The following is a 72,089-nucleotide window of genomic DNA, read 5'->3' as shown; positions in this document are numbered from 1 at the left end:
TTTGCGACTCATGCACAAGGACCCCGAGGTCCCTCTGCACCGTCGCCTGCTGCAGTTTTTCGCCACGTAAGTAATAGTCCTTCCTACCATTCTTCCTACCAAAGTGGACCACCTCACACTTGCCAACATTAAATTCCATTTGCCATTTCCTGGCCCATTCGCCCAGCCTATCTAGATCCTTCTGCAGACTCTCCACACCCTCCGCACAATTTGCCTTTCCCCCAATCTTGGTGTCATCAGCAAATTTCGACACCCTACACTCGGTTCCCTCCTCCAGATCATCTATATAAATGGTAAATAGCTGAGGCCCCAGCACCGACCCCTGGGGCACCCCACTAGTCACCAACCGCCAATCCGAATAGCACCCATTGACCCCCACTCTCTGCCTCCTATTTGACAACCAATCCTCTATCCACGCTAACACCCTACCCCCAACTCCATGTCCTCTGACCTTCTGCAGTAACCTCTTGTGAGGTACCTTATCAAACGCCTTCTGAAAATCCAGAAAGACCACATCCACCGGCTCTCCTCTATCCACCGCCCTAGACACATCCTCATAGAACTCCAGTAAATTTGTCAGACACGACTTCCCTTTAATGAAACCGTGTTGCGTCTGCCCTATCAAGCAATTCCCTTCAAGATGCCTCGCAATTTCCTCCTTAATGACGGATTCTAACATTTTACCTACCACAGACGTTAAACTAACCGGCCTGTAATTCCCCGCCGATAGGGAGCAACAGAGAGGGAGAGAGAGAGAGAGGGAGAGAGAGAGAGAGAGAGATAGGGAGAGACTGACTGACTGGCAGAGAGTACCCTGCTTGCTGCCTGTGATGCAGTTGGCAGGCATCCTCTGGGGGCTCTGGACCTTCAGGTCTGTAGCTGATTTCCAGATGTCTGAGACGTAATCAGGACACCCTCTTCATCCCGCTGCTCCTGAGATGCCCCAGAGACAGGAAGGGGGGAGTCAGAAGATGTAGCCACAGCCACAGTCTCCTGACTGGAAGGCCCCAGCATGGGCTCGAGCCCTTCCTCCTCCCCTGGGGAGGTTCCTGTGGGCCCTGAGGTAACTCCGTGGGACGGTGGTGCTTCCACAGGGAGCTCTGGCATCGCCTGACTCTGCCAGTCCTGGAGGATCACCTGTGTCCTACCCATTGTGGTCAAGCCCTCTGCGATGGCCACCTGAGTTGGCACAGCAGTCAGTGCCTCAGAGACTGGGCCGCACTCTGCAGCCCCTCAGCTATGGTCCTTTGTGATGGGCCACATTCTCAGGGCTGTTGTCATAGCCTGCTGGGTGTCAGCACTGACCCGCTGGGTGTCGGCACTGACCCGCTGGGTGTCAGCACCGACCCGCTGGGTGTCCGCACTGACCCGCTGGGTGTCCGCACCGACCCGCTGGGTGTCAGCACCGACCCGCTGGGTGTCCGCACCGACCCGCTGGGTGTCCGCACCGACCCGCTGGGTGTCCGCACTGACCCGCTGGGTGTCAGCACTGACCCGCTGGGTGTTAGCACTGACCCGCTGGGTGTCCGCACTGACCCGCTGGGTGTCCGCACTGACCCGCTGGGTGTCCGCACTGACCCGCTGGGTGTCAGCACTGACCCGCTGGGTGTTAGCACTGACCCGCTGGGTGTCCGCACTGACCCGCTGGGTGTCCGCACTGACCCGCTGGGTGTCCGCACTGACCCGCTGGGTGTCAGCACCGACCCGCTGGGTGTCCGCACTGACCCGCTGGGTGTCCGCACTGACCCGCTGGGTGTCCGCACTGACCCGCTGGGTGTCCGCACTGACCCGCTGGGTGTCAGCACCGACCCGCTGGGTGTCCGCACTGACCCGCTGGGTGTCCGCACTGACCCGCTGGGTGTCCGCACTGACCCGCTGGGTGTCAGCACCGACCCGCTGGGTGTCCGCACTGACCCGCTGGGTGTCAGCACCGACCCGCTGGGTGTCCGCACTGACCCGCTGGGTGTCAGCACTGACCCGCTGGGTGTTAGCACTGACCCGCTGTGTGTCCTGCAAGTTCTCGAGCCTCTCAGCCACAGCCTTCTGGGACTCTGAATCTCGACAAGCCTGTTCAGTCCCTCAGCTGTGGCCCGCTGTGACTCTGCCTGCACGTGGAGACTGCCACTCGTGGTGAGGATCCCTTGCCCCAGGCTTTCCCCTGCAGGTGCCATCCTTGCAATGCTGGCTGGGAACCATGCCTGAGAGCTTTGGGACTTCTCCCAACAGCCTTGCAGTCGGTCCAGTGTGGCCATCAGCCCCTCCTGCATTCTCTGCTCTCCAGCAGCTGAGGGAGAAGTGATCTTAGAGGCCCAGCATGTAGCCTGGGGCCAGCTGAGTCCTCACTCCTCCACCGGCCCCCCCCACATGTCAGAGGAGGCGAGGATGAACCTGTATCTGGAGTCACCGTTGCAGCTGTCAGAGCAGCTTTCTCGAAGCTCAACCCGGAGTTACCGGAGTTGAGGGGATTGAGCTATGAGGAGAGGCTGAATAAACTAGGCTTGTACTCGTTAGAGTTTAGAACAATGAAGGGAGATCTCATTGAGACGTATAAGATGATGAATGGGATGGATAGGATAGAGGTGGAGAGACTCTTCCCGCTCAGAAAGGACAGTAGGACTAGGGGGCACAGCCTCAAGATAAAAGGGGGGCGGTTTAGAACGGAGTTGAGGAGGAACTTCTTCACTCAAAGGGTGGTGAATCTCTGGAATTCTCTGCCCGTTGAAGTGGTGGAGGCTGCCTCGCTGAATATTTTTAAGACGCGGGTTGATGGGTTCTTGATAAGAGAGGGGATTAAGGGTTATGGGGAGAGGGCGGGAATGTGGAACTGAGCAGCGACAGATCAGCCATGATCTTATTGAATGGCGGGGCAGGCTCGAAGGGCTAGATGGCCTACTCCTGCTCCTATTTCTTATGTTCTTATGTTCTTATGTTCTAACCCACAGAAAGCGACTGGCCCGATGGGGTACCCGGACATGCAGTCAGATCCTGCGTGGATCAGCTGGCGGGGGTAATCACAGACATCTTCAATCTCTCTTTACACCAACCTGAGGTCCCTATCTGCTTCAAGAAGATGACCATCATCCTGGAACCTAAGAAAAACTAAGCAGCGTGCCTTAATGACTATCGGCCGGTGGCTCTGAAGTGCTTTGAAAGGTTAGTCATGGCACGAATCAATCCCAGCCTCCCGGACAACCTGGATCCACTACAGTTTACCTATTACTGCAACAGGTCCACAGCAGACACCATTTCCCTGACCCTGCACTCAACCCTGGAACACCTACGTCAGACTCCTACAGCTCAGCTTTAAACACCATTATTCTCACAAAATTCATCTCCAAACTCCATGGCCTACAACTGGATCCTGAGCTTCCTAACTTACAGACCACATCAATAAAGATAGGCAACAACATCTCCTCAACAATCATCCCCGACACTGGTGCTCCACAAGGCTGTGTTCTCAGCCCCCTACTAAACTCCTTATACACTGATAACCGTGCGGCCAAATTCCTCTCCAATTCCATTTTCCAGTTTGCTGATGACACCACCTTAGTGGGTCAGATCTTAAACAATGACGAGACAGAGCACAGGAATGAGATAGAGAATCTGGTGAAATGGTGTGGCAACAATAATCTCTCCCTCAATGTCAACAAAACAAAGGAGATTGTCATCGACTTCAGGAAGCGTAAAGGAGAACATGCCCCTGTCTACATCAACGGGGACAAAGTAGAAAGGGTTGAAAGCTTCAAGTTTCTAGGTGTCCAGGTCACCAACAACCTGTCCTGGTCCCCCCAACACCGACACTATAGTTAAGAAAGCCCCGCCAATGCCTCTACTTTCTCAGAAGACTAAGGAAATTTGGCATGTCAGCTACAACTCTCCCCAACTTTTACAGATGCCCACAGAAAGCATTCTTTCTGGTTGTATCACAGCTTGGTCTGGGCTCCTGCTCTGCCCAAGACCGCAAGGAATTACAAAAGGTCGTGAATGTAGCCCAATCCCTCACTCAAACCAGCCTCCCATCCACTGACTCTGTCTACACTTCCCGCTGTCTCGGCAAACCAGCCGGCATAACCAAGGGCCCCAGGCATTCTCTCTTCTTCCTTTGGGAGAAAGGTACAAAAGTCTGAGGTCACGTACCAACCAACTCAAGAACAGCTTCTTCCCTGCTGTTGTCAAACTTTTGAATGGACCTACCTTGCATTAAATTGATCTTTCTCTACACCCTAGCTATGACTGTAACACTACATTCTTCACTCTCATGCTTCCTTCTCTATGAATGGTATGTTTTGTCTGTATACCGCACAAGAAACAATACTTTCACTGTATGTTAATACATGTGACAATAATAAATCAAATCAAAGAGGCCTCAGATATTCCCTCCTCCACCTGATGTACATTATCAGATATGTCGTGCTCACCCGTGATTCAGAAGCCTCACCGGTAACTGGACCCACTGACGTATCAGCATCCAGAATGGTGAGCTGTGAGGTGGAAGCTGACGCCAAAACGGTGCCACCCTCACCAATATCCTCTGAGGACACATCCGAGCTGTCTGAGCAGGATAGGAGGGAGCCACAGTGGGGACCGTGATGGCAGAAGGCCAGGGGATGTCCAGATCTGTTCCTGCAATACAGGACACAAGGTTACGTGCAAGAGAGGGAGAGGAATTTGGGATGCAAAAAAAAACTTAATTCACATTTCACCATTGAACATAGAACAAAGCACAAAGAAGATTACATCACAAGAACAGGCCCTTTGGCCCTCCAAGCTGCAGCGACTAGACTGCCTATCTGAATTGCAGCCCCCCTACCCTACCCTTCCAGGGACCGTACGCTTCTATTCCCACCCCATTCACATAGCTGTAAAGGTCACTCTCGTATCTGTCTCCGCGACCTCCCCCGGCAGCAAGTTCCAGGCGTCCGTTATCCTCTGTGTAAATAACTATGCCTCGTACATCTCTTGCTCTTTGCATCTAAAACTCATGCACCCTGGAAGTTGCTTCACATTGAGTGGGGGATTGACGGGTGCTCACTTCTTGACTCCAGGCAGACCATGTTGTCGCTGACAGCCCCTTCCTCGGACATCCTCCAGTGCCCACTCCTCAAAGGGGATGAGGACTGACTCACCCCTCTGTCTTCACCCTCTCACGATGTTATGGCTGGTCTTCTCCTGTGGGGGCAGAAGGAGCCATGAAAGAAATAGTGGGGTGTCTCCTGCAGAGAATGGTGGCCCTGGGAGGGCAAGTCGGAGCTACTCTTGGGGAGTGGGTGGTGAGGAAGGAAGTGTTTGGGGGGTCAGGGGCTGGAAGCATGCAGGATGTTGGGGATGGGGAAAGATGCTGATGGAGTTAAGCACTTACCCTGGCTGTCTGGGTGGGGTCATTGATTTTCTTGCAGCGCTGCTTCCCGGTTCGGGGGCGGGGGGATGGGCAGGGGGGGCTGGCACTGACTGAGGTGGCGAGTGCCTCCCAGGCTGCATTGCCATCAGCATCCCCTCAACCCGGGTCTGCGTCCTCCAAGAGGGAAAGAGGGTGTCCCACCTCGCCTCTGCCGCATCCAGCAGCCTCTCCAGGTTGTCTGCAGCGTATCTCAGTGCTGGGCGTTTCGTTGTTTGCCTGCCGGTCTATTCTTGGTGTTTTTATGGAACTGCTTGTTAGGGCCGATCAGCTGCAGGCAGTTTGACAGAGCATTCCCCCAAGTTCCACGCAGTTTGTCTGTTAGCATTGAGGGGAAAGCGATAAGCACTGGCAGGGTGTGCTGATGGGGTGGGGGGGTGGGGCAGGGAGGTGGGGGGGGGGGGGCGGGGGGGGGGGTGCAGGAGGCTGAAGGGCGGGAGCGGGGAGGGGAGAGGATCAATGCCTCAATGATTGGGGACAGAGGAGAGAGTGTGTAGTGTCACATAGGAATCCGGAGGAGATGGTGGGGCAGGTCAGTCCCAGGTGGGGGGATTGGAGGGGGGACCACTCTGCCTGAGTTGAGTGGGGGGGGGGGGAGGGGGGACCACTCTGCCTGAGATGGGTGAGGGGGGGGGGGGAGGGGGGACCACTCTGCCTGAGTTGAGTGGGGGGGGGAGGGGGGACCACTCTGCCTGAGTTGAGTGGGGGGGGGGGAGGGGGGACCACTCTGCCTGAGTTGAGTGGGGGGGGGGAGGGGGGACCACTCTGCCTGAGTTGAGTTGGGGGGGAGGGGGGACCACTCTGCCTGAGTTGAGTGGGGGGGGGAGGGGGGACCACTCTGCCTGAGATGGGTGAGGGGGGGGGAGGGGGGACCACTCTGCCTGAGTTGAGTGGGGGGGGGAGGGGGGACCACTCTGCCTGGGGTGGGTGGGGGGGGCAGGGGTAATGTCCATGGGGGCTGGGGGAGGTATTATCCAGCCCAGGCGAGTCTGGCAGGGAAACAGCATGAATTTTTTTTTTGCTGCACGTGTGGAGAAAATAAAAACAAAAAGGTTTTGATAAGCAGACACACGTCTAATTTTTACAGTAACACCGAAGGGCCTGTACTGTGCTGTTCTATGTTTGAATTTGGCATTGCTTTCATTGTAGTAAATATTTCCGCTAAATGATTTTGAAAATTTCCGATTGGATTTGCAGTGTTTCGGGTGCGATAAGCCCACTCACAGCCTTGTGCAGCGCGATTCAAAGTCACTGATATTTTTACAGGCACAGTGGGTATGGGGGCTTCTCAAAACAAATCTGAATCACTCCCAGTTTCAAGCCCACCCAACACTAAGAATCAAAATGGTAAAATCGCCTTCTTAAATTGAATTTGTTGAGCACTTGTTCAGCATGGAGCAGGAACACAGACAATATCTTCTCACTTTGTGTCCTTCCTGGTTACACAATTAGCAGAAACTTCAAACAACGTTGGGTAAGATGCTTTTTCAGAGAGCCAGTGCAGACTCGATGGGCTGAATGGCCTCCCTCTGCACTATAGGCTTTTATGGGTCTAAGGTTCAGATTGTCTTTCCATTTCAATTCATGGACTGAAGATTGGATCAGTGGGAGAGATGTGGGGCAGATGTTTCTTTGCCTAGCTGTGTAGGTGCCTCACATCCCAACTTGCCCCTTGCTGCTTCAGCCAAACTGTGCTTTATTCCCAAACATGGACCAGGCACTCTACTTACCGTATACACACTTCCGACAAAGTGAAAAATGGTCTATAGAAAGAGAGAGAGTGTGAGAGGCAGCGAGAGATAGAGAGAGACAAATACAGACAGACAGAGACAGAGAGAGAGAGAGGCAGCGAGAGAGAGAGAGAGGCAGAGACAGAAAGAGACAGAGACAGATAGGCAGAGAGGGAAGGACAGAGACAGGTAGATAGAGAGAGAGAGACAGAGAGACACAGAGGTGGAAAGAGACAGAGAGGGAGAGACAGAGAGGGAGATAGGCAAGGACAGAGACAGATAGACAGGGAGAGACAGAGACGGCTACATAGACAGAGAGGGAGAGACAGACAGACACGGAGAAAGACAGAGACAGACAGGCAGACAAGCAGACAGAGACAGGCAGAGAGACAGAGTGAGAGACAGGGACAAACAGAGAGACAAACGGAGATAGAGAGTCAGATACATAGAGAGGGAGGGATAAGGACAGAAAAAGAAGGACAGGGACAGGGAGACAAGCCAACAGATAGATATGAACAGACAAGGACAGACATACAGGCAGTCAGAGAACAGACGGAGGCAGAGAGGGAGGGACAGAGACAGACAAGCAAGTAGATAGAAGGACAGAGAGAGCCAGAGAGGGAGGGATTGGGATAGGCAAACAAGCAGACACAGAGACAGACCAACAAACAGCCAGGAATAGACAGACAAGCAGATGGAGAGACCGAGGAAAGCAGAGCAGAAGAGACATACAGACATGGAGAGAAAGAGAGGAAGGATAGAGGCATATTGACAAGCAGACAGAAAGAGACAGAGAGAGAGAGAGAGCGCGAAACGGGACAGAAACAGGGATAGAGAGAGAGAGAAGAGACAAAGACATACGGGAAGGGGAGAGATGCAAAGAGAAGTAGAGACAGAGGAACAGACAAAGAGAGAAACAGAGGCAAATGGAGTGAGAAAAATAATGTAAAAAGAAGAGACATGATGGAAGGAGAGATAGAGAGGGAAACCAACAGTCAACCACAGGGAGAGGCAGAGAAAGAAAGACACACAGAGAAAGCTAGGAGAAAGAGTGGGAGAAAAGGAGAGGGAGAGCGAGAGAGAGAGAGAATCAGGGAGGAAACAGATGGGACAGAGAGTGGAAGAGAGGTGAACTGAGGCAGTTGCAGACTGGAACACAATAGAGTAAAAAAGAGAAGTAAGATGGAATGGGGTCGGAAGGAGAGAGGCAGAAGAGAGGCAGAGAAAGCAGATGCAGAGACTGAAAGTGAGGCGGATTGAAGGAGAGAGAATGTTCAGAGGTTAATCTAGCAGAGCAAATTGCAGTCTCTCAGAGAACGTGCAGGAGATTTCACACATTAAGGAAGTTAGTGTGGTTGTGTGAGCCTGTGTGCTTCTTTCATTAGCCTTCCCTCTCTACATCTTCCTGGGATGATGCTTAACACCCAGCTGATGAAGCTGAAAGTCTAGCCCACTGTGAATTGCCATCTGGAGGTACAATTACTTGATGCTGATATGTCGAAGGCTGAGCTTACTGCTGTCGCACTTCCTGCCCAGGAAACACCTGTCAGCCACGTCTGAGGCAGCAGGCTGCAGTAAAGATGGTGCAGATCCTTGCAGAGTCCTCCCAAACCTATGCAAAGGAGCTCAGAGGACTCAAGGACTGCACCTCCTGATGGGCAAATCCTCATTGGCATCTCAGCTATTAAGAGATGTGCTCGCAACTTTGGTGGCAGCAGAGAAACAGAGAATGTTACAGCACAAAAGGAGGCTATTCAGCCCATCGTTCTGTGCCAGCTCTCTGAAAGAGCAACCCGGCTCATCCCACTTCTCCCCAAATATTTTTCACTTTGGTTACTTATCCGATTTATTTTTAAAAGCCATGGTTGGGCTTCCAGCAGAAGTCAAAATATTGAGTTTTTGTATATACAGCTTGTATAAGTTTATTTATTCTTGTCACAAGTAGGCTTACATTAACACTGCAATGAAGTTACTGTGAAAATCCCCTAGTCACACAATGTGCAGACAGTAACCCGAGCTGGGAACCAAACCTGGGTCCCTGGCACTGTGAGGCACCAATGCTAATCACTGTGCCACCATACATACAGTTATGTGTCGAAAACTCACTCTGCATATAGGCAATGCAGGCACTATGGGACACTTTCAATGTTAATTTTGGAAGTGATTATTTTTCACTAACTGTTGTCTAAACATTCCTGAGCTTCATAAAGACCCGCGATCGAATCTGAGAGGCCACGCTTAAACAAATAGGTAAAATCCGTGTGCCACTGAATTGTGTACAAGGTAAGCTCACCTTCTCCAGGGCATCACAGTGGGCCCAGGCTGATATCACCTACTTTAGATTCCTGGTGTCTTTCTGGGTTACCATAGTCATATTGAATGTTTGCTGATCCTCCAGCTGTTTGTTCCAACCTTTGGCCTTTTGTCCTGGCTCAGTCTGCCATCGCCTTGCGCTGAAGTTCTGGATGCTCAGGGTGTGGCTGGTTCTGATAGTATGAAGTGAGATGCAGCTTGCTCTTGGACACATTGCTTAGCGTTCTGATGAAGGACCCACAGCACCCGGTGGGATACCTGGCGAAAGAAAGTGAAAATTCAACAAGGACTGTAATCTACAAGTTTGGAATCAAGCTCCTCAAAACCTTCAGAAGCTCAATCCTATTTGAGCACTTGACAAGGTTTCCTCCAGGTCCCCAGTCTCTGAATTCCTCCCTGGCCATGAACAGGAGAGCCTCCCTGCGGTGGGTACAGCTCAAACCCCATCTCAACAACACGTCATTACTGTAGATAGGGCTGTCCCCAGAACCCGAGTTGCTGCAGTCCAGGCTTCACCAACCCCATTGCCATTCGTACATATACCTTCTCTAGTCATTTCATTACTAAATTATTAATTTAACACTAGTAATTGGTTTTAAGACTGTTCTTCTGCTCATTTACTCCTTTCTGTTTTACTCCTTTACTGTTTATTCAACCTGTACTTATTCTATGTCAGCTCTGACACTCACACACTCTCATATACACACTCACATTTCTAGATCCCTTCATGTCGATGTTCTCGATTCTGTTAATTTTTATAAGTTCTCTCTGGGTCTGTTCAGTCAGAGACCTCAGCAGCAGTGTGAGGGCTGTGAATGGACCTCAAGGGAAGCATGACGTGGAATGAGATGAAAGATGTTTAGCAGACTGTGTGAGAGGGACAAGATAACAAATTGCAGCCACAATGCAGGCCTGGGGATGTTTAAGGAGCTCACTGGAGCAGAAAGTGTGGCAGGCAGGGTGACATTGTGAGGCATGCAGAACTTCGATTTCCCTACGATGGTTTGAGACGTAGTGGTAAAGACAGCAGCGTTGTGTCAGAAATTACATCAGCCTAGGTGGGTTCGTACCTGCAGTGCATTTGAACGTCATGAATATTCATTGCAGTGAAACAGCTCTTAGTACAGTTCTACCTTCAAGTTAAAGTTCTAGAAAAGAACGGTTTGATCGAGTAGACGCAGCACGGATTCGTTAAGGGGAAGTCGTGTTTGACAAATTTATTGGATTTCTATGAGGATGTGACTAGTGCTGTAGACAGAGGGGAACTGGTGGATGTGGTGTTTTTAGATTTCCAAAAGGCGTTTGATAACGTGCTTCATAAAAGGTTGCTACAGAAGGTTAGGGTGCATGGAGTTGGGGGTAAAGGTGTTAGCGTGGATAGAGGATTGATTGTCTAATAGGAAGCAGAGAGTTGGTATCAATGGGTGCTATTCTGATTGGCGGTTGGTGACTAGTGGAGTGCCGCAGGGGTCGGTGCTGGGGCTTCAGCTATTTACCATTTATATAGATGATCTGGAGGGGGGAGCTGAGTGTAGGGTGACAAAATTTGCTGATGACACAAAGATAAGTGGAAAAGCAAATTGTGCGGAGGGTGTGGAAAGTCCGCAGAGGGATCTGGATAGGCTGAGCGAGTGGGCGAGGACCTGGCAGATGGAGTATAATGATAGCAAGTGTGAGGTTATCCACTTTGGCAGAAATAATTGTAGGGGGGATTATAATTTAAAAGGCGAAAAGTTGCAGCATGCTACGGTGCAGAGGGACCTGGGGGTCTTTGTGCACGAATCACAAAAACCCAGTCAGCAGGTGATCAAGAAGGTGAATGGGATGCTGGCCTTTATAGCGAGGGGGATAGAATATAAAAGCAGGAGGTCTTGCTGCAACTGTACAGGGCACTGGTGAGGCTGCAGTACTTTTATGAAGCACGTTATCAAACGCCTTTTGGAAATCTAAAAACACCACATCCACCAGTTCCCCACTGTCTACAGCACTAGTCACATCCTCATAGAAATCCAATAAATTTGTCAAACACGACTTCCCCTTAACGAATCCGTGCTGCGTCTACTCGATTAAACTGTTCTTTTCTAGAACTTTAACTTGAAGGTAGAACTGTACTAAGAGCTGTTTCACTGCAATGAATATTCATGACATTCAAATGCATTGCAGGTACGAACCCACCTAGGCTGATGTAATTTCTGACACAACGCTGCTGTCTTTACCACTACGTCTCAAACCATCGTAGGGAAATCGAAGTTCTGCATGCCTCACAATGTCACCCTGCCTGCCACACTTTCTGCTCCTGTGAGCTCCTTAAATATCCCCAGGCCTGCATTGTGGCTGCAATTTGTTATCTTGTCCCTCTCACACAGTCTGCTAAACATCTTTCATCTCAGCTGGAGTACTGTGTGCGGTTTTGGTTGCTGCACTTGCGGAAGGATATATTGGGCCTTGGAGAGAGTGCAGAGGAGGTTCACTAGGTTGATACCGGAGTTGAGGGGGTTGGCCTATGAAGAGAGATTGAAAAAACTGGGTCTGTACTCATTGGAGTTTAGAAGGATGAGGGGGGATCTTATAGAGACGTATAAGATAATGAAGGGGATGGATAGGGTAGAGGTAGAGAGATTCTTCCTGCTTACAAAGGACAGCAGGATTAGAGGGCACAGCCTCAAGATAAGGGGGGGTGTGCGCAGTTTAGATCAGAGTTGAGGAGGAACTTCTTCACTCAAAGGGTGGTGAATCTCTGAAATTCTCTGCCCGTTGAAGTGGTGGAGGCTACCTCGCTAAATATATTTAAGTCACGGGTAGATAGGTTTCTGATAGACAGGGGAATTAAGGGTTATGGGGAGAGGGTGGGAAAGTGGAACTGAGCCACTTCAGATCAGCCATGATCTTATTGAATGGCGAGGCAGGCTCGAAGGGCTAGATGGCCTACTCCTGCTCCTATTTCTTATGTTCTTATGTTCTAAAATCAGTGGTGTACAGGAATCCCGTGGCACCCGGTTCAGGACCATTTAATGGTGGTGTGCACTTTTCAGCTTTGACTGAGCTCAGTGGTTTTCCTTGTGTAATTCTACAACACAAGGCAGGGGAGCAAGAGAATGGGCTCTTTCATGGCATTGGCCACTCAGTGGTGAGGAGAGTCTTTGGAGTGAGCTCTCCTCTGAGTTTAATCCCAACAAATTATTCCACCTGGCTCTCCCTGTGTCTCCACCTCATCCTGAGCTTGTGGGCATGGGGAAGTGGAAGAGGGATCCAGTAGAGGACAAAAAGTGGGGCATGGAATCAGGGGAAGTGAACTGCGAAGGGTCTGGCAGCTTGGTTATTGTTTTTGCAGTGGGAAACAGTTGGTGGGAACCAATTGGGTTCTGAATTCTTCGTGATAGGTGACACTGAGCCTGAGGCCCCTTAGGCTTCTCAGTCAATTCTCTCCCATTGTCTGTTTCTCCAGTAAGAAGCCAAAAAGCACGTGGAAAAGCAGCAAAACAGAGAAAAAGTGGAAGAGGTGTACAGTTCCGGTTACATTATTATTAATAAAATTACACCCATCATTTCTTGCTTTATGGTAATCTCTTTGAGGACATTTGAGAAAAGGTCACCTAACAGACCCCAGGGGGAGGTGGGGATGCAGGGGGAGTCGGGGATGCAGGGGGAGGTGGAGATGCAGGGGGAGTCGGGGATGCAGGGGGAGTCGGGGATGCAGGGGGAGTCGGGGATGCAGGGGGAGTCGGGGAGAATAATTTGCTGGGATTAAAAGCAGAGGAGAACCTGGTGCTCAATATAAACTCAGAAGCAGAAGAAGGGACAGTAGCACAGAAAAAAATCACTTTTGAATCATACTGCAGGAAGATAAAGTTGGAAATCCAGCAGCATGTACTGGGCAGCAATGGAAATCTCATTTAGACATGGTCTGCAGAAGTATAGCATTAAATTATTAAATATTTATTGGAGGCAGAGGAGCTTAGGCAATGGCAGAGGGGTAGTTGTGCATTTATTATTCAGGAGAGATGGCTGTCCAAAAAAACAAGGCTTCCATTTGGCTTCCAACTGGGAAAACAGACGTGGGAGAGAATTGACTGAGAAGCTGAAAGGACTTCAGGCTCAGTGTCACCTATCTTGGAGAATTCATCCTCATTCATTAATGGAACATTGCTGACACTGCAAAGGCTTCTATCTCATCCCCCTCCTGAGAAAGTGATAGTGGTTGAGTGTCTCGCTGAGTCATTTCAGAGTCAAACCATTGCTGGATCTGGAGTCCCATGTAGGCAGGCCGGGTGAGAACAGCAGATTTCATGGTCACCATCAGTAGTTTTTAAATGCTACATTTATTTGTTAATTAATTACCTCTCCTGAATTCCAGAGTGGGATTTGAACTCAGGTCTATCATGTTCAAAGTCCAGGCCTCTGGATTACTTGTGACATGACCAATTGTTCCTGTGCAGCACAGTCCATCCACAGTGTTACCATCACTCCCCTCCACACCTCAATCAATAGGAGACATGGACACAGAGTTTAAAATGAACAACCTGGCAGAAATCATGTGACAGGGACACAGTGGGTGGGATTTTACAACCTCATTCATCCCAAAACCACAAAAAATATTTCATTTCCTGGATGCTGAGCAAGCTCACAGTATGCATGAGACTGTTGTCTCAGGTTTGCTGTTTGTCTGGGGAGGACGGAGGGGCTCTTACTGATGTACTTCTGTATAGGAACGATTCTCCTCTTTCTCCCTTCCAGCACACACTGCTTGACTTTCCATCCGTTAAAATTGATACAAATCCGTGGACAGGGAGAGCGGGGAGGCAGTGGCATGGTGGTATCGACTAATAATCCAGAGACATGGGTTCGAATCCCAACACAGTAGATGAATTCAATAAAAACCTAGACGACATTGTCTATTGTCAGAAAAACCCATCTGGTTCATGAATGTCCTTTTTGGGGAGGAAATCTGCTTCCATACCCAGACTGACCTACATGTGACTCCGCACCCATAGACTTTTAAAAAATGCCCTCGGAAATACCCTCAATTCCGGGGCCAGCTATGGATGGCAATAAATGCTGGCCCAGCCAGTGGAGCCCACACCCTTTGACCAAATGGGAAAAAAAAACACAATACACTAACATGGCACACATGGCAACTTTTAACTGGCTTGCTGTCACACTTGCCTGTGATTCACAATCTACTCTGTTGTTAAGATAGCTCACTTACTCATAGTTACTCGGTGCTGTCCCAGCCTTACCTTAGCCGCTGCAGAAACCAACATCAGTCCCCGTCACCTCCAGATTTGACTATACCAAGGTTCCTGTAACTGGCCTCCTATCCCTCACACTCTCTCCCTCTGCTGCCCTGTATCCTAGACGACCATGAATATAAATAGAGGGCCCTTTTCTCTAACTCTAATATTTATCTCAGCCAATAAAAGAAAACACATTTCTCTCTGAATAAGAACTGACAATGTGGCAGAAATGGCCCTAGATTTCCTGTGGGGTTTTTTTTTGCTATTTCCACTCACGTAGCTGAAACCGCAGCTCTGACAAAACAGCACTAAATGACACTGAAAGACATTTATCAGAACAACTATATAGAAACACTACAGCGCAGAAAGAGGCCATACGGTCCTTCAACAACAATCCTATCTAGGCCCTATCCCCGTATTCCTACATAGTTAACCACTAATCCCTCGAACATACACATCCCAGGAAGGGTCAAATTTTAGAATGGCCAAACAACCTAACCTGCACACCTTTGGACTGTGGGACAAAACCGGAACACCCAGAGAAAACCCATGCAGACACAGGGAGAACATGCAGACTCCACACAGACAGTGACACAAGCCAGGAATCAAACCCAGGTCCCTGGAGCTGTGAAGCAGCGGTGCTAACCACTGTGCTGCTAACAACTGTGCTGCCCTGTGTCACAGTCTCCACGGAGAATGGACAGGAACGGCTTTGATTGGTGGTGGGGGTGCACTGATAAGGTTGACACGGCTGTGAGTGATTCCTGGACGAAAGATGAACAGGCTTGCCAAGTGTTCCCATTTCTGCTGAACCTAATGGGGGCACTAAAGCACACAGGTTAACAACAGGGCTAAAATGTGAAACCCTGGCAGTCAGAGACTGAAGGAGACACTGGATTATCTCTGAAAGAAAATAGAGAAAGGAGAGGCAGAGAGAGAGAGAGATTGTGGAAACAAGTGAGAGAGAATGAGAGGGAAGAGATAATAGAACATAGAACACTACAGCACAAACAGGCCCTTTGGCCCACGAGTTGCGCCGATCACATTAACACCTATCTATAACCCCCAATCCCATAAAACCCCATATACTCATCCAGAAGTCTTTTAAAAGACCCCAGCGAGTTTGCCTCCACCACCACTGACGGCAGCCGATTCCACTCACTCACCACCCTCTGAGTGAAAAACTTACCCCTAATGAAGAAAAAGAGTGACAATTGAGAGAGGAGAGAGGATACAGAGACTGTGATTGGGATGCAATAAGAGGAGGGAATGAGTGTAAAACAGAGAAAGATGGTGTGAAAGAGAGTGAGAGAGGAAGAGAGAAATTATGGTGAAAGAGATTGATTGGAAAGGGTTAGAAAAAGAGAAAGAGACAGAGGTGAGAGAAAAAGCCAGAGAGAGGAGAAAGGGAGTAGGGAGACAGAGTGAAACAGACACAAGTGAGAAAAAGAGACAGGAAACTGAAGTTTACCAGATCACTGGAGACAGGAGGCCTTATCAAATATAAGAAGGCTGACACCTACTCCCTGCCACTGGATTATCTCAAAGGCAGTTGTTTGGCTGTGAGAAGGCAATTATTGAGTCACACGTAAAATAAAATGAGTTACCAACCTGCCTGCCCATATTGACCTGTTTTCTCCTATGATTCTGGATGGAGTGGGTGGGGCAGCCCCACCCAGGTGCCTTATCAAGGCCTTAATTGGGCAATTAACTGTCATTTCTGAGGCTCATTCCCCTATTGTAACCTCTCAGACTGCAAAGGGAAGTGGGTGAAAGGTGACCAGTGCTGCAATGGGCTAAAGGCAGGCAGAAAGGGGTCCACAGCGGGTTCCCATGCCCATTGAGGGCACCCCACCTAATGATAATACCCCCACCCCTTTGTCCCTCATTGGACTTTCTAACTGGATCACTCTCCCTCTCAGTACCGAGGTCCGGTATCCATCTAGTCCTCTTCTCAGGACCTGCCTGTAATCCCAGCATCTGCTGCAGCAGCTAAACAGCTGATGACCAGTCTTCCAGGACAGACAGTGCATGTTCCGACTCTCAATGTAGGCCATTCGGTCCCTCGAGCCTGCTCTGCCATTTAATATGATCAATGGCTGATCTCACTGTAACCTCAACCCCACATTCCTGCTGACTCCCTGAGAACCTTTCGTCACTTCGTTAATCAAGGACCTATCTCGCTCTGCGTTAAAAATATTCACAGACTCCGCTTCCGCTGCCTTTTGAGGAAGAATGTTCCAGGACATCTGGCTGGGCTGCCTCACTCATCTCCCTCTGAGAAAAAATTTCCCTCATCTCCGTCATATCATTAATAATGGGTTTTAACATTTACCTATGACAGATATTAGGCTAACTGGCCTGTAGTTTCCTACTTTCTGTCTCCTTCCTTTTTGAAGATTTAATTTATAAGTTTGGAATATAAAGCTATTCTCAGTGATGGTGACCAGGAGAACTTTGATCGATTGTTGTAAAAACCCACCTTGTTCCCGAATGCTCTTTAGGGAAGGAAATCTGCTGCCCTTACCGGTCTAGTCTACCGTGACTCCAGGTCCACAGCAATGTGATTTGAGTCTTTACTGCCCTCTGAAATGGCTGAGTGAGGCGCTCAGTTTAACGGCAATTGATGCTGGCTGTTATATGAAAGAATAAAAGGAAGCCAGTGACTTTTCACTGCCACCTCATTGAGAATTGTAGTGATACCTCACTTACCTGTACTTCACAGTTGCCTCTTACACCACTATCTACTATCCTGAGAATAAATACCTTTGAAAAAAAACTTTAACTTAGCTTATCTTTTTAAACACTGCCCAATGCACTTTCCCATTCATAGAGATCTACAGCACAAGAAAAGACCCTTTGGCCCATCACATATGTACCAAAGATAAAGCACCCAACTATTCTAACCTTATTTTACAGCACAGGACCCCATAGCTTTGTATGTCTTAGCATTGCAAGTGCACAAATAAATAAATAAATCCACCATTTTAGGCAGTGAGTTCCAGACTCCCAACACCCTCTTGATGATAAGGTTTTTCCTCACATCCCTTCTAAACCTCCTGCCCCTTCCCTTAAAGCAAAAGCCCCCTGGTCATTGATCCCAAGGGGAAAGGTTTCTTCCTATCCGTGCCCCTCATTATTTTATACATCTGTCATACTCCCCCTCGGTCTCCTCTGCTCCAAGGGAAAAACGGTGTTGGACTGGGGTAAACACAGTAAGAAGTCTCACAACACCTGGTTAAATGTCCAACAGGTTTATTTGATAGTAAACGCCACAACATTTGGAATACTGTTCCTTTGTCAGGTGAGTGGAAAGTGTGGCCCTTATATACCCTGTTTCTGATCAGAACTTTCCACTCACTTGACAAAGGAACAGTGTTCCAAAAGCTAGTGGTGTTTACTACCAAATAAACCTGTTGGACTTTAACCTGGCATTGTGAGACTTCTTACCAAGGAAACAATCCCAAGCTATTCAATATCTCAGTTTAAAGTTCATAAAGATTTTCAAAACTTAACCAAATTATATCAAGTTTCATAAAAATTATTTTAGAAGAGTTTAAAAGTTGATGATGAAGTATAAAAATGTGTATAAAACTTTCCAAAGTTTAAGGAAATATTTTAAAGTATTTCAAAGAGATTAATTGTATTGATTAAGCATGTCATTTTTTTAAAATAATGAATGTATAAAACATTGGTTCACCTTTCAGCTGCAAGTTCTTTTGTTGATGTATAACGGATTTAAGGAGTTGAATGCACCTTGCTGCTGCAAGGCTTCGCTGTTTCTCCCTGTCTGCAGGAGATGTAGAGAGGTGACCTACAGCCAACAAGCCCAAACCAGTAAATATGTTTCAGCGATCTCAGCTCTGAAGTTCACCACTAACTGAACCAGTGAGATTATGCACTTTTGTTTGCAGCTACCAAAAACACATATTTCCTCTTCCTTTACTGTTTGACTGTTAAGCCACATCGTTCTGATGCTAAACCCACTCGTCAATTTACAGCCAATCGGAGTTTCAAAACAAGTGCGGAGTCAGTTCCGGAAGTGAAACCGCCAGTTCTGGGTGTGCTGATATCGTAATGGGGAATTGAAGATCAATTTAACTCGAAAATTCGTGATGAATAACATGCCATGAGGTAAATATATAAGTAAAATCCGTCAGATTTCCGCAGTGGAAGTTATTGAGCTCCTGACTGATGAAGGCAGGTAGAATAAAGAGATCGGGGGGAGAATGTTTAAACAGGAACCAGACCGTGCAGACAGAAAGGAAGCAGGGCGGGGGTGGAGGGAGGATGTGGTCCTGAGCTCATATTCTGCCAGTGAATTAAGAACATAAGAACATAAGAACATAAGAAATAGGAGCAGCAGTAGGCCATCCAGCCCTTCGAGCCTGCCCCGCCATTCAATAAGATCATGGCTGATCTGTCGCTGCTCAGTTCCACTTTCCCGCCCTCTCCCCATAACCCTTAATCCCCTCTCCTATCAAAAACCCATCAACCCGCGTCTTAAAAATATTTAGCGAGGCAGCCTCCACCACTTCAACGGGCAGAGAATTCCAGAGATTCACCACCCTTTGAGTGAAGAAGTTCCTCCTCAACTCCGTTCTAAACCGCCCCCCTTTTATCTTGAGGCTGTGCCCCCTAGTCCTATTGTCTTTTTTGAGCGGGAAGAGTCTTTCCACCTCTATCCTATCCATCCCATTCATCATCTTATACGTCTCAATGAGATCTCCTCTCATTCTTCTAAACTCTAACGAGTACAAGCCCAGTTTATTCAGCCTCTCCTCATAGCTCAACCCCCTCAACTCCGGCATCAGCCTAGTAAACCTCCTCTGCACTCCCTCCAAGGCCAAAATATCTTTGCGCAGGTGCGGCGCCCAAAAATGCACACAGTACTCCAGTTGCGGCCTCACCAATGCCCTATACAGCTGCAGCAAGACCTCCCTACTTTTATATTCAATCCCCTTCGCTATGAAGGCCAGCATCCCATTCGCCTTCCTGACCACCTGCTGCACCTGCAAGCTGAATTAAACTGAACGGATTAGGACAGCAGATTTCCTTCCCTAAAGGGCATTAGATGGATTTGTGCAACAATCTCCACCCTTATCTTTGCGATCTTAACGCTATCTTTCTGTAGATAAATAGTTCCATTCTCAGTTTGTCAGATGCTGAAATATCTGTCTGGATAAAGCAACTTTCCATATTGGTGCTCCCAATATTGGTTCCTTTTCCTCAACCAAAGTATCCTCTTTACCAGGACTAACAGTGTCTGTGACTGTATCCATCTCATCCCCTGCACTTCTGCTCTAACTGATTTTTTCCACCCAGGGTAATGCTTGGGTTCCACTTGTCCTCACCTTCCACCCCACCACACTCTGTATTTAACCCTCCATCACTTTCCCAATTCTAGCATGATGTCACCGGCAGACATAGTTCTCCTTTCAGCATTCCGAAGGATCCGATCTCTCGATGATAACCATTCCTCAGTCATTCCCAACGTTCCTCGCATCCCTTTGACTTCTTTCTGTGCAAATGCAGATGTAACAGCTGTCCTTGTATTTCCTCCATTCTTACTGCACTCGGAACAAAACATTCCTGCCGGGTGATGAACAAGTTACATCTTTTTTCAGTCCAGTGGTCTAGTCTGTTTGACATCAGGGTGACCACACACAGTTTGGGTGATCGCTTCCTGGAACACTTCCATTCAGCTTGCAAGCACAGCCCTGAACTTGATATCTTCTTTGTCCATCTAGTTCCTGTTCTGACCCCTCTGTTCTCCGCCTACTGCAGTGTCTCAGTATAATTTATTGCAATCTCAATTTGGCACTTTACACCCTTCTAGATTAGTTCATGCTTCTTTCTTTTGGATTTTGTTTTGTCTTTGGGTGGTATGTTCGTCATTCACAGTTTCATCTTTTGTATTTTACCCTGTTCTGTTATCACTCCCTTTGCCTTGTACTGCAACTCTTTTTTCAAATTTAATCTTTCCTGTCTTCTAACCTACCCACCTGTTGTTCATTTCCCATCTGTTGTTTATTTTCACTTGCTGAATCTCCATTACATTGCTAACTTGCCCCAGAACCATAGAAAATTACAGCTCAGAAACTGGCCTTTTGGCCCCTTTTGTCTGTGCCGAACCATTTTCTGCCTAGTCCCACTGACCTGCACTTGGACCATATCCCTCCTCACCCCTCTCATCCATAAACCCGTCCAAGTTTATCTTGAATGTTAAAAGTGACCCTGCATTTACCACTTTATCCAGCAGCTCATTCCACACTCCCACCACTCTCTGCATAAAGAAGCACCGCCCCCCCCCCCCCAATATTCCCTTTAAACTTTTCTCCTTTCACCCTTAACCCATGCCCTCTGGTTTTTTTCTCCCCTAGCCTCAGTGGAAAAAGCCTGCCTGCATTCACTCTATCTATACCCATCAAAATCTTATACACCTCTATCAAATCTCCCCTCATTCTTCTACGCTCCAGGGAATAAAGTCCTAACCTATTCAATCTCTCTCTGTAACTCAGCTTCTCAAGTCCCAGCAACATCCTTGTGAACCTTCTCTGCACTCTTTCAACCTTATTTACATCCTGTAAGTAGGTGACCAAAACTGTACACAATACTCTAAATTCGGCCTCACCAATGCCTTATACAACCTTACCATAACACTCCAACTTTTATTCTCGATACTCCGAATTATAAAGGCCAATGTACCAAAAGCACTCTTTACAACCCCATCCACCTGTGGCGTCACTTTTAGGGAATTCTGTACCTGTATTCCCAGATCCCTCTGTTCAACTGTACTCTTCAGAGTCCTACCATTTACCCTGAATGTTCTACTTTGGTTTGTCCTTCCAAAGTGCAATACCTCACACTTGTCTGCATTAAATTCCATTTGCCATTTTTCAGCCCATTTTTCTAGTTGGTCCAAATCCGTCTGCAAGCTTTGAAAACCTTCCTCACTGTCCACTACACCTCCAATCTTTGTATCATCAGCAAGTTTGCTGATCCAGTTTACCACATTATCATCCAGATCATTGATGTAGATGACAAACAACAATGGACCAGCACTGATCCCTATGGCACACCACTAGACACAGGCAACCACTCAGGGAAGCAATCCTTCACTACCACTCTCTGGCTTCTTCCATTGAGCCCGTGTCTAATCCAATTTACTACCTCCCCATCTATACCTAGTGACTGAACCTTCCTAACTAACCTCCCATGAGGAACCTTGTCAAAGGCCTTGCTGAAATCCAGGTAGACGACATCCACAGCCTTCCCTTCATCCACTTTCCTGGTGACCTCCTCAAAAACTCTAATAGATTGGTCAAACATGACCTACCAGGCAAAAAGCCATGTTGACTTTCCCTAATAAGTCCCTGTCTGTCCAAATATTTGTAGATCCTATCCCTTATCACACTTTCCAATAACTTGCCAACCACCGACATCAAACTTACTGGCCTGTAATTTCCCAGATTTCTTTTCGAACCTTTTTTAAACAACGGAGCAACATAAGCCACCCTCCAATCATCTGGCACCTCATCCGTGAATATTGACATTTTAAATATGTCTGCCAGGGCCCCTGCAAGTTCAACACTAGCCTCCCTCAAGATCCGAGGGAATACCCTGTCCGGTCCTGGGGATTTATCCACTCTGATTTGCCTCAAGACAGCCAACACCTCCTCCCCTTTAATCTGTAAAAGTTCAATGACCTCCCAACCTGTTTGCCCAATTTCCGTAGACTCCATGCCCGTTTCCTCACTAAATATGGATGCAAAAAACCCATTTCGTATCTCCCCCATCTCTTTTGGTTCCATACACAGTCTACCACTCTGGTCTTCAAGAGGACCAATTTTATCCCTCACTATCCTTTTGCTCCTAACACACCTATAGAAGCTCTTTGGATTTTCCTTCACTCTGTCTGCCAAAGCAACTTCATGTCTTCTTTTAGCCCTCCTGATTTCCCTCTTAAGTAGCTTCTTGCATTTTTTAGACTCCTTGAGCATCTGATCTGTTCCTTGCTGCCTGTACATTTCATACAATTCTCTCTTCCTCTTAATCAGTGTTACAACTTCCCTCGAGAACCAAGGTTCTTTATCCCTATTTACTTTGCCTTTAATCCTGACAGGAACATACAAACTCTGCACTCTCAAAATTTCTCCTTTGAAGGCCTTCCACTTTCCATTTACAACCTTACCAGAGAACAGCCTGTGCCAATCCTCACTTCCCAGATCCCTTCTCATTTCATCAAATTTGGCCTTTTTCCAGTTCAGAACTTCAAACTGAGGACCAGATCTATCCTTATCCATGATCAGGTTGGAACTAATGGCATTATGATCACTGGATCCAAAGTGTTCCCTCACACTCACATCCATCACCCTAACACATTTCCCAATAGGAGAACCAGTATTGCATCCTCTCTAGTTGACACCTCTATATACTGAACACATTTAACAAACTCTACCCCGTCTAAACCTTTAACAGTATGCGAGTCCCAATCTATATGTGGAAAATTAAAATCCCCTACTATCACAGCTTTCTGTTTTTTGCAGTCCTGATGCTAAATCTTTGTTTTTTTTTCTCTCTCTGCTGAGAATCATAGAATCCCTAGAGTGTAGAAGGAGGCCATTCAGCCCATTGAGTCTGCACCGACCACAATCCCACCCAGGCTCCATTCCCACAACCCGCTAATCCTCCTGACACTAGAGTCATTTTACCATGGCCAATCCACCTAACCCGCACATCTTTGGACTGTGGGAGGAAACCAGAGCACCCGGACAAAACCCATGCAGACACTGGGAGAACGTGCAAACTCCACACAGATAGTGACCCAAGGCAGGAATTGAACCTAGATCCCTTGCTCTGTGAGGCAACAATGCCACCGTGCACCCTACTTAATTCCAGCATTTTCTGTACAGGGAATAAATCCAGCCCTGTGCTGATGGTGGCTTTGACCAGGGAGTGAGAGCAGCTGAATTGATCCCATGGGATTATTGCACAGTGCCTGTGTTTCACCACTGTAAAGTTCACAGACTTCACCTGTACACAGAATCGTCCATCTGGGGGAGACTAGTTTGTAAAATCACGTTTCTGTGTGAGGAGGGATAAACAAGGCAGAGACAGTGGGACAGGCTGTGATCTCTGAGGAATGGAGGAATTAACTTCCATTGGGTGCTTTGGTACACATGTGACAGTGACTGAGAATGAGAGGAGAAGGGAATAGCCACCTGTCACAATATTAAAGGCTTTTTTATTTGTTATTTGCAGATAAACATGTTCAATAAATTTGGCTTCAGACATAAAGGGGATCCAACAGTCAAGAGGGACAGAATTGGTCTTCCTGAGCCTTGTAACCAAATGGTCAGCACACAGGTATTGGTCCAAACATTGGTTTGACTCCCAAGGCCAACAGAGATGTTGAGATGACCCCTGACCTAATAACATCTGTTGTCCCTTTCTCTTCTACCAGACCTCTCCAGACCAGCAGGCACCATCAGCAGACTCCAGATGTGTAATACTGAGCAATGAAGAGCAGAAGCTGAATCCAGTGGCTGGAGGGAGCCTATTCAGTTCAGCCAACATGTACCAGGCAGGGAGCAACCCAGAAAAACTCAGAATCCTCCATCAAATTCCTGCAGCACCAGGGACAGTGGATAAGGGATCAGGAACCAGATTGAAGGAACCTGACTTCACTTTCAGGAGTGTCACACAGGCTCACAGTAATATCAGTGAATTTTGTAGCAGGGACACTAGCCAAGCATTCCACAGCGAGGTGAAACAGACAGGCAGTAACTCAGGGAAAACTGGTAGTCTTCATTACAGCCCTGAAGGGACAGTAGATATCAAGCCAGGCACCAGATTAAGGATCCCCAGCTTCACTTTCAGTGATCTCGCACAGGCTCAGAGTAATATCAGTGAATTTTGTAGCTGGGACACTAGCCAAGCATTCCACAGTGAGGGTAAACAGAAGACTAAGTGGAAAGTAGGAGCTTTTCCCTTTAAATCAGGGTGGGGAAGAAGGAAAACAAAAATCTGTGAAACACTGGATGACCCTGATCAAAAACAAAGCCATCCCACACCAGCAGCTGTCGGTGTGAACAAACCAGGTACAGGAGTCCAGAGGGTCTTTGCTAATGTTGGAGGTTGGCTTGGTGCAGCTCCTGGGGGTGAGGAACAGGTCTCGAGGACAGCAGCTTATAAAGCTTTACGTCAGAGGAGTGGGAATGAGAGGGACTTCAGCATGAGTGGGAATACTGGCTTCAGCTACAGATCCCAGGATCCCAGTGTAGAAACAAAGTGCTCTGTTACCAGTTGGAATCAGACCAGTGGCAAATCAGAGACAGTCAGTGAGCTTGCGTTGAGTAAAAGAGCAGTGGGAGGTGAGGATAGAATATCCCCCAGTAAAGGTGATAATCCCTTCAGTAACATGAATCAGATTGGAAATATAACAGATCCACGCAGTTCTTACTCGGGCTATCTCACTGGCAATGAGAATCATACACTTATCAAAGCCACCATGAACACAGCCAACACTGGTGTAAATGTGAACCAGATGGACAACAGGGAAGATTCATTTGAGAATATGGAACTAGAGTCTGCCAGTATGCAGGGCACAGGTACATTGGACTTCGGTGCCTGGCTTCCTCAATTAGCTGACAGTGGAGACACAGACGTACCTGTGAAAAAAGCAAAGAAGTCGACCTTTTCTTTCCCTTGGCCTGATGTATTGGAGCAGACTGACAGAGGTACCTATACAACTTCTCCCTTTACATGCCCTTTGTCTAACAGTCAGCTTTGAACATGACAAAACCTCTGTTATCTGGGTGTGGAAACTTGCAGTGAACAGACAGTCGCACTGACTGCAGTAGCTCCCTGCTGCCAAAATTAATCCCAGAATCATACAATATCACAATGCAGGGAAGGAGGCCATTTGGCTCTTGTTACTGTACTCTCTCTATGAGAGAGCTATCTGATTAATCCCACTCCATACTAAGCTGCTTAGCTCTGTAAATTCTCAAGTTCTCCTTAAACTGTTTAGCCGTGGAATGGCACGGTGACACAGTGGTTAGCACTAGAGATCTGGGTTCAATTCCAGCCATGGGTGACTGACTGTGTGGTGTCTGCAATTTCTCCCATGATTCCTCCGGGTGCCCCAATTTCCCCCCACAGTCCAAAGAAATGCAGGGTTAGGTTGATGGGCTATGCTTTCCTTTAGAGTCTCAAAATGTAGACTAGGAGGGCCTGGGTAAGCTGCTCATTTACCATGGCCAATCCATCCAATGTGCACATCTTTGGACTCTGGGAAGAACCCAGAGCACTCGGAGGAAACCCACCAGACACGGAGAGAACGTGCAAACTCCACACAGTCATCCGAAGCTGGAATTGAACCCGGGCCCCTGACACTGTGTGGTAGCAGTGATAACCAACCACTGTGCCACCGTGCTGCCCAAGCCTGAATGTTATCCAGTTCTAAGTGCCTATTGACAGAGATTGTTTCAGCTATTGAGGTGTTGCTAATGGTACTGAACTGAAATAATGCAAGGCGACTCGATGTGGCAATTAAAAGGTTTATCGATGAGAATAAACTATATCAATGAAGCTTTCAACAGCACAGTCAGTACAGGGCTACACCGAACAACATTCTGACTCCAGCTGAAGATCTTCAGCCTCAGACCTGCTGTCCTCACTTTCAATTAGCCTAGGTTCGCGCACTCCACTCTTCCAGTCACGTGGCCCGCGAAGGATTGCCCCATTATAGGGCCTATGTTACCACACTCCTTACCCACAAACTGCTTGGACTACCTATACTAAAACAAAATGAAAAGCAGTTAAAATAGGCAGAGAAATAACAAAGTTACAGAAGAAACACTAGCTCATAATCTCAGCCTTTCCGGAGACCTCAGACCCTTGTCAGAGGTTCTTCAGCAGCTGGTGACACAGGATCCATTGATGGAACGGATGTGCTAACCATAACTGGGGTCAAGCCTTGTCCGGCTCCTTCCTCTGCTGCAGTCACTGAAGTCACGCTGTCTTGGCTCCATCATGGACATGGGACTCTCTTGTTCAGGGGCTGGTCCATATGAACCTGATATGGGGCTCATTTGCTCATCTCCTGGACTGTCTTGCATCAGTGATTGACATGTTCTTTAACTCCACAACCCTGTGCCTCCACCACCTATGGGACTGGACCCGACTTCTCCAGCACATTGGCGCAGTGGTTAACACCAGGGACACAGGTTCAATTCTGGTCTTGGATGACTTGTCTGTGTGGAGTTTGCACGTTCTCTCCATGTCTGCATGGGTTTCCTCCAGGTGATCCCGTTTCCTCCCACAGTCCTGAGATATGTAGGTTAGGCGGATTGGCCATGTTAAATTGCCCCTTCGTGTCCAGTGATGTGTTGGTTAGATGGATTAACCATGCTAAATGGTGTTATGGAGATAGGGTAAAGGGGTGGGCCTGAGTCTTTTGGAGAGTCAGTAGAGACTTGATGGACTGAATGGCCTCTTTCTGCACTGTAAGGATTCTATGATTCTAACTTTCCCTGACACCCAGGCAGGTCTGCCATCAAAGTTCCACGTCAACATAAGATTGTCCACATTAAACGACCTGTTCCATTTCTGGCAGTCATGATACTCTTTCTGAGGCTTGTTTAGCCTCCCCCCTCTCCGATAAATTTGGGAACACTAAGTCTAAAAGATACGGAGACACCGACCCATCAGTAATTCTTCAGGTGTGACCCCAGTGCTGGCGTGAGGTGTAATGTTGTGGGACAATCACTATGGCAACAGCCTCTGAGCCTGCTTCTTCATGGAAACTTTGAATCCGCACAGCTCGCTCCACCAACCCATTTGAGGCAGGATATTAGGGGGCTGACCTGACAAATGCCATTAAACTTGACAGAAGTCTGAAGATTGTCAGCTGTGAGTGCCTTCCGCTATCTGAAACCAACACTTCGGGAAGACCATGAACCACAAAGATCTGCCTCAGTTTATCAACAGTAGAATCATAGAATCCCTATAGTGCAGAAGGAGGCCATTTGGCCCTTTCAGTCTGCACCAACAACAATCCCTCTGTTATCCCACATATTTACCCCACTCATCCCCAAACCTACAAATCCTGGGATATTAAGGGATACTAAAGGGGCAATTTAACATGGCCAATCAACCTAACCCGCACATCTTTGGACTGTGGGAGGAAACCTGAGCACCCGGAGGAAACCCATGCAGACATGGGGAGAATGAGCAAACTCCACACAGACAGCGACCCAAGCTGGGAATCGAACCCAGGTGCCTGGAGCTGTGAGGGAGCAGTGCTAACCCACTGTGACACCATGCTGCCCCTATAGATGCAGCTGAACATCCAATCATTTGGAATGGACATCTACTAGGACTAGAAACATCTGCTCCAACAAAATCTATGTGAATCCATGACCACGGACAGTCTGGCCATTCCCGGGGGTGTAGGTTTGCTGTTAGAGGTAACGCTTGCTGAGCTTGAAACTGTTGCACTGCCCAACCATTTGTTTAATTCACTGTCAATGTCAGACATGGATTGTGGCCAACACTTTCATTTTGCTCTGGATTGGATGTACATTGTTAACTCTTAGGGCAGTGACTGGTGCCCAGGGATTGTACAATGCACAGACCCTGCATAATAACATTCCATCTTCACAGGTTATTGTCTGTTTGCAAATATAACTTCATTTGCTCTGCCTAGTTGAAGTGCCACCCTGTCAGCATCATTTTCCTGACCCTTGTTAATAGTCTATCTGTTCACAGTTTAATTATAGAGCTGTTGAAGCAGGCACAGTGTTGAGGAAGTGCAGAGGCAATACTGTCTCCTGTGGAGCAGGCAGTGACGGTGTGGCCTACAGTAGTGACATTAAACCCTACGGCAGTGACGGTGTTGCCAGTGGCAGCGGTGGTGTGGCCTGCGGCACTGATAGTGTGGCCTGGGGCAGTGACAGTATGGCCTGCAGGAGTGACATTGAATCTTACGGCAGTGACGGTGTGGCCTGCAGTAGTGACATTAAATCCTGCGGCAGTGACAGTGTGGCCTGCAGCAGTAGGAGACAGTTAAATAAACCTGCATTTGAGATGTGTCCAGTCTGTGCTGGAACAGATAGCAGTCTGCTGCCAGCAGCAAGACCCATCTCTGCACCCTGGCCAAGGCTGTAGGTGGCACTGGCTTGTCCTCATTGAGAAGTCCCAACAATGACTTATTTTCAGTTTGTTTGTGGGACACAGGTGTCACTGGCTGTCCAACATTTATTGCCCATCCTTGTTTGCCCTTGAGAAGGTGGTGGTGAGCTGCCTTCTTGAATCGCGGTTCATGTTCTGTGGGTCATCCCACAATGTCGTTAGGGAGGGAATTCCAGGATTTTGACCCAGCGACTGTAAAGGAACGGCGATATATTTCCAAGTCGGGATGGTGAATGATTTGAAGCGGAACCTCCAGGTGGTGGTGTTGCCATGTATCTGCTGCCTGTCTGTTACAGTGGTGAAGTACCATCAGTGGGTGTACTGGTGAAATTTCCTCACACTGTACAGGAGTGCCCAGCTTTCTTTGTCAATTTGTAGTACCATTACTCAGTGTCTGACAAAACCTCGAAGGAAATGCAATTGGCTTCTCCGTCCCATCTGCTGTATGGGATAGTACTGTTGCAAATACATCACAAGTGACTATTATTGGCTTGCTTGGGTTAAAATACGTGAACAAAGCCTCACCACTTCCATCACTGATGCTTGTTAATGTCTGTGTAGAGGGCAGGCAGAATCGTTGATACATTTGACAGAAATCTTTTGTAATAATGGACCTTTCCGGGTTCAATGCGATCATATTTGGAGTTTAGAAGGATGAGGGGGGATCTTACAGAGACATATAAGATAATGAAAGGGATGGATAGGGTAGAGGTAGAGAGATTCTTCCCGCTCAGAAAGGACAGCAGGACTCGAGGGCACAGCCTCAAGATAAGGGGGGGGCGCAGTTTAGATCGGAGTTGAGGAGGAACTTCTTCACTCTAAGTGTGGTGAGTCTTTGGAATTCTCTGCCTGTTGAACTGGTGGAGGCTGCCTCGCTAAATATATTTAAGTCATGGGTAGATAGGTTTTTGATAGACAAGGGAATTAAGGGTTATGGGGAGAAAGCGGGAAAGTGGAACTGATCCACTTCAGATCAGCCATGATCTTATTGAATGGCGGGGCAGGCTTGAAGGGCTAGATGGCCTACTCCTGCTTCTATTTCTTATGTTCTTATATTCCTCGGTTCCAGCAGTCCTTTAACAGCTTTCTCCTTATCTTTAGGTGGATGCAACCCCTTTACATCCATTTTGAAACTGAGGTACATAAGCCCCTCAGGTGGAAATGTATATTTCTTTAAATGAATGCCAGCTTTGTTAAACCTCTTATTCCTCTTCCAGGTTTACAGCATCTTCCTCAGAAGATACACCTGTAATTAGTACATCGTTCAAGTATATCACCACGTTGGGGATTCCCTGTAACAGGCTCTCTATAGTGTACTGAAAAATAGCAGAGGCTGACAAGAGACCAAATGGCAGTCAGGTGTCCTGATATAACCCCCTTAATCACAACTGACTTTCTGGATATGTATAACTTAAGTCTATCTTAGTATACCTGAGGCCCTGGCTAAAGTAACGTGGAGGTCCTCTATCCTGGGAACGATCTAGCTGGACTTCTCTCTGTAACATCAGCTTATTGCCCTCACAGATCCTCACACTGCGGTTTGGATTCAGGACAGGGACAATGGGTGTAGCCCATTCTGAGAACTGTACAGGTTTGATGATGCCCAAACAGCATTCTCAGTTTAACCTCCACTTTCTGATGCAATGTGTATGGTACAGGATGAGCTCGGATAAACCTAGGCATAGTCTTGGGATTCAAGTATATTTCACCTTTAACCCCTTTTATCCAAACAAGTTCCCTTTTTAAACACTTCCTGACATTTACACAGGAGTTCCAGGAATTCCCCATAAAAATGCCCGGACTCTAACTGAGGTCCTCCTTACTCCTGACTGGCCCAGGTTTGCGCGCTCACACTCCATTGGCTCCAGCTGTATAAAAGAAGCCACACTACCACATGGACATTGTACAACCATCAGCAAACAGCTCCATTTCTGACCTACTGATGGAAGGCAAAGATAATTGATAAAACAGCTGACGACGGTTTGTCCTAAGACACAATCCTGAGGAATTCTGATCCTGGGAAACTGATGATTGACTTCCAGCAATCACAACTATCTTCATTTCTACCAGACATGACTATAACCAGCAGAGAGTTTACCCTGATTTCCATCGACTCCATTTTGCTCAGGCTCCTTGATGCCTCACTTGATCAGATGCTGCCTTGATATCAGGGACAGTCACTCTCATCTCATCTCTGGAGTTCAGCTACTTCGTCCATGTTTAAACCAAGGCTGTAATGAGGTTAGGAGCTGAGTTGCCGTGGTGACCCCAAACTAAGTGCCCGTGAGCAGGTTACATAAGAACATAAGAAATAGGAGCAGGAGTAGGCCATCTGGCCCCTCGAGACTGCCCCGCCATTCAATAAGATCATGGCTGATCTGTCGTGGCTCAGTTCCACATTCCCGCCCTCTCCCCATAACCCTTAATCCCCTTGACTATCAAAAACCCATCAACCCGCTTCTTAAAAATATTTAGCGAGGCAGCCTCCACCACTTCAACGGGCAGAGAATTCCAGAGATTCACCACCCTTTGAGTGAAGAAGTTCTTCCTCAACTCCGTTCTAAACCGCCCCCACTTTATCTTGAGGCTGTGCCCCCTAGTCCTACTGTCCTTTCTGAGCGGGAAGAGTCTCTCCACCTCTATCCTATCCATCCCATTCATCATCTTGTACGTCTCAATGAGATCTCCCCTCATTCTTCTAAACTCTAGCGAGTACAAGCCTAGTTTATTCAGCCTCTCCTCATAGCTCAACGCCCTCAACTCCGGCATCAGCCTAGTAAACCTCCTCTGCACTCCCTCCAAGGCCAAAATATCCTTGCGTAAGTACGGTGCCCAAAACTGCACACAGTACTCCAGCTGCGGCCTCACCAATGCCCTATATAGCCGCAGCAAGACCTCCCTACTTTTATATTCAATCCCCCTCGCTATGAAGGCCAGCATCCCATTCGCCTTCCTGACCACCTGCTGCACCTGCAAGCTGGGTTTTTGCGACTCATGCACAAGGACCCCGAGGTCCTTCTGCACCGTAGCCTGCTGCAGTTTTTCGCCACGTAAGTAATAATCCTTCCTACCAGTATTCCTACCAAAGTGGACCACCTCGCACTTGCCAACATTAAATTCCATTTGCCAGTTCCTGGCCCATTTGCCCAGCCTATCTAGATCCTTCTGCAGACTCTCCACACCCTCCGCGCAATTTGCCTTTCCACCAATCTTGGTGTCATCAGCAAATTTCGACACCATACACTCAGTTCCCTCCTCCAGATCATCTATATAAATGGTAAATAGCTGAGGCCCAGCACCGACCCCTGAGGCACTAGCCACCATCCGCCAATCCGAATAGCACCCATTGACCCCCACTCTCTGCCTCCTATTTGACAACCAGTCCTCTATCCACGCTAACACCCTACCCCCAACTCCATGTCCCCTAACCTTCTGCAATAACCTCTTGTGAGGCACCTTGTCAAACGCCTTCTGAAAATCAAGAAAGACCACATCCACCGGCTCTCCTCTATCCACCGCCCTAGACACATCCTCATAGAACTCCAGTAAATTTATTATGAGCTGCCACTTGATAGCACTGCCAATGACACCCTCCATCACTTTGCTGATGATAGGGAAGAGGTTGATGGAATTGGAAAGAGCAGCAAGAAGTCTCAATACCAACCTAAAGGCCAACTGGGATGGGCAATAAATGAGACATTGTCAGTGATGCTGTCACCCTGAGACCTCACAACATCCAATTTAAATCATATTCAGTATGGGTGAAATCAGTGATGTGCCATTGTTTGTAATGGAGTTTATTTTTACTGTGTTTCCAGGTAACAGTGCTGCTGTCAGAGAGACTCTGAGAGGTTACACTGACACTCAGCTCCGCAAAGTCACTGAATTCTACCGACAGAGAATAGAAGAAGTCATTGAGGGACGTGTGGAAGGTGTCAGCCTGATGATACTAAGTGAAGTAAAGTCGAATGATCGTTGCTATAAGGTATGTAGAATACAAATCCTCAATGTAATCGTTTGCTAATCATTGTTTTAAACAGTACTGATGTTTCAGCACACTAGCTTTCTTTAACGCAGATTTGTCTTTCTGGCAATTTTGTTCTCTTCTTTCCTGAAGATGTTAGTTTGTCCACATGGTTAACAGATACCTTCGTTCCTCAATAGAGTCGATAATGACAGTGAAGGAGGCATTTTGTGTGTGGGTGTGATTGGGGGGAGGCTGTAGAATAGAAGTGTGTATAACTCACTGATCTCCCATCTTTGGTAGAACAATTGTTGGGTTCACTAACCGCAGCCTGCAACACTGATTGCATTTTAATGATGTTACTGAGGCTGGTAGCCTTGTATCGATCAGATTTAACTGATGGTTATCCTGGGTTTTGGGAAAGCCTCCAGCTGCAGCATGGTAAGGACAGTCAGTGAGATCCAGGGAGCTTTTCAGCACTGCTTGCGGGCGAAGAGGGACAGGAGAGTTTCACCCTAGGCTCCCAAACCAGGCCACAGTGACCTCCTAACCCTCACCCTTCTCCCCCTTTAGACTCGGCTGCCCCTTCTCCACTGTGCAGTCCAAGACCAACCTCCTTCCCTTTACTATATCATCATTCCTGAAGAGACAGTTAAAGTGTGAAAAGAATGGAATCTCGAAATAAACCCATCAAAAACATTCCACTTTCTATTCTCGCTGTAACAATCAAACCACACCAATGTAATTCAAATATTAATTAACAAGTGAATAATACTTCAATCAAAATTCAAATTTCAATCAAAACATTTCATTCCAAACAGCAAAAAGAATTTCATAAAATTGCAAGCACTCAGCATTAAATATAACTGGCATTGATTTCAGCTCCCCAGTCTCTCAGTCCTCTGTATTCCCCAGATGGTGATTCAGTTCCTTTATTTGGTCGTTGGCCCAAAGTCCCTTTCAGTTGCTGTCTTATCCCAGTCGCTTTCACAGCGATCCCCAAAATCTCTCTGATTGGCTCCAAAATCAATTTTTTGGCTCTCCTTTGACCTTCCACTCACAGCTTCACTGTTTCCCTGTCTAACTGTTCCTTTTCTCCTGACCTGTGGGGGAAAAAAAACAGGCCCAGGCCCATTCCTATCTAATTTTCAATCCCGTGCAGCCTTATCTTTTGCACGAATGTGCTGTGTTCCTCTATCATTGAGGATCTTTGTGGAGCCTCCTCCTCCAGTGAGTTGTTTAATTGTCCACCACCGTTCATGAACGAATATAGCCGGACGGCAAGGCTTATATCTGATTCCTTGGTGTTTGGATCACTTAGCTCTTTATTTAGCGTGCGGCTTACGCTGTTTAGTGTGGATGTAGTCCTGTTCTGTAGCCTCACCAGATTACCACCTCATTTTTAGGTATGCTTGGTGCCGTCACGGCATTCCTTCCTGCGCTCCTCATTGAACTAAGGTTAATACTTTGTCTGATGGTAATGGTACAGTTGGAGGATATGCTGGGATATGGGATTACAGATTATGGTTGATAGCAGGTTGTGCTGCTGATGCCACATGGGTGCCTAATTCGAAACTTTATCTTCAATCCACTCTAACGAATGCTTATGTCACGAAGTATAATGATCTTCACAGACTGATGATGGCAGTCACTCCTACCTGTACCGTCATGGATAGAAGCATTGCAGCTAGATTGGTGAGGATGAAGCCTTGTTTGTTCCCTGATCCTGCCACAGACCCAGGCTAGCAGCTCTGTCATTTAGGGCTCAGTCAATGAGGATGAAGCCTGTTTGTCCCCCCATCCTGCCACAGACCCAGGCTAGCAGCTCTGTCATTTAGGGCTCAGTCAGTGAGGATGAAGCCTGTTTGTCCCCCCATCCTGCCACAGACCCAGGCTAGCAGCTCTGTCATTTGGATTCAGTCAGTAATGGTGCTACCCAGCCACTCTTGCTGACGGACATTGAAGTCTCCCAGCCAGAGAACACTCTGTGCCATTGTCACCCTCAGCGCTTCCTCCAAGTGATATTCAACATGGAGGAATACTTATTCATCAGCTGACAAGAGCATTGAGGGCAGGAAGGAATAAACAGCAAGAGTATTCCTTGCCCATGTTTGACCCAATGTCAGAGCTTCATGTGGTCCAGAGTCAAGGTTGAGGAGTCCCAGGGCAAGTCCTCCTGACCACTGTATACCTGGGTATTCACTCACTCACTCGACAGTGTAGTCTCAATGCACTAGTCATATTACACAGAGTTACACCACACACCGGGAAACTCTGTTAAACACTTGTCTGTTGCATCTCAACAATAATTAATTGTTTATCCATCCAGCAATTGGGCCATAATTTCATGCTTCATTTTTGAAAGAATTTCTCTCAATTCTGGCTCACTGCACTCACCTGAAGAAGGAGCGACACTCTGAAAGCTTGTGCTACCAAATAAACCTGTTGGATTTTAATCTGGTGTTGAGAGAGTTCTTACTGTGCTTATCCCAGTCCAATGCCGGCATCTCCACATCCTCACTACACTCACTCAGACCAAATAATGACCAGAGATTTCCTGACCCTCATGGTGATGATTAGCCTGTTATTTTCCAGGAAATCCAACAGCTGGCGAGAGACGGGCGTCAGCGGGAAGCTTCTAAACTTCTCCTGGATACTGTGATGGAGACTGGAGCTCAGGCAGCGAGAGCAATGTGGGAAAGCTTTGTAAAGATGATGCCTAATTATCCAAAACTGAGAAAGATACTGCAAGAGATTGAAAATAAAGGTGTGGAGTAACACTCAATGTATTCAAGTTTAAGATGAGAATATTCAGAATTCTGTTTATACATGGAAAAAATGTGAATTGTAAATAATGGAACTTATTTTAATAGGAGCAAGTCTACCAATGGAAGTGAGGCAGAGTCAAATGGAATCCAGAGTGTCCAATTATCTGAAAGGTAAAACTGCAGAAAAGCATTGGTTCCCTGAGAATGATCTTCAGTTAGCAAACTGAGAGACTCATTCCCGTTCACACACTAATGTGGCCATGTGTTCCGGTTTCTTGTACCACGGGGCAATGGCCTTCTCTGGTTCTCCGACTTCCCCTCAACATCTTAAACTCTGACAAATCAAACCCTTTAACCTTCTAAATTCCAGAGAGTTCATTCCTAGTTTGTGTAACCTCGCCTCGTAATTGAACCCTCGGAGTACGCAAATCATTCTGCTAAATCTACTTCCTCCAAGGCCAATATATTCTTCAGCTCACAGTTCTCTACCTGTGGTCTAACCAGGGTTTTGAATAACTGAGATATGGTTTTGACCAACTTGTATTCTAGTTTTCAAGGCCAACATTTCATTAGCCTTTCGGATTATTTTCTGTCCCTGTTCTATTATATCCTAGCTATGACTGTAACACTAAATTCTGCACTCTCTCCTTCCTACCTCTATGTATGGAATGCTTTATCTGTACAGCGTGAAGAAACAATACTTTTCGCTGTTATATTAATACATGTGGTAATAATAAATCAAAACAAATATAAGATCATACAATTCCTATAGTACAGAAGGAAGCCATCGGCCCATTGAACCTGCACCGACAACAATTCCACCCAGACCCTATCCCTGTAACCCCACAAATTAACTCTGATAATCCCCCTGACACTAAGGAATAACTTAGTATGGTCAAACAACCTAACCCACTCATCTTTGGAGTGTGGGAAGAAACCGGAGCACCCGGAGGAAACCCATGCAGACATGGGGAGCATGTGCAAACTCCACATAGTCACCCAAGGCCAGAATTGAACTGGGGTCTCTGGTGCTGAGAGACCACAGTACAAACCACTGTGTCACCCATGTTATACTATTCTACTCCGTGTTATACTATTGATAACAATTTCAATTTTCATTTCAGAAATCCAGGTGCAACACAAAAAATTCCTTCATGAAAAGAGTGAGAATCTACTGATCAATGTCATTGGTGGGAAAAAGTTTAAAATCCCCCTGAAAGATCAATATACCGAACAGATCATCATTGTTTCAGACCCTGATCAGAATGTTTCAAGACTTGATCTAACAGTAAGAGGGAAAAGGCATGAGGAAGGTCAGAGGAAGATGATCAAAACACACAGGGAACCAGTGGGAATCGGTCAGCTCTTCAGGAGCAGTTTTGGGAAAAGCAGCGTGTCTGGGACTGTGGTTGTCAGTGGTCCTGCTGGAATTGGTAAGACCACCATGATCCAGAAGATTGTCTGTGACTGGGCAGACGGGAAACTATATCCACAGTTCCAGTTTGTGTTCCTCTTCAGATTTCGAGACCTCAGCAACATTAAAGGCAGAACGAGTATCAAGAAACTGATCCTGGATTCATATCCTCACTTTGGGAATGAGATTGAACATCTCTGGGAGGATCCACAGGGATTGCTCTTTATATTGGACAGTTTAGAGGAGTTTAAGGAGAAGATAGATTTCACAAACTCAAAGAGAAACTCACTCCCTGAGCACCAGTGTTTCCACCCAGACTGTGAATGTGAAGTGTCTGATATTGTACGCTGTCTGATCCAACAGAAAGTATTGAAAGGCTGTTCAGTGCTGGTCACAACCCGCCAGACTGAACTGGAGTCACTGAGAGAGGCTGAGATTAATCTGAGGGCAGAGATTGTGGGCTTCTTAAAGGAGCAGCGCAAGGAGTACTTTCAGAAATACTTTGGAGATCAGAGCCTGGCAGAAGCAGCTTTCACCCACCTGGAACAGAATGACATCCTGTACTCCATGTGTGACAACCCCTCCTATTGCAGAATCATCTGTTACTCACTGGCTCCAGGATTGAGACGAATGCAGGGGACACAGGAAACTCTCCCTACAACAGTTACTCAGATATTTGCAACTTACATCTCAAACATTTTCAAAAACCATCAATTCAACATTTATAAACATCATGTTCTCAGTCCTGGACAAATTCGTGACCTGGTAATTAAAGCTGGTGAAATGGCCCACATGGGAATCTGTGATAATATCATCCATTTTAATGAGAAGCAGTTAAATAATTTCGGATTGGAGCGATCACACACCTTGCCAGGGTTTCTGATAGAAAATCTCGACACAGATATGTCTCAACCCATCTTCTCATTCATTCACATCATCCTCCAGGAGTTTGTAGCAGCTCTGGCTAAATACCTGACTGTGGATCCACAGAATCTGACACAGCTCCTGGATTCTGCTGCTGAGCGTGGTGACAGATTCAGGACATTCCTCCGATTTATGGTCGGTCTCGCCTCGTCAGTTTCAGCTCGGATACTCGGAGAGATCCTGGGACCCCTTCCTCATCAGACCATCTGCAGAGTGATTGACTGGGTGAAGGAACAAACTGAGAACAATCTCAGCAATACCCTTAACATACAGAGGAAAGACACAAGGAGTAAGTTGTTGGAATCACTCTATTATCTGTCTGAGTTACAGAACACAGGGTTAATGCGGAACACTGTGGGATCAGGAGGAATACTCGCACTGGGTCATGACTTTCCCTACACTGCAATCCGACTGACACCTATGGACTGCTCTGTGCTGGCGGCTGTCATTAGTCACTGTGATGAGGTGCTGGAGCTTAACCTCAATAACTGCTGCCTGGGAACTGAAGGGATCCAGAGACTGGCACCTGTTCTACACAAACGCAAATGGCTCAGGTATGTCCGTAGATTATTCTCTCACTCTTGTTTCAGTCATTTGATTTTCTGGTTTTCTACTTTCCTGTTTCCTAATCTCCTTCCTTCTCAGGATCTATCACTCCCCTATCAGGAAGAGATCTGTGTGTAAATTGTGTGAAGTCAGATTTTTCATACCCATATTATAGGTGAAAAGCAGGGAGTGAATTTCTTTCTCGAGGTAATGGTTTTAAGGAGCTTACTTTGATCTGAAAAGTCATTGAGGAAGCAATGACTGAGACACAGAGAATCTCCTGATCAGCACTCTCATCATTCGGGTATGAGTCTATCAGCAATCCTGAACTGTTGTACTTACCTTTCCTTCCAAACAACATTGTGCCTCGACTCCATTGGTCCTTCAGGTACCAGATTGGCTAACCTGCCAAGGTAAAGATTCTGGGGGTGAAAGTCAAAGAATTCTTAGTGCTGAACTCACATAAAAACTGGAGTAACCCCACTGATTTTCTTCGCATGATTTTCAGAATGAATCTCCCACACTCTGAGCACCGTAGATTCACACGGAAAATCAGTGAGGGGGCCTATTCCCACTGGAGAGGTCAGCAGCACTGCGCTGAGCAGGTCACTGCAAATGTGCCGATCTATCAGTGCCAAGATTGGCACATGGAGTGGCCTTGCATTACCAGCCTCCCGACTGCTGACCAGCTCAATCCCTGGCCAGCCCCGGGACCCTGCATCACTGCCACTCCGACACCCCCCCACCCCCAGGCACTTGCCTCCCGACCTCTCCTGGCCAGCCCAGATGTTCCACCCCTCCACCCTCCCCCCCACCCCTGCTCCCCCAATCTTTATTTTACTTGCTCCCAAGGGAATCAGTTCCCGTCACAATGGGCCAGAGACACCACTTCACCAGACAAAGAAAATCATCCTGGTTTGTACTATTCTGCAGCTTACAGTCAGTTTCTCACAATCCAATCAAAAGTGTTACAAATGACATCCTTTACATATTGATCTAATGGAAAAAGTGCTGAACAACCCTGATCCACGAGATCATAATACCTCGTGGGTACCTCGATAAATCATCCCGAAGCCTGTCCTCTAATCTCTTAGTCAGACATCATATCTCTATTTTGATAGCAGCCTCACAAAGCATCTTTACTAAAACAGTCTCACATGGGCATCCTTTAATAGATAAAGGGGGGGTCTACAAAAGCCATGAACATTTTATGGCCTTGTCAGTGAAATGAAGTTAACTGAATCTCTAAGGGATGTGCCTTCAGGATATTCCCCAGTTATAGCCGTAAGTCATAGAGGTTTACAACATGGAAACAGGCCCTTCAGCCCAATTTGTCCATGCCACCTTTTTTTTTGAAACCCCTAAGTTAATCCCAACTGCCCTCTATACCCATCATTGCCATGTAACTATCTAAATGCTTTTTAAAAGATAAAATTATATCCACCTCTACTACTACCTCTGGCAGCTTGTTCCAGATACTCAGCACCCTCTGTGTGAAAAAATTGTCCCTCTGGACTCTTTTGTATGTCTCCCCTCTCACCTTAAACATATGCCCTCTAGTTTTAGACTCCCCAATCTTCGGGAAAAGATATTGACTATCTAGCTGACCTGTGCCTTATTTTATAGACCTCTATAAGATCACCCCTCAGCCTCCTGTGCTCCAGAGGGAAAACGTCCAAGTTTATCCAGCCTCTCCTTATAACTCAATCCATCAAGTCCCGGTAGCTTCCTAGTAAATCTTTTCTGCACTCTTTCTAGTTTAATAATATCCTTTCTGAAATAGGGTGACCAGAACTTTCCAAGTGACCACAGCATTCCAAGTGTTGCCTCACCAATGCCTTGTACAACTTTAACAAGACGTCCCAACTCCTGTCTTCAATGTTCTGACCGATTCAAACCAAGCATGCCGAATGCCTTCTTCACCACTCTGTCCACCTGTGACTCCACTTTCAAGGAGCTATGAACATGTACCCCTAGATCTCTTTGTTCTGTAACTCTCCTCAATGCCCTCCCATTAACTGAGTAAGTCCTGCCCTGGTTCCATCTACCAAAATGCATCATCTTGCATTTGTCTAAATTGAACTCCAACTGCCATTCATCAGCCCACTGGCCCAATTGACCAAGATCCCATTGCAATTGGAGATAACTTTCTTCACCGTCCACCATACCATTAATCTTGGTGTCATCTGCAAACTTACTAACCATGCCTCCTATATTCTCATCCAAATCATTAATATAAATGACAAATAACAGTGGGCCTAGCACTGATCTCTGAGGCACACCACTGGTCACAGGCCTCCAGTTTGAAAAACAACTCTCTACAACCACTCTCTGGCTTCTGTCAAGAAGCCAATTTTGTATCTATTTAGATACCTCACCCTGGATCCCGTGAGATTTAACTTTATGCAACAACCTACCACGCAGAAAGATCTTGCTAAAGTCCATGTAGACAACATCAACTGCATTGCCCTCATCTACCTTCTTGGTCACCCCTTCAAAAAACTCAGTTAAATTTGTGAGACATAATTTTCCACTCACAAAGCCATGCTCACCGTCTCTGATCAGTCTTTGCATCTCTAAATGTCTGTAGATCCTGTCTCTCAAAATACCTTCCAACGATTTACCCATCACAGAAGTCAGGCTCACTGGCCTGTACTTCCTAGGCTTTTCCCAGCAGCTTTTTTTAAACAAAGGCACAACATATGTACTCCCCAATCTTCAGGCACGTCACCCGTGACTATTGATGATTCAAATATCTCGGCTAGAAGACCCGCAATTTCCTCCCTAGCCTCCCACAATGTCCTGGGATACATCTCATCAGGTCTCGGAGATTTATCTACTTTGATGCACTTTAAGACTTCCAGCACCTCCTTCTCTGTAATATATACACTCCTCAAGACATCACTATTTATTTCCACAAATTTTGTTTATCGCCAACTTAATGAAACACAGGTGTATACTGCTTATCAATTCAATGACTGAGCTTTTTATCATTACCTACAGTTTCAATCATTGTTACCATCTTGTCAGTTCCAATTAAGTCCCCTCCCATAACTCTTTCATTAGCGAAGACATTAATATCTTTCTGACTCTGTTTTGATTACAAACTGTGAAGGCAGCTTCATTAAAACTCACTTTTGTATCAGTCGTTTCTGATAAAGTTTCTAGTGAGGCAATTAAATCTCCTTTATGGCCCTGTGATTCCAACAGTTTGGTGCTTTAAAGGAATGTATCTAACATGTTTAGTATCAAAGGGGCACTCGTGCATCAAAGTTTATTTGTTTCATTTCTAAAATATACAGAAGATATATATTTATATGTATGGACTAATTAAAGGTGTTACATGTACCTTTAAAACGACAAAGTATTTAAAACACCTCATTACAATTACTAACGGACTGGCTGCCCATTGAGAAAGTTAATTCTACATCTAAGTTAATTAAACAAAAACCCCAAGTAGATTCTGCCAATCTTATAGTGGCCCTTTCTTCTCTATCTTTCTACATTCCCCCCTATTGTCCTTCTCAAAGGCAAGAATTTCAATCTAACCAAATCTTGTAAAGTCCCCATTTCCTTTTCTACTACATTCTCTGAGGGTTCTGGAGTTGTTCCTGTCATCATAGTGGCTGCAGCTCCTGGAATAACTGCATTTCCAAGCCGTGCACAGCAACACTTTATCATGGAAAATACCAGACGTTGTGTAAAGATAACAGCCAACAATATGATTCCCCGTGTACTAGGGACTTACCTACTGCTCCTAACCAAAAATTCCCCAGGAATCTGGTTCCTTAAACTTCTTAACCTCCTTTGGGATATGGTCCATGAAGCTACCTATTTCCTCAGAATGGTCGGGGATGTATGTGCAGCATTCAAACCCTATTGTAGCACATGTCCCACCTTTTTCAGCTTAAAAGTAATCTCAGGTTATCCTGTAAAGTCACTGTTCTTACGGCTGTTATTGCATTGCTTAATCCTTTTATAGCTTTTGTAATATCATTTGCCACCACTTCTAGTAATTTAGCTAATTTCTACTATTTTGACTGAGGTAAATCTCACTCTGACAGTGGGAAAAAGGGTAGAGAAGAATTGTTGGGTTTCTGTAAGGGCTTGTTTTGATCGATAAAGGGGCTGATGTGTTAGGGAGGGCAAATGATGGATATAAGGTATTACATATCTGAAGTAACATGACCCTTCCCAATTTAATGGCAACCAGAGATAGGCTTTGTGTCCACACATAAAGTGTGTTCCATTTAAGGTTTGTAAACGGATACCATTTCCTTCAGTTATAGTGTTTGCAGATGTGAGGATCAGAGAATGGTTAAACTTACTTGTTCCTGCATTTCACTCACCTGTCTAAATACTGACCAGACAAATTGTCCCATTGGCTCTCCCCAGTCCTGTGATGTCTGTAAGGAACAAGACAGGGGGCTTCTGAGAAAGGTTATAATTAGGTTTAATTTATTCATAGCATGCCCAGCTCATTCCCAGTGTTCCTTGCTATCCCTTACTCCCTCCTTAAGAAATACTATTGTTCTGATTTTGAGTGACCTTTTCTGATTCAGCCACCATTCTGCTGTTTCTGATTCATTGGAAGGAATTGGTCTTAAAGGAATATCTCCCTTCAAGTGTGTCAGTACATGTGTACACGACCAATAGCTGGAGGCATTGCTATCTTTGGTATAGGTGTATGGCATGTGTATGAAGGTATTTTTGTACAATTCAGACAATACAGATATTATAAATGTCATAATAAAATAGAGTCTTAATGTCCACTTTCCTCCATTGGTGAGGCTGATGATTCCTTTTCCTCGGGACCTGGAGCCCTCTTGCAGTGAGATGCCTGGATCCATGTCGGTCTTTCCTTCACCTTGATCACAGTGTTGGTGGTCAACAAGACTTGAGAGAGGCCCTCAAATCTTGGGTGAAGATTATTCTCTCTTTTAAACACCTTCACATAAATGAAGTCACCCGGTTCTAAGCTGTGGCACCTCCCTTCTGTGGGATCAGCCTGAGCTTCCTTTACCTGGGAATGGAAACTAGAAATACATTTTGTTCGTGCAATCCAAATAGTTTAGCATATTTTCTTCCATTCTGTGGACATCCATCTGCTTAACAGTAAGTGGTGCAGAAAAAGGCAAACACTGGGGGCTCGTCCCATAACGATTTTGTGTGGTGATAGCCCAGCTGTTCTGTTTGTTGCTGACCGCATTACCATTAATGCCAGAGGGGTAACAGTTCAACCCATTTTCATCCAGTTTCAGCATTCAGTTTTGCCAGCTTGTTCCTCAGCTTTCCATTATATCTCTCTGCCCCTCAGCTGTCTGTGGATGATAACTGCAGTGAAAATACTCACTAATTTGCAATGCTCAGCACATTTCTTTCATAACTGTCCCGGTAAAATCTGATCCATTATCGGTACAGGTATGACAAATCGTGACACAATTCCTTGTAGCAAATATTTAGCAACAGTCATAACATCATTGTTTTTACATGGAAAGGCTTCAATCCATCTAGACAATACATCTACAATTATGAATACATACTTACCCCCCATGTACGGGACTTAATTCAATAAAATCCATTTGCAGATTTACAAAGGGTCCTGTTGGATTTGGGAGGGGGGGGGATGCGGGGAGGGCAGCCTGTACCTTTTCTGTCTTCCCACATTTATGGTTTGACAGGTAACACATCTTTCACTAACTTGTTTTGCAATTGCCAAAATACTTGATGCGTAACATGTTTATAAAATATAGTCTGCCATCCCCTCTTTGTCTGCATGTGTGCAAGTATAAACAAAGTGGGAAATCCACGGGAGTAAGGATCTGGGTGCCACCACACGGCCATCGTGGTGAATCCACACTCCCTCAGGTGTTTTATTGCACTGATCTTGTGCCCAGGCTAACACCTCCTCAGTGCTGGCCTGTGATTGTGAGGCCAGTACATCATTAATTGTGGGTGGTGATCAATGGGTTTGGTGCATTTAAGGATGTAAGCAGACACCTGGAGTGTTGTGTCTGAGATAGCAACCCCTGGTGGAGCCCTGTCAGTCCTTTCATTGCCCAACACAATCTCATCTTAGTGACCTGTGTGTGCTTGGCATTTAATTAGTGCAATTTCCTAGGGGCACCATATGGCATGTAGGAGGTTATCAACCTGTTCAGCATTTTTAATTGTTGAGCCAGTTGAGGTTAGGTATCCTCGGAATTTCCAAATCCATCCATAATCATGGGTTACTCCGAATGTATACCGTGAGTCAGTGGAAATATGGACAGTTCGTCCTGTAGCCAGAATACATGCTTGGTTAAAGCAAACAGCTCTGTCTACTGGGCGGATAAAGTATTTGGTAAAGCTGCAGCTTCGATTATGCAGTGATGTGTGACAATAGCATAGCCGGCTTGGGGCTGACCACGTTTATCCCTTAAAACTGATCCATGAGTCGCAAAAACCCAGCCTGCAGGTGCAGCAGGTGGTCAGGAAGGCGAATGGGATGCTGGCCTTCATAGCGAGGGGGATTGAATATAAAAGTAGGGAGGTCTTGCTGCAGCTGTATAGGGCATTGGTGAGGCCGCAGCTGGAGTACTGTGTGCAGTTTTGGGCGCCGCACCTGCGCAAGGATATTTTGGCCTTGGAGGGAGTGCAGAGGAGGTTTACTAGGCTGATACCGGAGTTGAGGGGGTTGAGCTATGAGGAGAGGCTGAATAAACTAGGCTTGTACTCGTTAGAGTTTAGAAGAATGAGGGGAGATCTCATTGAGACGTATAAGATGATGAATGGGATGGATAGGATAGAGGTGGAGAGACTCTTCCCGCTCAAAAAAGACAGTAGGACTAGGGGGCACAGCCTCAAGATAAAGGGGGGGCGGTTTAGAACGGAGTTGAGGAGGAACTTCTTCACTCAAAGGGTGGTGAATCTCTGGAATTCTCTGCCCATTGAGGTGGTGGAGGCTGCCTCGCTAAATATTTTTAAGACGCGGGTTGATGGGTTTTTGATAAGCGAGGGGATTAAGGGTTATGGAGAGAGGGCGGGAAAGTGGAACTGAGCCACGACAGATCAGCCATGATCTTATTGAATGGCGGGGCAGGCTCGAAGGGCCAGATGGCCTACTCCTGCTCCTATTTCTTATGTTCTTATGTTCTTATCTACAAAATATATCATCCCTGGGGTTGTGCACTGGAATCTCACTGATGTCAGTCCATTGCTTTGTTACTATCTAAGTCACTGTCTCGCAGCAATGAGGAGTGCCGTCCTCAATTGTTGGGAGAAGTGTAGCAGGATTCAAGGAAGAACAGCGCTGGAAAGTCAAACCCGATTAGATAGGAACTCAACTTCATACTTATTTGAACTGGCCGATGTCAGGTGCTGGGTAGCACATTTAGACAGCAATATTTCCACCACATGGGACATGCAATACAGTTCGGTTATTCAAGGTAACAGTTTGTGCTTGTTGGACTGCGTAATATGTGTTGCAGCCAGTATATGTAGACACCCTGGTAAACGTAGGGCTACTGGATCTAATTGAGTGCTAAAATAAGCAACAGGCCATTGATTGTCCCCATGCTTTTGAGTCAAGACAATTGGGCGAAGCCGACATGATGAATGTAGAGTTTAAAAGGCTTGGTACAATCAGGGAGGCCTAATGTTGGTGCTTAGATGAGGGACTGTTTGAGAGATGTGAAGGCATCCTCCACACCCTGTGTCTATTGTAATGTTTCAGGTTTAGAGGGTAAGGAGATGTCCATCTTATTGAAACATATAAGATGATTAGAGGTTTAGATAGGGTGGATAGTGATAGCCTTTTTCCTCGGATGGAGAAAGCTAGCACGAGGGGGCATGGCTTTAAATTAAGCGGGGGTAGTTATAGGACGGATGTCAGGGGTAGGTTCTTTACCCAGAGGGTGGTGAGGGATTGGAATGCCCTGCCTACTGCAGTTGTAAATGCGCCGAGTTTGGGGGCGTTTAAGAGATCCGTGGATAGGTTTATGGATGGAAAGGGATTGGTTTAGGTTAGAGGGTCATTGTTTTTGAACTGGTCGGCGCAACATCGTGGGCCGAAGGGCCTGTTCTGCGCTGTAATGTTCTATGTTCTATGAGGGGACGCACTAACTCTGCATAGTTAACAATCCATTGTCGGCACTATCCGGATATTCCCAGAAATTGTTTCATTTCCCTTTTTGTCACTGGTAAAGGAGTCTGGTATTTAACCTTCACTCGATCAAATGTTAGCTGACAGGTATCACAAAAGAGTTCATGGCCCAAATAGTGAATTGGTTCAGATAGCAGTTGGAGCTTAGCTCGGGACATCTTACGGCCCTTTTTGGCCAGCACTTGTAGCAATACCAGTGAATCCATCTCACTAGGTGTTTACTGGGTGAGGCAATTAAATCTCCTTTATGGCCTTGTGATTCCAACAGTTGGGTGCTTTAAGGACTGTATCTAACATTGCTTGGTATCAAAGGAGCATCTGTAACTGTGCATCAAAGTTTATTTGCTTAATTTCTAAAATGTACAGAAAATATATATTTATATGTGTGGACTAATTAAAGGTATTACATGTACCTTTAAAACTACAATGTATTTAAAACACCCAATTACAATTACTAACAAATTTACTCCCCATTGAGAAAGTTAATTCTACATCTAAATTGATTGAACAAAACCCGAGCAGAGGCAGCCAATCTTACAGAAGCCCCTTTCTTTTTTATCCTTCTACATCCTCTGCTCCCACCCTCTTACTGTGTGATATCTGTTGGGCAGTGCCATGTTGCCTCTTGGGTATGCAGGGAGTAGGACACTGCCAATGTGGGAGGGCAGTGGGATTGAGGTGGGCTGGGGGTGGGAGAGGGCAGATGTGAGGGGGTTGGGGCTGGGCTCGGACATGTCGGGGGGCCAGTGATCGGACCACAGGGGGGTATTGCTTGACCGGCTATGCAGGATCGGGGGGCTGGCCAGCAATCAGGAGGCTGGCAGACAGGTCACTGTGCATGGGCCGATCTCAGCGCTGACAGATTGGTGAATGCTCTGTGGTCCGCTCAGTGATATGCTGCCGGCCTCTCCAGTGGGAATAGGGCCCACCCACTGAATTTCAGTGTGATTCACGCTGGTTCACTCACTGTACACAGAATGTGGGAAATCCATTTTGAAAATCCTGCTGAAAAACGAGTGTGATTTACTCCAGTTTTCACACAAATTTGACATTAACATCAGGATTTTATGATCTCGTTCAGGTGAGATTGTAAAATCCCGCCTGAGGCCAACAGACATTTCTGTTTTGTGAGCCGCGCCCACCTGGAATCAAGGTGGTAAAATATCGGCCTTAGGATTTTTTTTGAGACAACCCCTCTCCCTCCTGGCTCACTCCTCATTTTTCAATCAGACACTTTACAGCCTTTTGGACTTGACAATTCCAGACCATAATCCCAACTCTCCCCTTCTCTTTGTTAGTATTTTTTTTCAGTCAACAACATACCTGATCTCAGCACATTGTGTGTTTCTTGCCAGATTACCATTTTGTTTGGGTCTGTAAGGCTGACTCTCCTGACTTTCACATCCTATCCACTTGCTCTACAGTGAGAGGAGCACACTGTCTGACTAATCCCACTATATTCCACCGCTCACAACACATATTGAAATGGTTTCTCCAGCTCGCTAAATGGCCAAATATGTGCTTTACCATTTAATATCAGAACGAACACTCAATGTCCAGAATGAGTGGCACAGTGGTTAACACGGCTGCCTCACAGCGCCAGAGATCCGGGTTTAATTTTGGCCTCAGGTCACTGTGTGAACATTGCACGTTCTCCCTGTGTCTGCATGGGTTTCCTCTAGATGCTTTGGTTTCCTCCCAGACTTCAAAGATGTACAGGTTAGGTGATTTGGCCATGCTAAATTGCCCCTTTGTGACCAAAGATGTGGATTGACCATGGTCAATGCGTGAGGATAGGTGCAGGGTGTGGACCTGAGTAAGATGCTCTTTCAGAGAGTTGGTGCAGACTTGATGGGCTGAATGGCCTCCTTCAGCACTGTTGGGATTCTATAAAGTTTTTTCAGTACACAACTTATCAAATAGAAAGGCAAAGTTTAACTGGCCCATCTGTTTCTATAATTGGTGGGTGGACCGATTGGTCAGTTGGTCTTTATGTTTTAGCTGCACCCTCAGGCTGAAATGTCAGAGCTGAAATAAAATTTAAAATGGTGTCTGGGGACTAAGGTTTGTATTTAATGTGCTGCCTGATATTCTTTGCAGCATTTTCCATTAGTGTGCATTACATGTCAGTTTGCAGTTCCATGAGCCTGCTTTGCTGTACTGCCCATTGAGAGAGGCCATCAGAAGGGCCAGCTGGCACCTCCCTTTTCTCAGCTGCCCCTTTCTGCTCACTGTCCCTGGCAGTGCTAAGCCTTCCCAATGCATCTTTCACTTTGGCTGTTCATTAATTGAGCGATCGTCGTGAGCTCGTGCTCTGGGGCCATTCGCAGCTGGATGCCCATCGAGTGTGCACACCCAACGGACTAACAATTCAGGCCTTGGTCAATTCAGGATGAGTGGAAATACCTCTCCGAACCCTAATCTGAACTCTGAGTTCCAGTAGTTCACAACCTACCGCATCCTATCCACCTTCTGTACACAGTGGTATTGACTACTCATAGGAGCTACATGTTGAACTGATTTCCCCAGGTGGTTATAGGACCAAATATGTAATTTAGCTATTAGTCTCAGAATGACCACTCAATACGAAGATTTCTTCAATAAATAACAGAATTATAAGTTCATTATAAACCAGATTTATCAAGTAGAAAGACAAAGCTTATTAATATACAGTAAATATGGAAGTATAATAATTACTCTTACTGAATACGCAAACTCATACACACCAAAAAGCATTATGAAATAGAGGAATTCTGTAGAAGGTGAAAAGTCAATGGTTGAAGGGAAAAGGGAAGATGATGTTGTCCTTGAACAGATGCCCGGGTTATACGGTTATTCTCTCAGCCCTGGTCTGTGTAACTATTGGTGTCTTTTACACTACTTTTCAGGCAGTCTTCACAGAAAACTTGCAGTTAGTCAATCGCACGACACTGAGCAGCTTCCATTCACTTTTAGCTTTTAGCTGCTTCTGGAGCTTTGGGGCAGAATTCTCCCATGGCCTCACTGGCAGATTCAATGGTGACGGGGGGAGGGCGGGGTGGAATTTGGTGGGAGGCCTAAAATAGTTTTCCTGCCACTGTGAATTTCCTGTGGGATCTTCCGTTGGTGCCTGCCACAGTGGATCGGGAATCCCACTGGAGGCTGGTGTGAAACTGATTTACATCAGATGATGCCCCAAATCTTCCCTCGCTTCCCATTCTCCAGGACACCAGCAGGAACACCGGCCCAGAACCGCCTGGAACAACATGTTCTTCACAAGTCAGAACTCACCAACACAATTAAAGGAGTTGCCTCTGGAGTTTGGGTTGGAGTCTGCCAGCAATGTTGGACCCCAGATCACGATTACAGCTGCTAGGGGGCTTAGTGACTACAGGTGGACTTTCCAGATTCACTGCCATTGAAGAGGTCCATCTTCCAGGGTCTTCCTAGAGATCCATCTTCTTTCTTCAATGCTGGCTCAGAGATGTTGAGCAACTTTCCAATGTGGCACCCAGATATGATGGTGGGTCTCATGCCATCATACACCCCTGCCACAGAATTTTGCCTTACCGCCATTGGTCTATAAATGAAGTTGGGATGGAAGATATGGCAGTTTCCTGTCACCTCCACAAAGGGAAATCTTTCCCTTTCCCACTCCCCACTCCGTGGGGCTTCGTCCCAGATGGGAGAATTCTGCCTGTTGGATTCTTTATCCAAACAGTTGATTCTTCTTGTTTTCTCTCAAAGAAAAAAATGGTCAGTTTTTAAACAGTTTTCCTGACATTTTCTTTTCAAAGTCGTAAACCAGCATGAGATATCTTTGTAAAGAGTCTGACAGGATCAAGGGGTTTCCACTTCACTAAAACTGCTGAACTGCCTTTTCTTGTAAAGTGCTGTTTTTCCAGGAACAGCAGCAACCAGCATCCTTTCAGTAACCCCTTCTGAAACAGTGGGTGTCCTGGCAGTAACTCCTTCTGAAACAGTGGGTGTCCTTGCAGTAACTCCTTCTGAAACAGTGGGTGTCCTTGTAGTAACTCCTTCTGAAACAGTGGGTGTCCTTGTAGTAACTCCTTCTGAAACAGTGGGTGTCCTTGTAGTAACTCCTTCTGAAACAGTGGGTGTCCTTGCAGTAACCCCTTCTGAAACAGTGGGTGTCCTTGAAGTAACCCCTTCTGAAACAGTGGGTGTCCTTGCAGTAACTCCTTCTGAAACAGTGGGTGTCCTTGTAGTAACTCCTTCTGAAACAGTGGGTGTCCTTGCAGTAACTCCTTCTGAAACAGTGGGTGTCCTCGCAGTAACTCCTTCTGAAACAGTGGGTGTCCTCGCAGTAACTCCTTCTGAAACAGTGGGTGTCCTCGCAGTAACTCCTTCTGAAACAGTGGGTGTCCTTGTAGTAACTCCTTCTGAAACAGTGGGTGTCCTCGCAGTAACTCCTTCTGAAACAGTGGGTGTCCTTGCAGTATCCCCTTCTGAAACAGTGGGTGTCCTTGCAGTAACCCCTTCTGAAACAGTGGGTGTCCTTGCAGTAACTCCTTCTGAAACAGTGGGTGTCCTTGCAGTAACCCCTTCTGAAACAGTGGGCGTCCTTGAAGTAACCTCTTCTGAAACAGTGGGTGTCCTCGCAGTAACTCCTTCTGAAACAGTGGGTGTCCTTGCAGTAACTCCTTCTGAAACAGTGGGTGTCCTTGCAGTAACTCCTTCTGAAACAGTGGGTGTCCTTGCAGTAACTCCTTCTGAAACAGTGGGTGTCCTTGTAGTAACTCCTTCTGAAACAGTGGGTGTCCTTGCAGTAACTCCTTCTGAAACAGTGGGTGTCCTTGTAGTAACTCCTTCTGAAACAGTGGGTGTCCTTGCAGCAACTCCGTCTGAAACAGTGGGTGTCCTTGTAGTAACTCCTTCTGAAACAGTGGGTGTCCTTGCAGTAACTCCTTCTGAAACAGTGGGTGTCCTTCTAGTGTTGGCTTGGGTACCTCACAATGCTGGGAATATCTCCTGGTACTCCCCCCAATGGTTGCTGCCCCTGCTGCATTCCCTGGCTCTGCTATTGCATTTCCACAGCTTCGGGAGATGTGGCATCTGGTTTGGGGTCAGCTGAATCCTTGCCTCCAGCAGACCTTGATGTGCCAGAGGCCTCAGACATTTCCTCTTCCATCTAATGTACATCAGTGGCTGTGTCATGCGCACCAGAGAGTGACCCTGAAGCCTCACCACTAATTTGTCCCACTGAGGTGATAGTATCTGTGCTGTTGGATGGTGCAGCCAATGTCTGTGGCAACCAACAGGTGCTGGCCTCAAAGCTTTCCTCAGGCTTCCCTCCGAGGTTTCCTCCGAGCTGTCATGGGGCATCTCGGTGAGGATAGCAGGAGGCAGTGATGACAGACGGGCCGAGTGCATCGGTGTCATTTCCTGCAACATAGGGCACCAGGTTTAAGTGTGAGAGAGACAAGTATTTGGGCAGCTTGCTACTTAGCTGAATTATTGCTGGATGCTCAGTTCTCTGTCACAGGTCGACCTGGCTGCCCCTCATGGTCCTGTGCTCTCCTCTGCCAGATCCATGGTGCTCTCCTCAAAAGGCATGGATTCTGAGCTCAGGGACTGCACCCCCTGTCTTCTCCCACTCCCGGTGGTTATGGACCATCTTCTCCTGTGGGCATGGAAGGGGGCACTGAAAGCCTGATAGCTGGAAGGGCAGCGAGTGTCTAGGTCTGTGTCAGGGCTGGGACTATGCCTCAGCCAAGAGGGGGCTATGACAGGGATGCCAGAGGGGTTGGAGACAGGTGCTTGGGGGTCAGGTGCTGAAAAGCCACGGGGTGTCAAGGGTGGATGAAGTGCCACATATGGGACTGATGCAAGGACAAAATCTGTACTGGCACTGGTGGCCTGTCCTACGTGCCAGTGCAAGGGCACTGACTGCCTTCGCCTTTCAAGCTGTACCAATCCCTGGTTCATCACTTGTCTGGGGGAAGAAGTGTCCCTCCTCCCCTCCAAAGCATCTAGCAGATGGCCCAGCTCTCAGTGAACCTTGGTGTAGTTCTCCAAGATGTGTGATTGCCTCTATGTCCATCATTGGAACTTATGTGAAGCTCTCTCTTGTTAAGGAGCTCAGCTGCAGGCAGTTTGGGTGAGTTACTTGACTGAAAGTACATTCTGAAGAGAATCACTGCAGGCTGTTTCATTGTAATGGATGGGCAGCTGGTGTGGAGGAGGAGAGGGAGGGCAAGACAACTCTGCAGGGTTGCTGATGGGAGGTGGATGGGAAAATGGTGGAATCTGCAGAGGTGGTGATCCGGAAAGGGTGAGGGGGTGGTCCAGTTTCCATGGAGTGGTTGTGGGGTGAGATCCCCGCAGGTGTGTGGGGGTCTCAATGTCCATGTGGTGGATGACGCGAGGGCAGCAGGAGGTCTCCCAGTAGACTGGGAAATTGGGGTGCCTGCGCAATGGCACCTCTGGAACTCAGGATCCAGCTTCTCCAGTGAGATCAGACTCCCCCTTCTCCCACCCCAGTTGGTGAGAATCACATTCTTTGCACTAAGTGTTGTAAGATTGTGACTCGCAGCTCGTCAAAAAAAAAACAGCGCCATTCTCTCCTGTTTTCTCACTCATGCGACACTTCAAATCTTTTTAGTAAGATTGTGCCCACAATCTACAATATTTAAGTTAAACCTCCCCAAATCTAAACTTTCCTTGAGTTTAAAAAGTCTCTAATCCTACAATGAGAAAATGAAGAGAGAGAGGCTAAAGTGGGCAGCAGGATAGAAAGAAGATACCAGATTGAGAGGAATAACAGAGAGAACTAGGACCATAGAGAAATAGGATCAAAAAGAGATAGGATGGATGTAGAGGGATATGACGGATAAAGTGATATGATTACCTGCCTGAAACACTGAAGAGAAATTCTGACAGATTGTAACACAATCCACCAGGATTTTCCAGCATGTGAAACAATGGGACTGGAATCTGTCAGGTTCTGTCAGGGTGTGTGATCTTCTTCTTTCTGTGTTTTGCCCAGGTGACCATTAATATCTGGATGGTAAAACTCAATCCCTGTGGTTTGGACTGGAAAATCCATGTACAATTACCTCTGGATCTTCCTTCTTGAACTGCAATTTTCCACAACAGCTCGTGTCCTTTACACTTGTCCGGTTTCACTCTCTCTGTCCCCACACTAATCAATATAACTGCATCCTGAACAGATTTCACTCTGATATTTTTATATTTGTTGTTCAAATACAATGGAAGTTAATGGTTGAGTTTATTGAGGTAAAGCTGATCTAACGTGGTGGAAATGAGAGTGCACAGTGCTGGTCTCTGAGCCTGTGTGTGTTTGTGTTCAGGCTGAGGGGCAATAATCTGACTGAAGAAGGAGTCAAACTGCTGTCAGCTGCACTGAGGAGACCAGATTGTAAAATACAGACACTGGAGTAAGTAATACACTGTGTACATTATCTGAATGTGTATTTGTGATAAGAAATACTTGTGTGAGTTGTTTATATATAATCTTACTGTTCCAGTGTTAACATACTCCCCAATTCACTGTGTTTCACTCCCACAGCTTGTGTTCCAATGGTTTGTCTCATACAGATGCTCAGCAACTTGCAATGGGTCTCACCAGCAATTCATCACTGACACAGCTTTATCTGAGTAAGAATAAACTGGGAGACGCTGGAGTGAAATACCTGTGTGAGGCACTGAACAGCTGGCACTGTAAAATACAGACTCTGGAGTAAGTTCACAGACTTATAACAGCATGGAATGAGGCCATTTGGCCCATCATGTTCATACTATCTCTCTGAATGAACATTTTACCTGGTGCTATTCTCTTGGTTTCTCTGTGGAACTTTGCACATTGTTTCTTTTCAAATAATCATCTAATTCCCTCTTCAATGTCTTGATTAAACCTTTCTCCACCAATCTCTCAGGCAGGGCATTCCAGATCTGAACCACTCGCTGTGTGAAAAGGTTCATTTTCTTATCGCTTTTGCTTCTTTAACCAATTATCTTAAACCTGTGCCCTTCAATTCTTGATCTGTCTTTATCTTAGTTTAAAGGAACATTAAGTTAATCTGCCTTTGTCCTCCTGTGTGTGGAAAAACTTTCTAATACAGTAACTATTAACACTGTTTGTTTTCTTCACCAGGCTCTGTGAGAATCTGATTCGAGGTTATATCATTGATCAACTCAGTTCTGTTCTCAAAAACAACCAATCATTGACAAACTTAAATCTGAACAACAACAAACTGGGAGACATGGGATTTAAACTGTTAACTAACACTCTGAGTCAGCAAAACTGTCCAATCCAAACATTGGAGTAAGTAAATGTGTGTGTGGCTGTATGTACTTGTGTATGCATGGGTGTCTACGCCTATACGTATGTCTGCCTGCGGGTGTGTGCACGTGTACACGTGTGGCCATGGCTGTGTTTGCGGTTGTATACAAGCTCTGAGCATGAAGTGCATTTCATTTTGACACCAATTTACTGCCATTCCACACTTTCCCTGCCACTATCTCTACCTACTCTTGTGTATATAACTTGCTCTTCTGTTAATATATATGTTATTTCTGATCCATGCAGACTGGAGGGTAATGAGATCTCAGTTATCTACACAGAGGAACTGACCAGGATTCCCTTTATAAACACATCACTGACAATGGTGAACCTGTCCAACAATCTGCTCACAGACCAGTCCATCTGTGCTCTTCAGAACCTGATCCAGAGGCACACTTATCTCCGTGAGATCAGGTGAGTATATCCATGTTCAAGAAAGTATTCCTTCCACCCACTTCACTGAGCAACTGAGAGAAAGAATGTAGTGAATCACCTTACACACACAGCAAGATCCCACAAAGACCAGGGAGGTAAATTTTGTGCTAATCTTTTTCCGCTGATATTGGTTAAGAGTTTTGAACAGGACACTGGGAGAACTCGCTATTCCTCTTGCAACAGAGCTATGGGACCTTTAACATTATCTGAAACAGGATGATCACCTATTTACTCATCCTCCATCCAACCAATAGCACCTCTGACAGTTCAGCATCCCCTCAGTCCTGTACAGAGTCTCAACCTAGATTCTTTGTTCAGCTCCTGTTGTGCGGCTCCAGATAAGAACGTGAACAGGAACCTTCAGCAATAAAAACACTTCAACATCTTTCTGAGAAATGTTAATTAAACGTGACCACTCATTCCCCATATTTTCTAACCCTTCCCTCATTCTCTCCAGAGACTCACTTTGAATCCATTTATAATCTTTTCACTTCAATGATCCTCCCTCCCTCACTGCATTACTTCCCTGTGGATCTGAATAAACATTTAGACTCTATATTAGACAGACGCAAATACAATCCACTTGATTGCTGCACCTATTCCTGTTTAGTCTGGTGTCCAGGTTTTTGGGGTAAGTTCTTCCTTTCTGCAGTCTAGAGATCAGGAGTCCAGACTGGATCATGGTGTATCCTCAGACCCTGATTTACTGCTCATTAATAAAACAAAGAACACTCCTGTGTTGTATGAATATCGTTGATGATTAACCTGTGATGGATATTAATCACTGTGTTTCAGGTTGCAGAGAAACAAGTTCAGTCCACACGGATCCAACTATCTTCAGTCACTGAATAATCACAGACCAGGACTCTGTGTGGGAGTGTACACAACAATGTTCAGTAAAGGATTTGTGAAAGTAACCTGATGGCAGACTGCCAAAGACAGTGAGGATGGATGTTACAGTTTGCAGAGGGACATAGATAAGTTGCAGAGCTGGGCCGAGAGGTGGCAAATGGAGTTTAATATGGAAAAATGTGAGGTGATTCACTTTGGAAAGAGTAATAGGATTACAGAATATAGAGCTAATGGAAGGACTCTTAGTAGTGTCAACGAGCAGAAAGATCTCGGTGTACATGTGCATAGACCCCTGAAAGTTGGCACCCAGGTTGATAAGGTTGTTAAGAAGGCGTACGGTGTGTTAGCTTTTATTGGTAGAGGGATTGAATTTGGGAGCCGTGGGGTCATGTTGCAGCTGTACAAAACTCTGGTGCAGCTGCACTTGGAGTATTGCGTACAGTTCTGGTCGCCGCATTATAAGAAAGATGTGGAAGCATTGGAAAGGGTGCAGAGCAGGTTTATCAGGATGTTGCCTGGTATGGTGGGAAGGTCTTATGAGGAAAGGCTGAGGGACTTGAGGTTATTTTTGTTAGAGAGAAGAAGGTTACGAGGTGACCTAATTGGGGCATACAAGATGATCAGAGGGTTAGATAGGGTGGACAGTGAGAGCCTTTTCCCTCGGATGGTGATGGCTAACATGAGGGGACATAGCTTTAAATTAAGGGGTGGTAATTATAGGACGGATGTCAGAGGTAGGTTCTTTACTCAGAGGGTAGTAAGGGCGTGGAATGCCCTGCCTGTAGCAGTTGTGGGCTCGCCAACTTTAAGGGCGTTCAAATGGTCAGTAGATAGGCATATGGATAACATTGGAATAGCTTAGGGTAGAGGGTCATTAGATTGGTTCCACTGGTCGGCGCAACATTGAGGGCTGAAGGGCCTGTACTGCGCTGTAATGTTCTACGTTCTATGACATTCATAACTTGTGACAGGGAAGTGATCTATGTGAATATGAATAGATATCTATGTATTTGTACATTGTGTGGATTGGTTAGCTCAGTAGGTAGGAATGTGCTGCAGAATGACACCAACAATGCAGCTGCCACCATCTCAGCACAACCCAAACGTGGCATGAGGTAGAAAAGGCCATCTGATAGTGAAAGAATAAGCATCTGAAAGAGACAAAATGCCTGCCAAGTCACTATGGCCTGGTGGAGAAACACCATTGGTGCAAACACATTGGGGAGACCACGCAGACATTACGACAACGGATGAATGAACATCGCTCGACAATCACCAGGCAAGACTGTTCCCTTCCTGTTGGTGAACACTTCAGCGGTCATGGGCATTCGGCCTCTGACCTTCGGGTAAGCGTTCTCCAAGGCGGCCTTCACGACACACGACTGCGCAGAGTCGCTGAGCAGAGACTGATAGCCAAGTTCCACACACATGAGGACAGTCTCAACAGGGATCTTGGGTTCATGTCACACTATCTGTAACCCCCATGACTTGCCTGGACTTGAAAATCTCACTAATATTCCTGTCTAGAAAAATACACATCTCTTTAACTTGTGCTTAAAGCTGTCTCCACTCACGTTGTCTATACCTTTAAGAATTGATTAGCTATAAAGACTCACATTCCAATCACTATGCACGTAAAGTGAGTTTGTGTCTTTGTGTCCTTTTTACGATATGAATGCCCAGCCACCTGAAGAAGGGACAGGCTGTCCTGAAAGCTTGCGGCTTTTGCTACAAATAAACCTGATTGGACTTTAAACTGATGTTGTGGGATTTCTTCCTGCAAACACATTGACCAGATTCTCTCCCTAATGTTTCTGGGAAGCTATTCTGACTTCAGACTGTTCTGGGTATATCCAGAGACTGCTACAACTTACAAGACTGAGAGTTTTTAATCCTAACCAAAGGGCTCGGTTCCAGTATCATGTGAGCTTTGGTCTTTGCTGTGTTGAACCTGTTTAAGGGGTTTTGTCTGTGTAAGGTTTTTTTTGATTGGAGCATCTTAAATATATTCTTTGAAGGTTGTACATTGTCGTGGTAATTTTGCTTTTGTTTTTATTTAATAAAGTATCTAGCTAATGTTCTTACCATACATGTTAATTATATTTTTAAATAAACGTAGTTTGAGAAAAGCTCCCTAGTGGGTCATTTGAATCATACCTGAAGGAAAACATCTCATGCTTATCCGAGACAAATTCAAAATGCAAAACTTATGATCCAGGTGGGCTCCATACAACACTTTGTGGTTTCTGACCTGAACCATAACTCAAGACTGGTTTTACAATATAAAACTAATTTTGTTTATTGAAGAAAGCTGGTAATTGAGTTGTCATTCTAATATTAAAGCACAAATTTGACTATATAACTAGCTGGAGAAATTATTTGAATATATGCTGCGACCTGTGAACTAGAGACAGACAGTGCATCACTCCCAGCTCTGTTGTAACTTCTATCATGCAGCAATCAGTGATGGACATAAATTTCAAACACATCTCACACTTTGCTGCAGACAACGTGTAAGAATTATCTCTGGGTCTTCCACAGGGGACTGCAAAAATACAGGAAGAGCTGGAAAGAACATAAGAAATAGGAGCAGGAGTACGCCATCTAGCCCTTCGAGCCTGCCCCGCCATTCAATAACATCATGGCTGATCTGAAGTGGCTCAGTTCCACTTTCCCGCTTTCTCCCCATAACCCTTAATTCCCCTGTCTATCAAAAACCTATCTACCCGTGACTTAAATATATTTAGCGAGGTAGCCTCCACCACATCAACAGGCAGAGAATTCCAGAGATTCACCACCCTTTGAGTGAAGACATTCCTCCTCAATTCCATTCTAAACTGCCTCCCTCCCCTTATCTTGAGGCTATGCCCTCTAGTCCTGCTGTCTTTTCTGAGCAGGAAGAATCTCTCTACCTCTACCTTATCCGTCCCCTTCATTAACTTATACGTCTCTGTAAGATCCCCCCTCATCCTTCTAAAGTCCAACGAGTACAGACCCAGTCTATTCAGCTTCTCTTCATAGTCCAACCCCCTCATCTCCGGTATCAGCCTAGTGAAACTCCTCTGCACTCCCTCCAAGGCCAAAATATCCTTGCGCAAGTACGGCAACCAAAACTGCACACAGCACTCCAGCGGCGGCCTCACTAGTGCCCTGTACAGTTGCAGCAAGACCTCCCTGCTTTTATATTATATCCCCCTCGCTATAAAGGCCAGAATCCCATTTGCTTTCCTGATCACCTGCTGCACCTGCAGACTGGGCTTTTGCGACTCATGCACAAGGACCCCCAGGTCCCTCTGCACCGTAGCATGCTGCAGCTTTTCGCCCTTTAAATAGTAATCCCTTCTACTATTATTCCTGCCAAAGTGGATAACCTCACACTTGCTATCATTATACTCCATCTGCCAGGTCCTTGTCCACTTGCTCAGCCTATCTAGATCCCTCTGCAGACTTTCCACACCTTCCACACAATTTGCTTTTCCACTTATCTTTGTGTCATCAGCAAATTTCGACACCCTACACTCAGCCCCCTCCTCCAGATCATCTATATAAATGGTAAATAGCTGAGGCCCCAGCACCGATCCCTGGGGCACTCCACTAGTCACCAACCGCCAATCAGAATAGCACCCATTGATACCAACTCTCTGCCTCCTATTAGACAGCCAATCCTCTATCCACGCTAACACCTTACCTCTAACTCCATGCCCCCTAACCTTCTGTAACAATGTCATGTGCGGCACCTTATCAAACGCCTTCTGAAAATCGAGAAACACCACATCCACCGGTTCCCCTCTGTCTACAGCACTCGTCACATCCTCATAGAATTCCAATAAATTTGTCAGACACGACTTCCCCTTAACGAATCCATGCTGCGTCTGCTCTATCAAACCATTCTTTTCTAGGTGCCTCGCTATTTCTTCTTTGATGACAGATTCAAGCATTTTTCCTACAACAGACGTTAAACTAACTGGCCAATAATTCCCTGCCTTTTGCCTGCTACCTTTTTTAAACAGTGGCATAACATTAGCCGTTTTCCAATCTTCCGGCACTTCCCCGGGATCCAGCGAGGTTTGGTAAATAATCACTAAGGCATCCACTATCACCTCTGCCATTTTCTTCAGAACCCTAGGATGCATTCCATCTGGTCCTGGGGACTTGTCCACCATCAGTCCCGCTAGTCTATCAAGCACTACCTCTCTAGTGACAGTAATCGCATTCAGGCCCTCAACTCCTACCGTCCTTCTATCTTTAATATCCGGCAAACTATTCACGTCCTCCTCCGTGAAGACTGAGGCAAAAAACTTATTTAAAGCCTCAGCCATTCCCTCATCGCCCACCGCTAAATCCCCCCTCTCATCCTCTAAGGGTCCAACATTCACTCTAGCCAGCCTCCTCCTCTTTATATATTTATAAAAACTCTTACTATCCTTTTGACCTTTTCTTAAAGAAAGAGCAGACCTTCTTTCTAGAAGATGAATCTTATAACTAACTCAGGCTTGTGGACAGAAGTGACAGATTTATCTGATTGATATTCTTATGCGTGCCAAATAATTTCAGATTTTTATGTCTTGTTAATGAGATCAGCACCAAGTAAACAATTGATGGGAGATTTACAAACCAAACCGCAGAGGTACTTCAAGTAGTGCCATGCAGAAAGGTTGGTTCAGGCTCAGTTTCTGCATTCTCCTCTCAGGTACAAAAGGTCCTGGGTTCCACACATGCACTCATGAGCCTGGAGAACATAATATTCATTGAGATTCCCAGTGTTATTACTGATGCTACAAGAAAACCCCACATTGGCGGTAATGATGGAGTGCCGCACTGTCAGAGGGTCAGTACTGAGAGAGTGCCGCACTGTCAGAGGGTCAGTACTGAGGGAGTGCTGCACTGTCAGAGGGTCAGTGCTGAGTGAGTGCTGCACTGTCAGAGGGTCAGTGCTGAGGGAGTGCTGCACTGTCAGAGGGTCAGTGCCGAGGGGGTGCTGCACAAATGGAAGGTCAGTCATTCTTAATTAAACTCAAAACTGACCTCTGCTCTGAAGGTAAAAATAGCGTTACTTTCTGTTCAAAATTAGTGCAGTTTCCTTGTGTTTTTCACCTTGATACCTGTTCAGTATGTGTGAGTAGTGTATGGCTGACTGCCCACAAGGTTAATCGTAAAGGAGACGATTGTAGGATCAGCTGATTGTCCTCCATTCAAACAGACCTCACATCATCCCCCTTCCGTTGAAGACCAATTTCTGCTTCATTTGTTCACTGTAGCCTGAACAGTTGTTATGACTCGAAAGATTGAACTGTATTGGTGTGTCTAAATTCATTGCCCCTTTAAGATTCTTCTGACATTCAAATAACTACACATTCCACAATTAGCTTGTCATTGGTCAGTTTAGTACTCCATCCCAGTTTCTTCTAACCACAGACTGAAAAGATGATAAACTGAAGTTTGCCACCCTCTCAATCTGTGGTTACAACAGTAGAAGACTCTTCATCCTTCTCTCGGAGGAGGAAGAGGCCATTCAATTCCTCCTCAAGCCTGTTACATGGGAACTGGAGGAAGCTATTTTGTCTCTGTAAATGGTAATGCAACTACTGTACACCACAATGTACACTCCCATACACAGAAATGTAGCACCACTATACCCAGAAATGTAGCCCCATCTATAGAGAAACGTGGCAGGCCTATACACAGAAATTAAGCCTTAGCTTCACAGAGATGTTGTCATTTGAACAGTCAAAATTAAGTCCAATACTGTTGAAGTAGGGAATGGGTTAATGAACTTATTAATACTTAAAGGTTTGTAAAAAATTACACTAAGACTTGTTTGATTTTCCCAGCTAATTGTGTTCAGCAATGTAGCTGACCCAGCTCGTATCTATTTTTGTGTCTTTAATATTATGGACTTCTGTCTAATATAGTGGAGCTTACATGTGTGCCTTCAAATATATTTGTTATGTGCTATTTGTGTGTTATGTACTGATATATATGCTACACATGTACCTACGAACATAAAACTATTATACCAGCCTAATTACCTTGTATACCAGTTAATTTGTTTGTGCCGGCCTGTATGTTAGCCAATCATACCACAGGTGTTGAGATGTGGGACAATTGCAGCCTTGAGATAACCATAAAGAAACCACCGAAGCAGCCATGTTCACACAATGGAGCACAAGCCACAGCCTGGGAACCTGCCGAGTATGGGAAAGTGCATACGTGCTTGGGGGGCGTATAAATATGTGCTCTTAATTTGTGTTCGGAGAGAAGTCTGGGGAACCAGGTGTGTCTCCCAAAAGCTTTTGAATAAACCTGCTATACTTTGACTCACAACTGGTCTCAGAGCTATTATTTTACCTACAATATTGTACACATTTAACCATCCTGTACACTGAAATCAGGCCCTTACACAGAAATGTGGAGGTCTTGTCGTACAATGGGTAGCATACTTGCCTCTAAGCCAGAAATTCCTGGTTGAATTCCACCCTGGGATTGACGGCCAAGAATGGTGCGTTTGTAATGAGGGCAAACAGGTTCAGCATAATTCTGCAAATCCTTCCTAATGCCAAAAGCTGGTGGTAAGAGTGGGAGAGACTCCTGGTCAGTTTAATTAGGAGTGGGTCTCTTTAGTTATAAGCCACTGGCAACAACTAGTGACCTGTTCCGAGAATTATTAATTGTAGAAACAGATGCAAGATTGTGTCAGGTGCCAAGAGAATAGGAATGGGAAAGCAGAACTAGGACCCACCTTGACAGAAATGTCACCCACTGCCCCCATAAGCAGCTCTCATTGTTCACGTGGTAACCTCACCACAACACATGGAAATGCGTCATCCATAAAAACAAATGTAGTCCTCCATAAACAGAAATGTAGTCCCAACACAGAAATATAACTCCACATACACAGAAATGCAGCTCCCCACACCTGCACACACAAATGCAGCTCCCCCGACACCCATACACAGTAGTGCAAACTATCCCCACCCGTACACAGCAATGCAGCCTCTCCACCCATACACAGAAATACAGCTCCCCCGCATCTGTACACTGAAATGCAGCCACCTTCCCACCCATATACAGCAAATCAGTGCCCCATACTTGTACACAGAATTGTTAACCCTCATAGAGAATCGTAAACTTCTGTCTACAGCAACCCTGCGTACACAGCAATGTAGCCCCCTCCCCCCATCCCATACACAGGAATGTGGCGTTTATCTATCTATGGGGACATTCTGCTTATTGACTACTCTCCCAACACATACAGAAAAGGAGAAAATCCGTTTGTATTCCTAGTTATTTCGAAGTGCTTACAGTTCCTTAATCCACATCCAGTCGCCATGAATTCACAACAGATTTTGGCCAAGACCATCGTTGCTTCCTTTAAAGAAAAATGTCATAAATTTCCAGTTATCAATGTGCCCTTTGTACAGATGCTGAATAATCTTCCCCTCTTTCTCTTAAAGGGGGATGCAGTGGGAAATGGCATTGCTGCAACTGCCTCAGTATCAATGCCGACAACTGCCAGTTTCCAGACGCACTTTTACAACTCATCCGCTTCATCCTGGACCACAATGTCTTCACCTTTAACAACCAGTTCTTCATCCAGACACGTGGAACAGCCATGGGGACCAAATTTGTACCTCGATATGCCAACATCTTCATGCATAGGCTGGAACAAGACTTCTTCATCACACAGGACCTTCAGCCAATGCTACACACTAGATACATTGATGACATTTTCTTCCTTTGGACTCATGGTGAACAATCACTGAAACAACCATATGATGACATCAACAAGTTCTACCCCACCATCAGATGCACCATGGACTATTCTCTGGAATCGGTGGCATTCTTGGACACACACATCTCCATCAAGGACGGTCACCTCAGTGCCTCACTGTACCGCAAGCCCACAGATAACCTCACGATGTTCCACTTCTCCAGCTTCCACCCTAAACATGTTAAAGAAGCCATCCCCTACGGACAAGCCCTCTGTACACACAGGATCTGCTCAGATGAGGAGGATCGTGACAGACACCTCCAGATGCTGAAAGATGCCCTCATAAGAACAGGATATGGCGCTCGACTCATAGATCGACAGTTCCGACGCACCACAATGAAAAACCGCACTGACCTCCTCAGAAGACAAACACGGGACACGGTGGACAGAGTACCCTTCGTCGTCCAGTACTTCCCCGGAGCGGAGAGGCTACGACATCTTCTCTGGAGTCTTCAACATATCATTGATGAAGACGAACATCTCGCCAGGGCCATCCCCACACCCCCACTTCTTGCCTTCAGACAACCGCACAACCTCAAACTGACCGTTGTTCGCAGCAAACATAGAACATTACAGCGCAGAACAGGCCCTTCGGCCCACGATGTTGCGCCGACCAGTTAAAAAACAATGACCCACTAATCTAAACTAATCCCTTTTCGTCCATAAACCTATCCACGGATCTCTTAAACGCCCCCAAACTAGGCGCATTTACAACTGCAGCAGGCAGGGCATTCCAATCCCTCACCACCCTCTGGGTAAAGAACCTACCCCTGACATCCGTCCTATAACTACCCCCCCTTAATTTAAAGCCATGCCCCCTCGTGCTAGCTTTCTCCATCCGAGGAAAAAGGCTATCACTATCCACCCTATCTAAACCTCTAATCATCTTATATGTTTCAATAAGATCCCCTCTTAGCTGCCTTCTTTCTAGCGAAAACAACCCCAAATCCCTCAGTCTCTCCTCATAGGACCTCCCCTCCATACCAGGCAATATCCTGGTAAACCTCCTCTGCACCCTCTCCAAAGCCTCCACATCCTTCCTGTAATGTGGGGACCAGAACTGCACACAATACTCCAAGTGTGGCCGCACCAGAGTTGTGTACAGTTGCAACATGACGCTGCGACTCCTAAATTCAATCCCCCTACCAATAAACGCCAAGACACCGTATGCCTTCTTAACAACCTTATCTACTTGATTCCCAACTTTCAGGGATCTATGTACACATACACCTAGATCCTTCTGTTCATCCACACTATTCAAAGTCCTCCCGTTAGCCCTATACTCGACACATCTGTTATTCCTACCAAAGTGAATTACCTCACACTTCTCCGCATTAAACTCCAGCCGCCACCTCTCGGCCCAGCTCTGCAACCTGTCTAAGTCTCCCTGCAAACTATGACACCCTTCCTCACAATCTACCACACCTCTGACTTTGGTGTCATCAGCAAATTTACTAATCCACCCAACTATATCCTCATCCAGTTCATTAATAAAAATTACAAACAGCAGTGGCCCCAAAACAGATCCCTGAGGCACACCACTCGTAACCGAACTCCATGACGAATATTTACCATCAACCACCACCCTCTGTCTCCTATCTGCTAGCCAATTCCTGATCCAATTTCCTAGACTACCCTCAATCCCATACATCTGCATTTTCTGCAGAAGCCTACCATGGTGAACCTTATCAAACGCCTTACTAAAATCCATATATACCACGTCAACTGCCTTACCCCCATCCACCTCTTTGGTCACTTTCTCAAAAAACTCAATAAGGTTAGTAAGGCATGACCTACCCGCTACAAAACCATGCTGACTATCTCCAATCAATTCATTACTCTCCAAATAACTATAAATCCTATCCCTAATAATTTTTTCTAAAACCTTGCCCACAACAGAAGTAAGACTCACCGGTCTATAATTCCCGGGGAAGTCTCTGTTCCCCTTCTTAAACAATGGGACAACATTCGCTATCCTCCAATCTTCCGGTACTATACCAGAGACCAACGACGACCTGAAGATCAGAGCCAGAGGCTCTGCAATCACCTCTCTTGCCTCCCAGAGAATCCTAGGGTAAATCCCGTCCGGACCAGGGGACGTATCTATTTTCAAACCCTCAAGAATATCCAGCACATCCCCCTTATCAACTGCAATACTGTCTATTTTACACCCCTGCAACCCAGTGTCCTCCTCAGCTATATTCATGTCCCCCTGCGTGAACACCGAAGAGAAATATTGTTCAATGCCTCTCCAATCTCTTCCGGTTCCACACACAACTTCCCTCTACTGTCTGTAACTGGCCCTAATCTTGCCCTAACCAACCTTCTGTTCTTGACATACCTATAGAACGCCTTAGGATTCTCCTTAATCCTATCAGCCAAAGTCTTCTCATGTCCTCTTTTAGCCAGCCTTCAGGAGAACAGTGACCACAATACCACACAACCCTGCCACAGCAACCTCTGCAAGACATGCCGGATCATCGACACGGATACCATCATCACACGTGAGAACACCATCCACCAGGTACACGGTAAATACTCTTGCAACTCGGCTAATGTTGTCTACCTGATATGCTGCAGGAAAGGATGTCCCGAAGCATGGTACATTTGGGAGAACATGCAGACGCTACGACAATGAATGAATGAACATCGCTCGACAATCACCAGACTCTTCCTGTTGGGGAACACCTCAGCGGTCACGGGCATTCGGTCTCTGATCTTCGGGTAAGCATTCTCCAAGGCGGCTTTCACAACACGCGACAGCTGAGCAGAAACTGATAGCCAAGTTCTGCACACACGAGGACGGCCTCAGCTGGGATTTGGGGTTCATGTCACATTATCTGTAACCCCCATGACTTGCCTGGACTTGTAAAATCTCACTTACTGTCCTGTCTGGAGACAATACACATCTCTTTAACCTATGCTAATGCTATCTCTCACATTGTCTGCATCTTTAAGACTTGAATAGCAGGTTAGCTGTAAAGACTTGTATTCTAATCAATGTTCTGTAAACTGTGTGTGACTTTATATGCCTTTCTCTGATCAGAACCTTTCACTCACCTGATGAAGGGACACTGTCTCCAAAAGCTTGTGGGATTAAGAACATAAGAACATAAGAAATAGGAGCAGGAGTAGGCCATCTAGCCCTTCGAGCCTGCCCCGCCATTCAATAAGATCATGGCTGATCTGTCGTGGCTCAGTTCCACTTTCCCGCCCTCTCCCCATAACCCTTAATCCCCTCTCTTATCAAAAACCCATCAACCCGCGTCTTAAAAATATTTAGCGAGGCAGCCTCCACCACTTCAACGGGCAGAGAATTCCAGAGGCAGGGTTTAAACTAGTATGGAGGGGGGGTGGGGAGGAGAGAGACAGCTCAGGCACTGGGAGTGAGTTGGAGGTCAGGGTAAGTCTAGATGATAGGAAAATCCCCCAGGAGAAGGAGGATCCGAGAGGGCCTGAGGGTCTTAGGTGCATCTGTTTTAATGCGAGGAGTGTGACGGGAAAGTCGGATGAACTTAGGGCCTTGATGTTCGCGAGGAATTTAGATGTGATGGCAGTGACAGAGACGTGGTTAAAGGAGGGGCAGGACTGGCAGCTAAATATTCCAGGGTATAAGTGTTTTAGGCGTGATAGGGGAGTGTTGAAAAGAGGAGGGGGAGTGGCGCTCTTTGTTAGGGAGCGGATCACAGCGGTGCAGAGGGAGGATAACATGGGGGGGTTGGGAATTGAGTCTCTGTGGGTGGAGTTGAGGAATAGGAAGGGGGCCATTACTATGCTAGGAGTGTCCTATATGCCGCCCGATAGCCCGCGGGCAGTGGAAGAGGGTATATGGAGGGACATTTTGGATAAGTGTAGGAAGAACAGGGTTGTTGTCGTGGGAGATTTTAATCTCCCTGGGGTGGATTGGAAGGTGCCTAGAGCTGGGGGGTCTGATGGGGAGGAATTCGTAAGATGTGTATTGGAAGGATCCTTGCAACAGTATGTAGATAGCCTGACTAGAGAGGGGGCGATACTGGATTTAGTTCTGAGAAATGAGCCGGGTCAGGTGGTTGAGGTTGCGGTAGGCGAACATGTGGCTAATAGTGACCACAACTCCGTCTACTTTAGGATACGAATGGAAAAAGACGAGAGCTGTCCTAAGGGGAGGGTGCTAAATTGGGGGAAGGCTAGATACAGCCGGATTAGGCAGGAGCTTAGGGATACAGACTGGGATAGGCTGTTGGAAGGCAAGACCACGTTAGGCATGTGGGAATCTTTCAAGGGAAAACTGCAAAGGGTGCAGGAAAGGCATGTGCCAGTTAGGAGAAAGGATGGGAAAGGTAGGATTAGGGAACCGTGGATTACTAGAGGTATAGAAGACCTGGTTAGGAAGAAACAAGAGGCGTATGTCAGGTCTAAGTAGCTGGGAACGGAGAGAGCGTTGGAGGAATACAGAGAGAGTAAGAAGGATCTCAAATGGGGAGTTAGGAGAGCAAAGAGGGGGCATGAGATGGCTTTGGCAGGTAGGGTTAAGGAGAATCCAAAGGCGTTTAACTCCTATCTTAAGAATAAAAGGGTGGCTAGGGGTAAAATCGGTCCTCTCAGGGACAGACGTGGGGAATGGCAGAGGGAATGGGGGAGATCCTGAATGATAGGTGTAGGTGTAGGAGGATGCGGAGGTGCAGGCTCGTTGGGCCGAAGGGCCTGTTTCCCATGCTGGGTTGTTCTTTGTTCTTTGAATGCTTTGCGTCAGTATTCATGAAGGAGAGGGGCTTGATGTCTGGTACGGTCATTGAGGGAGCAGTAGACCAATTGAAAGATCTATGGATTACGAGGGAAGAAGTGTTAGGGCTTTTAGATGGCATTTAAACCGATAAATCTCCAGGACCCGATTGCATTTATCCTAGGCTGCTTAGAGAGGCGAGGGATGAGATTGCTGGGCCTCTGACGCGAATCTTTGCCTCTTCTTTGGACACAGGTGAGGTCCCAGAGGACTGGAGGATAGCGAACGTGGTACCATTGTTTAAAAAGGGAAGGAGGGATAGCCCAGGTAACTATAGGCCGGTGAGCTTAACGTCAGTGGTAGGTAAGTTGATGGAGAGGATTCTTAGGGATAGGATGTATGCACACTTGGAGCGTTGCAATCTGATTAAGGATACGCAGCATGGCTTTGTGAAGGGGAAGTCTTGCCTTACAAATCTGGTAGAATTCTTTGAGGAGGTGACAAAAATAGTTGACGAAGGATGAGCCGTTGATGTCGTCTATATAGATTTCAGTAAGGTGTTTGACAAAGTCCCTCATGGTAGGTTGGTACAGAAGATTAAAGCTCAAGAGATATGTGGTCAGGTATCTAGATGGGTAGAGAACTGGCTTGCAAAGAGGAGTCAGAGAGGAGTAGTGGAGGGGTCTTTTTCTAGCTGGAGGTCTGTCACTAGTGGTGTGCCGCAGGGCTCAGTACTGGGACCTCTTCTCTTTATAGTGTATATAAATGATTTGGAAGAGGGAGTAGGTGGTGTGATCAGCAAATTTGCTGATGACACCAAGATGGCTGGATTGGCGGGCAGTGAGGAGCAATGTCTGGCAATACAGTTGGATATTGATACGCTGGTTGATTGGGCAGATACATGGCAAATGGAGTTTAATCCGGATAAATGTGAGGTGATGCATTTTGGCCGGAATAATGTAGGGGGGAGTTATATGATAAAGGGGTAAGCCCGTGAGGAGTATAGAATCGCAGCGAGACCTGGGGGTGCAAGTGCACAAGTCTTTGAAGGTGGCAGTGCAAGTGGAGAGTGTGGTGAAGAAAGCCTATGGTATGATAGCCTTTATAGGAAGGGGTATAGAATATAAGAGCTGGAGTCTAATGTTGCAGTTGTACAGAACGTTGGTTAGGCTGCATTTAGAGTACTGCGTCCAGTTCTGGTCACCTTACTACCGGAAGGTCGTGGAGACTCTGGAGAGAGTGCAAAGGAGGTTTACCAGAATGTTGCCTGGTATGGAAGGACTGGGGTATGAGGAAAGATTGAAGAAATTGGGGCTCTTTTCCCTTGAAAGACGCCGACTGAGGGGGGGATCTAATAGAGGTATATAAGATTATGAAGGGTATAGATAAACAGAGGTAAGCTATTTCCTATGATAGAGACACGTAGAACAAGGGGCCATTAACTTAAGGTGAGGGGGGAGAGGCACAACACAGATATTAGAGGGAGGTTTTTCACACAGAGGGTAGTGGGGGTATGGAATGCTCTGCCAAGTAAGGTGGTGGAAGCAAACACACTAAGTCATTTAAGAGTAACTTAGACAGGCACATGACTGGGTTGGAGATGGGTGGAAAGAGGAGATTGTTTTAAATAAGGGTCATTAGCATTGGGGCATCCCTGGTAATGTAAATGGATATGGTATGATGATAATGTTTTTTCCTCTTTTCATTCACAGGTTTTAAGTCGGTCCACCTCGTGTCCAACGAGGGGCATACACGCGATGGGTCGTACTGGGGCTGCTCTTGGTTGTTCGTGATTGGCCTAGTGCTTCATGTCGTTAGTGTGTGCCTAAACTGGACAAGACGACAGCTCAGTGACTATCGCTGATTGCTGTGCAGGCACAGTGATTTGGGCCGGTGTCTGTGGGAGTTTGTGCATTCTCCCCGTGCTTGTGTGGGTTTTCTCCGGGTGCTCCGGTTTCCTCCCACACCCCAAAGATGTGCTGTTAGGCTGATTGGCAGGAATAAATTGTCCCTAAGTCAGATTCCCTCAATCTGGATGGCCATAAAACATTAGACAGGGGTCGTGGGTGGAGAGGGGGACTGGTGGTGTTGAGATGGCGGCGTGAGCTCGTTGGGCCGAAAGGCCTGTTTCCCGGGCTGATTTTGTTCTTTGTTTAATTATTGGGGTTAGGGTTACTATTTAAATTGTTGGGATTTGGGGTCAGGGTTTCAATTATGGGGCTTTAGTTTAAATTACTCGTGTTTGGGGTTGGGGTTTTAAATCAGTGGGTTTGGAGTTAGGTTTTAAATTATTGGGGTTTGACATTAGGATTTAAATTATTGGGGTTTGGCATTAGGATTTAAATTATTGGAATTTGGGGTTCGAGTTTAAATTATTGGGATTTGGAATTTGGATCAAAATAATTGGGTTTTGGAGTAACGGTTTAAATTATTGGGATTTGGATTCAGGGTTTAAATTATTGGGGTCTGGGGTTAGGGGGTTAAATTCTTGGGGTTTGGGTATAAATTATTGGGATTTGGAGTTAGGGTTTAAATTCTGGGGATTTGCTGTTGGTGTTTAAATCATTGCCATTTGGGGGTTAGTGTTTCAAATATTGGGGTTTAGGGTTTGGGTTTAAATTAGAGTTTGGAGTTACAGTTTAAATTATTGGGTTAGTGTTTAAATTATTGGGATTTGAGGTTTGAGTTTAAATTATTGTGGTTTGGGGTTAGCGTTTAAATTATTGTGGTTTGGGGTTTGTGTTTAAATTATTGGGGTTTGGGGTTAGTGTTTCGATTATTGGTGTTTAGTTTAAATTACTTGTGGTTGGGATTGGAGTTAAGTTCTAAATTATTGGGATTTGGGGTTAGGGTTAAAATAATTGGGTTTTGGAGTAAGGGTTTAAATTATATGGGTTTGGATTCAGGATTTAAATTACTGGGGTTTGGGGTTAAATTCTTTGGGTTTGGGTATAAATTATTCAGTTTTGGGGTTAGGGTTAAATTCTGAGAATTCGCAGTTTGTGTTTAAATCATTGCATTTGGAGTTTGGGTTTATTTTATTAGGGTTTGGGGTTAGTGTTTCAAATATTGGGGTTGTGGTTTAAATTATTGGGATCTTGGGTTAGGTTTTAAATTATTGAGTTTGAGATTAAATTGTTGGGATTAAAATTATTGCAGTTTGGAGTTAGGGTTTAAATTATTGGCGTTTGGGGTTAGGATTTAAAGTATTGAGGCTAGGATATAAGTTATTGGGGTTTTGGGTTAGGGTTTAAATTTTAGGGTTTCAATTATTGGAGTTTATATACTTGGGGTTTAGAGTTAGGGTTTAAATTATTGGCGTTTGGGGTTAGGTTTAAATTATTGAGGCTAGGATATAAATTAACGGGGTTTCGGGTTAGGGCTAAAATTATTG

At 46.2% G+C, this 72,089-nt stretch overlaps 1 protein-coding gene and 1 long non-coding RNA gene across 2 annotated transcripts; both read left to right on the top strand.

Annotated features, from left to right (window-relative positions):
- Positions 1-18,718: 18,718 nt before the first annotated feature.
- LOC145338618 (uncharacterized) lies at positions 18,719-24,267 on the top strand. Its single transcript, XR_013885854.1, has 3 exons — positions 18,719-18,806; positions 23,937-24,041; positions 24,139-24,267. It is a non-coding gene; the product is annotated as an uncharacterized LOC145338618 (long non-coding RNA).
- Positions 24,268-25,179: 912 nt separating this feature from the next.
- Positions 25,180-56,809, top strand: LOC145338622 (NACHT, LRR and PYD domains-containing protein 3-like). Its single transcript, XM_080182998.1, has 10 exons — positions 25,180-25,414; positions 32,690-32,856; positions 35,431-35,602; positions 35,709-35,774; positions 36,728-38,495; positions 53,944-54,030; positions 54,162-54,332; positions 54,747-54,917; positions 55,182-55,349; positions 56,166-56,809. The coding sequence occupies exons 1-10, from the start codon at positions 25,186-25,188 to the stop codon at positions 56,290-56,292; spliced, it is 3,126 nt and encodes a 1,041-aa protein (XP_080039124.1). The 5' UTR covers positions 25,180-25,185; the 3' UTR covers positions 56,293-56,809.
- The last annotated feature ends 15,280 nt before the right edge of the window (positions 56,810-72,089 follow it).

The sequence above is a fragment of the Carcharhinus amblyrhynchos genome, unplaced genomic scaffold (genome assembly GCF_965287045.1).
Source record: "Carcharhinus amblyrhynchos unplaced genomic scaffold, sCarAmb.v2.hapA chromosome_111, whole genome shotgun sequence".
Classification (NCBI taxonomy): domain Eukaryota; kingdom Metazoa; phylum Chordata; class Chondrichthyes; order Carcharhiniformes; family Carcharhinidae; genus Carcharhinus; species Carcharhinus amblyrhynchos.
This window is presented reverse-complemented; position numbering and strand designations above follow the sequence as displayed.

What these genes read in the sequence shown, in the direction of transcription:
- LOC145338622 (XM_080182998.1), top strand. Translation starts at nt 25,186, where the DNA reads ATGAACACAGCCAACACTGGTGTAAATGTGAACCAGATGGACAACAGG. An exon ending in TGTCCAATCCAAACATTGGA is followed by an intron (nt 54,918 to 55,181) that starts GTAAGTAAATGT and finishes TGATCCATGCAG; the next exon opens with ACTGGAGGGTAATGAGATCT. An exon ending in ACTTATCTCCGTGAGATCAG is followed by an intron (nt 55,350 to 56,165) that starts GTGAGTATATCC and finishes ACTGTGTTTCAG; the next exon opens with GTTGCAGAGAAACAAGTTCA.